General features: G+C 39.8%; 4 protein-coding genes across 4 annotated transcripts; all 4 read right to left on the bottom strand.

Moving 5' to 3' along the window:
• Window positions 1–15,829: 15,829 nt before the first annotated feature.
• Window positions 15,830–28,712, bottom strand: dera (deoxyribose-phosphate aldolase (putative)). Its single transcript, XM_017695836.2, has 9 exons — window positions 28,575–28,712; window positions 26,037–26,134; window positions 25,793–25,940; window positions 24,459–24,554; window positions 24,209–24,343; window positions 23,679–23,807; window positions 19,696–19,808; window positions 18,686–18,835; window positions 15,830–16,324 (listed from the first exon to the last, which is right to left on the bottom strand). Exons 1-9 carry the CDS (start codon window positions 28,603–28,605, stop codon window positions 16,268–16,270), a joined length of 957 nt encoding a protein of 318 aa, XP_017551325.1. The 5' UTR covers window positions 28,606–28,712; the 3' UTR covers window positions 15,830–16,267.
• Window positions 28,713–30,775: 2,063 nt separating this feature from the next.
• Window positions 30,776–45,250, bottom strand: helb (helicase (DNA) B). The gene is made up of 13 exons (XM_017695834.2): window positions 44,956–45,250; window positions 42,838–43,185; window positions 41,050–41,288; window positions 40,083–40,916; window positions 39,746–39,923; window positions 38,667–38,808; window positions 37,739–37,878; window positions 35,778–35,865; window positions 35,505–35,564; window positions 35,136–35,343; window positions 34,730–34,888; window positions 32,264–32,773; window positions 30,776–31,186 (listed from the first exon to the last, which is right to left on the bottom strand). Exons 1-13 carry the CDS (start codon window positions 45,155–45,157, stop codon window positions 31,088–31,090), a joined length of 3,207 nt encoding a protein of 1,068 aa, XP_017551323.1. The 5' UTR covers window positions 45,158–45,250; the 3' UTR covers window positions 30,776–31,087.
• Window positions 45,251–46,798: 1,548 nt separating this feature from the next.
• Window positions 46,799–61,459, bottom strand: irak3 (interleukin-1 receptor-associated kinase 3). Its single transcript, XM_017695833.2, has 13 exons — window positions 61,264–61,459; window positions 60,975–61,157; window positions 58,462–58,499; window positions 57,572–57,641; window positions 56,979–57,130; window positions 56,345–56,409; window positions 53,983–54,097; window positions 53,728–53,846; window positions 52,506–52,704; window positions 50,433–50,495; window positions 50,158–50,325; window positions 48,597–49,008; window positions 46,799–47,185 (listed from the first exon to the last, which is right to left on the bottom strand). Exons 1-13 carry the CDS (start codon window positions 61,376–61,378, stop codon window positions 47,058–47,060), a joined length of 1,827 nt encoding a protein of 608 aa, XP_017551322.1. The 5' UTR covers window positions 61,379–61,459; the 3' UTR covers window positions 46,799–47,057.
• A 4,809-nt stretch (window positions 61,460–66,268) lies between these two features.
• b2m (beta-2-microglobulin) lies at window positions 66,269–70,636 on the bottom strand. Its single transcript, XM_017695832.2, has 3 exons — window positions 70,479–70,636; window positions 68,056–68,328; window positions 66,269–67,945 (listed from the first exon to the last, which is right to left on the bottom strand). Exons 1-3 carry the CDS (start codon window positions 70,540–70,542, stop codon window positions 67,932–67,934), a joined length of 351 nt encoding a protein of 116 aa, XP_017551321.1. The 5' UTR covers window positions 70,543–70,636; the 3' UTR covers window positions 66,269–67,931.
• Window positions 70,637–72,089: the final 1,453 nt, after the last annotated feature.

Genomic DNA, 72,089 nt, shown 5'->3' with positions numbered 1-72,089 from the left:
CTATAAACATTGTACTTCCATTCCACAATTATATCACTTCTGAAATTTTACCAATGTATCAGTAATGACCTGAGCATAACACAAAAATGTTAGCCAGTTTTTTGTTTTCACAAAAATGCTCATTTTTATGAAAACAAAAAATGTTTACTTAATCGCAAAAAATATGTGTTTCACTACTAACATTTTCAGACTTTGGGATATACTTACTTAAAATCCATTAGATTTAACTGCTCACCATGTTGGTGTGGTGGGTAGCGCTGTCACCACACAGGAAGAAGGGCCTGGGTTTGATTCCCCAGCCGAGCATCCAGAGTGCTTTCTGTGTGGAGTTTGCGTGTTCTCCCTGTGCCTGTGTGAGTTTCCTCCGAGTTCTCCGGTTTCCTCCCACAGTCCAAAGACATGCAGTCAGGCCAATTGGACATGCTAAATTGCCTCTAGGTGTGAGTCAATGTGTATGTCTGTCTGTCTGCCCTGCGATGGACTGGTGACCTGTCTAGGGTGTGTCCTGCCTTCTGCCCGATGGCAGCTGGGATAGGCTCCAGCACCCCCCCTGCAACCCTGAGGCAGATACAGCTTAGAAGGTGTGTGTGTGTGTGTGTGTGTGTGTGTGTGTGTGTGTGTGTGTGTGTGTGTGTGTGCGCGTGCTCACCATGTGGTCATGAGGGACAGGGAACCAGTCTCACTACCAGGGTGTGGCTAAAATAAGGCTCCACATACAGACTGACCTAAAGATTTTGACATTTTATTGTTTAAAAAATTCAACTTATGCTAAATCTAAATCTTTCAGCTTCAGTTAAAGGAAATCTATTAAAAAAAACTGAAAACATAAAAATAAATGTTAATGTACTTTGGGTATTAGGGTTTGGGGCAGACACCTCCAATAGGAAGTGCACATAAATGATGATCTTGTATATACTTAGCATATTAATGTGTCAATTAATGCCTTGGGTTTAAATAATTCTGGACACAGTCCTTGCAGATATCTCGGGTCTGAAAGCTGCGTTGTATTTTTAATATGAACCGCAGTGCCCAGTGTCCTGTAGAGCTCCTATCCTGCAGGCCCTTCTTCCCGCTCTGTGTACCCGGCTGTAAGAGAGACACAGCGCTGAGCAGAAGGCCTCCTGTTGGCCATGGCCTGCGGCTGGAAACCGCTGTAATTCAACATGTCCTATAAAGTGGCCCGCGGATCGCAGGCGCCCGTGCGCGCGCTTGCACTTACTGCGCATCAAAACAGAGGCGTGCGCTGAGGGCCCGAGAGGCGCGCGCGCTGCGGGAGGCCGCGGCTCATTAGGGCGCTTATGGTAACGCAGCATATCCCCTCTGCAGCTGAGCGCGCGCAGCCCCGCACTGCCGCGCCGCGCTCCCGCGCACAAAGGGAAATAAATCTCTTTTCGGCAGGATAATTACCGAGATAATTTTATCCGTAATGATGCTTGTCAGTCAGGAGTGCTGATGAAATTAGAGAAGTTCTTGGATCAGACGAGGGAGGGGTAGGGAAAAAAATCCCTGCAGATTTATCTGTCAGGAATAAAAAGAGGGAGGAATTGAGGGAAGTTAGAGCGAGTAAAACAGAAAAAAAACTTTTCCATCTGACCTTCCAGAGAAACAACAGTGTGACGGCAGAAGTCCATTATTTTTATTCTTTTTTTTATCCAACTAGTGTCCACTCAGCTCCTGCACACATACATGTAGAAATAACATCAGCTAACAGCACTAAACGGCCAGTGTTGACATTCCATTAACATCGCTCTTACTGATAAAAACCCCTAAGATGATGAAATCCCGCGCGCCGTCAACTCGCCACTCTAATTTGCCGCTGACAGTAAACATGCCGGCTGTTCTAACAGTTTATCCTGCCCTTCCAGCGGTTCTACTGAGCATGCGCGGTTCAGTAACTGTAGCAGAGTAACGTGTGTTTTAATGTTAATTCAGCCTCACGCCGAGTCTGTTGTATAATGATGATTTAATATTGCTGCTTATGCCTGTAGTTTTTCGTAGGGAGCAACCTATAAATATGTGCTTCGGTAAACGAGGCTGAAGCTTTTTATTCGCCAGCTTCGTATTCGAATTATCCCGTTCCACCTTAAGTGGTACACCAGGTACATTCGGTGACTTCTGACCCCTTTAAAGTGGAACGGGTAATTCAGACTAGAAGCTGCAAATACGAAGCTGCCATCTGCCTCGTCTATCGTAGCACATGTTTATAGGTAGGTGCCAGAATGTGACTTCCGCACTATTTAAGGTGGAACGGGACAATTCAAAGAAGAGGCTGGCGAATTTTGCCGCTCTACATCCCGTTCCACCTTAAATGATGCAGCAATTATGGCGCCCACAAATAAATAAATGATACATAAATGGAACTCCTGCGTCATTTTAAGGTGGAACGAGAGATGGACCGGGACAATTCGACAGCTTCTTGTTCAGATTTTCCCGGTCCACCTCTCGTTCCACCTTAAACTGTGCAGCAGTTACATTTTTGCCGCCATGAATAAATAAATGCGCTGTGGTACATGACTCTGAAGTCAGCTTCTTTTTGAATTTTGCCGTTCCACCTTAAATGGTGCAGCAGTTACACTGACGCTTGTTACTGCTGAACCATTTAAGGTAGAATGTGAAAATCTGAACAGTAAGCTGGCTTCAGCTTTATCTATTGTAGCTCACGTTTATAAGTAGGCACCAGAATGTAACTGCTTCTCCATTTGGGGTGAAATTCCACCTTGAATGGTGCAGTAGTTACATTCTGGCACCCATAAATAAATGCGCTGTAGTATATGAATTATTATGGTACATTAGATATTATTCAGATTTCCAGTTCGGCCTTAAATGTTTCAGCAGTTACAGGCCTCAGAGGTAATCTTATTCGAATTTCCCGTTCCACCTTAAATGGTGCAGCAATTATATTCTTGCGCCTGAGGGGCCATTTAAGGTGGAACGGGAAAATTCGATCAAGAATCTGGCGAATAAGCTGACTGCAGCCTCGTCTGCGGTAGGACAGTTCGACAAAGTAGCGCAATTCGTCAGACGCAGCACGGCCCTTTAGCAAAACACACCACTTGATCATCGCGCGGGAGAAGCGCGAGAGGAAGCGTTTCCTCCGGTGGCGTCGCGAGCGCGGCGCTTTGATCTGGGTGTGAATTCTCTCAGCCACTCACGGCTCTTTCAAAAAGGGGGCTAGTGAAAGGGTGGCGGAGAGATGGTGCTGTAACTCGGCGACGTGGCAAAGGTAAAGACCTCCTGTGGATTCGAGATTCGAGGAGATGAAAGAAGCGCTCAAAACGACAACCGCGACAGGAGCGTTACGGTGTTTAGCATAAGCAGCGCCAGAGAGCTCTTAAAGGAACAGAAGCCCTTGTTTTTTTTTTAATATTGTTTTTTTTAAATGAAGAGGGGAGGAATTGAGACCCCGCCCCTGCGTCGTCCCACTCAACTAAAAGCCAGACTGAACAATCGCTTATGATGTCAAACTTGCACAATGACAGAATTAGAGCAGGGCTTTCCACACGGCTCGCCGTCCCCCCACTGGGAGACCGCCACATGCACAACTCCGGAAAGAAAGTTTACTTTCCCTGTCATTCCAAATTACGCTCATTTGCATACGCGCATGCAGACAGAGAGGCAGGCCACATGAAAAAGGAAGGCGCAATATGGCGCTAAAAAACAGGATGAGAGAGAAAGAGGACGGGCTCTTTCATATGGACCCCTTTTCATGTCAATAAACAAAACACCTGGGCTCACGCGCTTGCGTCAACTCCGCCGACCTCAGACACTCAGTCGTCAGACAGACAGCATCGGTAGCTACTTGGATTGGCGCTTATTCATCTTGAGGTGGCTTAATTGGCATCTTAGCTTTCTTTGTTGTTTTTATTTACTGCGTTCACAGCGCTCGTATTCACTTGTCAGTGTTTCTCGTCACAGTCTTAAAACTAAGGAGATTCTCAATGAGTCATTTAGTCCATATCTAGTCTTTACAGGCAGAAGAACTGGATCTAACTGCTCAAAGAATCCAGTTTTTAGAGTGTAGCCACAGCAGAATGAGCTGGACAGTGGTGCTGTTTGAACCTTGGCCTGAGGCCTTCAGACTTTTTGTATTTGCAAATAAACTGGACTGTTGATTGCAGCATGTTTGCTTGAAGTTAGTGATTCGTGTTTCATTTAGTGCTGGGATGTCATAAGCTGGATCAGTGAAGTAACTAGGATCTTAAAAAATGATTTTTAGAATTACAAACAAGACAATGTCATGTAAACAACTTGATGCTCTCAAGTGCATGTCACTATCACCCAACATCAACCTAAATATTTATGCTTGAAAACCTATTTAATATTTAGAATATGTATAAATTATGAACTGGTTAGCTTGGATGGGACACATTATGGATAAGAGGGAGTTAACTCGTGGGTTAGGGTTAGGGTCTGTGGAAGCTAACTGGTGAAATATATAGTCATTGAATTGAATCTTTCTGGCGTGCACGGTATCTGTATTTATGTGAGGGGCCCAATTGCCCCAATCCCAAATAGCTACGTGCACTGAACAGAATGCTGATAGACCCAGTACATGCAAACATTTTCACCACAATATTTGGTAGTTGATTTGGTAGTTTGAGTTAGTTGATTTGGTCATTCATGTTAAATCAAGTGGTTGGCACAAATAACGGGACCCATGTTTCTCGCAAAGTTTCACTTTTTGCTTAAATGTCCATGAAATAATGTTCCAGAACTGTTGAAGGTCGCTCAGGTGCATTTTATTTGTTATATTATTTGGGCATTTTGTTTCTCTAGAAACTAGTCAAACGTATATTGAGCTGTAGTTGTGCAAATCTGGCCTGACTCTGAACTTATATATAGCAAGTCTTTGTTACCTGAACACACATATTGCCTAACATGTTTTTAGTTAGTCCCGTACAATTTGCTGCAATACTCAGAACACATAAAGAACCTTAAAATATTCAAGTTTTGCCACTGAACTTGTTTGTTTTTTATTATTATTATTATAAGTTAACTGAACATCAAATAGTATCTAAACAGAACAACAATCTGTTTCATACCTTAGATGTACAGTAAAACATAACATTTAACATTAAAGTCAACTGTGTTTTTAACCCAGAGTCATCCAGTCATCCTGAAGTGGGAGCCCAAGATGAGAAGGGTGGGATCGTGTGATGGAAAGACTCCCAACTAGCGGGCAGCCTGAGTAAGAGAACATTCACTGTTTATCTGAGAAATTGAAAAAAAAACGAGTTATGAGAACCTTTGACTAAACTAAGAACTTTGAGTTGAATGAACTCTCAAGTCCTCAAGGTGAGTGAACTTAAAACGGTGAAAAGTTGCCTTATTAAGTTGTGCTGACTTTTCATTCATGATGTGTCAAACTCAACTTGTGTGTTAAACATGTATGTTTTACTTATGCACTTGACATACTTCTGTATTTACCTGCGTATGCTGTGTAAAGCATGCACATGTGAAAGGAGCTGTACCAATAAAAGTCACGATGGTGATGAAAATGTTGAAACGTTCTGACTTTCACTTCAATATGTTCGTCTCCATGCCTCCACTTTCACTTGAGTGAGAATGTACATGCATTCACTTGAGGACAGTTCCTCCGTGCACCGCACCTCACATGCACAAGACGCGGACAGGCAGAGTCGAGTTTTTCTCCTGTAAGCTCTTCGGTGCAGCTCAAAACGTCAACAATGTGAGAAAAGTGCAGAAAAACCAACCACCGAAAATCAATGGCCTTGTAATAGACTAGTCATGTCAGCACTCGCATTAGGCGGAGGAGGGCGGTATAATGGACGCGGCACATTGTGTCAGATGTTTGAACTACGCTAAGGGACAAAACACCTTGCAAGAGCCACTCGAGTCAAGGTTAGTAGAGTCAGCTGAGAAACACGCACAGTGCGCGCACAGCTAAGCTCTGCACTCCGAAAGGCTACATACAGTGTTCACAAGCATCTGTAGAAGAACAGCCCTCTCTTCTTCATCACGGAGTAAATCTCAGAAAGAGAGGCCGTGGAGCTCGTGCGGGGCGCGAGGAGAGCAAAGAGAGCGACGTGGGAGGGATGTGCGCATGCGCACAGCGGGCCTACGGCGGGGCCTCGCTCACGAGCTGACCTCCATCCGTTGACGCGGCCGCGTGGGGGCATTGATTGATTAATCAAAGCGCGCGCGCTTTTGATCAGCGCGAGCTGCCCTATTAACCAGCGGAGGCGAGGAGGCACGAAAAAAAGCGCCATGTTTTATTTACCCGCTCGCGAAAGGTCCCCCGGTTGGCTGCCGCCGCCTTCAAAAGAGCTCGTGACAATTCTGTCAAGAGCGGTGATTGATAGAAAAAAAGTTTGCCATGTGTTCCACGTGTTCCTGTGTTCCTGTGTTCCCCTCGACGGTGGATTTTCGTTTAATCGTTCCTAGTTTGAGTGTATGACGGAGAAGAGGATGAAAAAGAGAAAAGGTCTCATGTTTTCTTCACGGCGCTTGCCTTTCTTATTCGCCCGTCTGGTGGGCTGTCCTCCTTTTTCACTGCGTGCCATTTTACCCGTCTCTGACTGTCACGAGGACGCGAGAGGAAACTTCGCGCAACTTTTTTTTCTCGGCGTAATTTATCCCCTTGTTTCTGGACTGGATGCGTGTTTTACTGTCAAGTGCCTGTGTGAGAGAACAGCGCGGTTGCAGTGTACAGATGTAAAGGAGCTTTAGTTTGGGGGGCTCGTTTAAAACACAGCTACCAAAATCCACCACCCAGTCATCTGTTAAATGACTGAGTACATGACAGAGTTCTAGACTACCTTTACACCTAACTATACACTTACCTTCCCATCAGCAGAACCCCCACAACACGGCAGCTCCACCACAGTAACACACAACACTGTAGATGGAGGCACTTCAGTCATCACACTTACCAAAAAAGTTCCATATACACGCCTAAAATGATGGTTCTTCAAGGATCAGTTAGTAAGTTCTATTAAGAGCTATTAAGAACCATTTCATGCTAAATGCTTTTTTTTTGTATGGTGAAAGGGTTCTTCAGATTGGTGGAGAATGTGTATGGTTCTGTACAGAACCTTTTTGGAAAGTATTCTATATAGCACCAAAAATATTCTTCTGTTGTTATAAGCTTGCCATCAGAACAAAGCAGAACCCTTCCTGGTGCTAAACAGAACCATCTAACACCACATTCTCCATTAATCACTGTGGAAAAAAAAGCATTAAATGGTTCTATATAGAACTCATAATTTTAAATAGAACCATTAGCTTTACTAAAGAACCATCTTTTTGAAGTGTGTAGTAACAAAAAAAAGCACCTTTAACTCCTTTTGGTGGAACAAAGAACCATTTTTTTTACATTTTACACCTTCAAAATGAGTTGTCTATATCTAACAGGTGACTTTACCAAGAACCCTTGAAGAACTATTTTAAGGGTGAACAAAGAAGCAAGACAAACAAAATGAACATGAAAAGCATGTTAAATTAGACTGGCTTGAAACTGGCTTGGGTGGAGGAGTTTCTTTGCTTCACCTTTTACTTTTTTGTTGCCACAAGGCATTTACACACATTGCTGTATAAATAATGATAATAATAATAATGATCAATATCAAGAATTTTGTGACTGTTCCAAAAACTGAAGTGGATGCTTCTTTTCAAATGAGAGAACATACTGTGGTAATTAATCTACAAGCTGTTGTTAATTTAATAAGAGTGAACAGATTTGTGAATGTTTTACCATCTAAGGCTGTGGTCGTCGCTTAGCCTAATGCCTTTTTCTAGAAGAGCTAAAACGTGACTTGAAGTCCTTGTGTCTGATGCCTTAAACATGACACCGGATTTGGAGGATGTCCTAAGATGTACACCATACTATAGGCAGCTTTTTGTACAGGCATGATATCTGCCTGCCATAGTGGATTGCTTTTTGTGGGGTATGTGAAATATACTCATTTTCTTTTTCTCACTTAAGGAAACTTAAATAGGAGACAACATGACAAGTCAATGATTGCACCCCAGTTCAGTTGAAAAAAAACCCAGTTTTCAGGTGGACCGGGACTGATTTCCTGGACCACACTCGGATTGAAAACAGCTTTCACACCTGACCAGATATTTTTGGTGGAAATGCCCTTCCAGGAACAAATAAAAGTGTGAAAACGTGCAGGGCATGGTTGGCCTACTCCACGAGCAGGATTGAGAAAGCCTGCATTTCAGTATTATGGGTCTGAAAAGTAAAGAATGGCTGTCATATTCTGTCAAACCTATCTCAGTCCTGCTACCGTCCTTAAGCCAGAAGCCTCATCCTTCATTCGGCCAAGAATCTCTGTCTTATTCCCAAGGCATACTAATTGACCATGCCTCTCCTGTTACATGCATGATGCGTGTCATTTCAGACAGAGCCAGTGCTGTGGAATACAACCAATTTAATTGAGGACAACCAAAGGGAGTTGGGCATCACCCACCTCAAGCTTAAGGGCAATCCAGCCTTAATCAGCATCCCCGCCGCTCGAGCTCAGCATGCTCTAGCAGTTTGCGGACACAACAAGGCGATCATCCTCACGCAGGACGCGGCACATGCTGGAGGCCAGGCTTGTGGGCATTGTGGCATTTGATATCGTTTTCAAGGTAGTTAGGAGTACAATGGATTCAGATGTGGTCTTTTCTTCATTTGGGATGAAGGGCGGTGCACCTGTGTGTAGCCTGGGAGAGGCCGTCCCTCGCCTCCTCACTGCTGTTTCTTGTAGGGTGACTCTCAAGGTGATGAGCCAGTGGATTTTTATGTTGATTTTTCCTGAGATGCTCAAGGTCTTACCCAGGGTCCTTGAGGTTCACAGGCTTTTTGAGCCTTGCTGAATTCTCTCAGGGCAACAGTTGTCTCTCATATTTAATGAGAACTGTGAGTTCAGAAACAGCTCAGTCCTGAGTGCTCCCTCTCACTCTCTCTCTCTCACACACACACATCACTACTTCACACACACACACACAGGGTCCTCTCAGTGCACACAGGCCGCTCATTTCTCCTTTTGGCTTCAAAATAAAACGCCACTTATGAGTTCTGAAGTCGACTCGCCTCCATCTCTGTTATTTTTTTTTCTTTTCACTTTCTTTCTCTCTTTTTCCTCTCCCTGTCTCATTTGAGAGCCTCTGTTTCCTCCCCAGCCCCCCCCCGCCCTTGAGTTTTTCCAATGTCAGGGCAAACTTCAAACGCCTGCCAACACGCTCAGAAGAGTCCGCTGAGAATCCCTATTCTAAACAATTATTCCATCCCCCGCTAACTGGCAGATCCCTTCCACTTTGGGATGCAGTATAATAAGTACAATTAAAAGGTTCCTCCAACCTCTTCTCACTACAAACATGCAGGCTACCTTTTGTCCCCAGTGGCTGTTGCACATGCACAGGTTTGGGATGTACTCTTTTTCCTGTCTTTCAAACTCTAGGACAGAATGGTTGGATCTTCTGTTTCAAGTAGTGTCAAACAAACGCTGTTCTTTCATCCTGTGGATCTACTGCATCCAATATAGATTAAAGTATGACTCAGTACAGATTCCACCCTCAGCAGTCAACAGGCCTTCGCCAACACAATCCCACAAAGGGAGACTTGAGCATCAGGTGCTTGTCAGAGAGGTTGAGGACTGAAAAGAACTTCACGTTTCCAGACACTTACGTTCCCATGAAGGAGATCTATATCCTGGTTGTCTGTATCCTCACTGACTGACTGCTGATTCTCACTGAAACTTCTCAAACAGTGGCATCATTCCACAGGTAAAATCATTTGATCTCTTTGGTAAGTTCACCAAAGTTTGTTGTTCTGAGCTATGGTATTTAAACTTGAGATTTTCCCCGATTGCTCTCATCACCCCATAGGAGACGGAAGCCAAAGCCATAATTATGTTCACTCCGACTGAAAAAGGTGGATCAATAAGGATCACTGCTGCGTTTTTGGAGCATCTATCAAACGTCGTAATCTAGGAGTGTGGCTCTTAGTACTACACCGACTCCACCTCCACCCTTACCCCCACCCTCCCCTGGCTGCATTTCATTTATTGGGAGCACAGAGAGATATTTCCATATTGATTGCTCTGTGATTGTGGCCTTTTGTGCTTGGTAAACCCAATTGCAGTGTAAAGCACAACCTTGCAAATGCAAGTCAGATTGATAATAGCAGAGATACCAGTTCCACCATTGCAGCGATGCTAGGGTAACTGGTTCAGGTATGCTTGTCATTGATTATCACATATGACAATTGCATTTAGTTTCTACTTTATTCTTATATTTCTTGCTATGATAATTGTAAAAGATGGTATGTGATTCCAGCATTAAGGCAGGTAAGTTGCAGCCAGTTTTTCAAAAGCTTTCAGGTTCCGGGGCTGGATTAAAGTCTCGCAATAGATAATGAAAGTGACAGATTTCAAGATTTGATCTAGTCCACAAGCCAAATTCTCTTAAATTTACAAATGTGCTCCCTGGAGGTTAGCTTCTAATAAAGGAGGAACCCATGCTCCTTTTGGTAAACATCAGTAGTGGAATCCATTTTCAATTCTTTTATGCACTCGTCGTTCTACTTTTAACCGTCGCGCCAGGGTCTAATGGATAATAAATACTCCACCGATCTGTCAATGACAAATAATTTATCTGCCGCAGATTTGAGAGGAACCGAAGCTAATTAGCTTTTATCCTTAATTTGCAGCCGCGGAGCTTGACGAGGGCAGCTGCGGTGCGGGGCGTCAGAGCGAAGAGAGACTTCAGAGCCAGGTGAGCTCCCGAGTAAGGGGTTTGATCTCGAATACATGTATTCCATCTCTTCTCTGTCACTGGGGAACTCCGTGCCAAGGTCAACGCTCAAAGACAAGCAAGCACGGCGGGAGACGCACGGCGGCGAGCCGTCGCACGCGCCCACTTCGGCCCTTTTCTTTTTGCGCACATCATGGCACCATCAGAAGGCCTAGACTGACACTAGTGAAGTCCCTGGGTAGCAGCCATCACTACCTGTTTCTGTTTTGTCTTGTGGAGAAGCAGGCGCTCATTTTAATTGCATCATTAATATCATTACAGCTGGAGAGCCAGTTATATGCTCTCCACTTCACCTAATTCTTGCATCGTGTGGGTTAGAGAAGGGAAGGCTATGTGTGACCTTACTGCCAAGGTACAGTCCACAAGGACTGAGGCTAAGGTCACGATTTTATTGACAGGCATCCTACTGGTTCTCTACTGAGGCAAAGATTTCTAGGCTACTCTTACTGTCTGCTTTTCTTCTGAATGTCCAGCATGCCTCAATCCATCACCCCCATGTTTTTTATTGGTGTTGTTTTGCAGCTTTCTCGGTAAGACAGTTTTCCCCAGGCAGAATAAACTGTGCTATGCCATATACAGGCATAAGCCTAGCAGCTCTGCATCTAGGAAGAGTTGGCCACAAGGCCTGTCTGCTTTCCTCAATACTCTTGGCTCCAGTCATAAGCTTAGCTCCTGTGGTTGAGCCAAAATGTCAGCAAACGTCGACCTCAAACAGCTCTAACAAAGCCAAGAGGCTTTCTAGGCCCTAAACTCACTGGGATTCATTATGTTTCATACACAAGTTAGGCTATTGATTTTATGTCTGTTAATAAGGGTAAACATTAAGTAAATTGACAAATGCACCAGCAACATACTGCAAACTATTGCATTCTGATATGATGCTTAAAAACAGATCTTGCTGTGGTTGTCTTTGCCTGTTTTCTCATGTTTGGCCAAATCAAGGCCACCTGTTTAGGCTGCAAAGTAGCATGTGTCAAAACAAATGTGTCAAAATCTGACACCTACTGTCAGGATGTATTGTCAAGTACGTCATCCCGGCTGTGTCAAACCGTGTTACCGATTATGCGTATTTTCGGAGTCTGACACCACTTTGAAGTGCACTCATGACATTTCCAGTTCATTCTGTTTTACGCATTTGTCATTTTGCACTATTTATCAAAGTCATTTGGTATTTTAAAACCTTGGCTCCACCAAGCTGGCCTGCCAGCGGAAAAGAATGACATCCTCCCAAGAATACGCTAGAACGACTAATCCTACATTTTTTACAAAATGTCCTCAGACTGAAACATTTCCTTATCTTTTTCTAAAGTATCTTAGTGCTGTTGGACTTTTCAAACATATGTGTTAAATATAAGATGTGTGTGGCCGAACAGTCACATAAAGGGCTACAGTAGATCAGTACGAGAAAGAATAAAGTACCTACTGGGCTGGATAATTGATGAACAGTCTACACCTTACATTCTGCTCCCACCCACCCACGACTTCTAACCCAACAAATGACAAATCCAGGCCTCAGCCTGTAATGAGTGTAGTTGACATGTGACTAGCGTATCATTACAAACAGCTTTTCGGTGTGCAAACACCTCCCGGACCACGCCATTTTTCACATCCGCTCCCCGGATAAAAAACATTGATGAATAAAACAACAGAAAAGCAATCAGTCTGAGCAAAGGGATGTGTCAGGGAGTGAATGAGAGCAACTCTGGCCAGTTGACAGATTCCCACATTCTGTTAAGAGGACCATGACGCTGCCCCATTCTTTGTCATAATGTGCTACCAAAGCAGGAGTATACCAGCCACCTAATTCACTCTACAAAACAGATAAAAGCAGTTAAGCCAGACTGACTTCCAGGCCTTATTTGATGAGATATGTTGTCATAAGTGATAATTATTACTTGCAAATCTCCTGTTTAATCATAATATAAATTCTATACAAAATAGTTGCGCGCAAGATTTAAGGTTTTATCAGATTATGTGTCGAATAAAATGAGTTATGTCAAATGCAAAACTGTGCCCCAAGCATCAGAGCTCCATATTCTACTGAATAATTCAACTGTAATTCAGCTATTCCCTATGGCATCTGTTTCCTGGAAGCTTAATTAATTTGTATTTCATTCACTGTGTGACCCCATAATCAAATCGGACTTATGTGACAAATGAATATATACGTGAAAGCATCAAACTCGGGTCCGTCTGAGGAGGGAAAAGGATAGATCACTTGATTTTGGGCTTTAGATCATTTCCAACCTATATTCTTGCATTTGATGTATAACAAGGCTTATTATTGTCATGGTGCTAGTTTTAGGATAAACATTCACTTTTTAATCACAACTGTTGACTATATATGACTTTGAAAAATCTGCATTTAACAGTAAACCCAAATCCACAGACCGCAAGTATTGTGATAGACGTCCTTAAAGAGGGAGAAAGGAATACTGCGTGTGAGAGAGAGAGAGTAGAAAGAAAGAGTACTCTCCAAGGAGGGTGGAATCAATCTGGAGGCAAGCTCAATCCTTCAGTCTTATCTGGCGCGGTGGTGCAGGCCGCGGGTCCAGATTGCAGATGATCTACATGCCTTTATGTAAGTGGAGCTAATCTGTCACGGCCTCAGGGAGGTGGAGAGAGCCACACAGAGCCGCAACGCTTCATCACTCAGCCCTTCCGCTAAAGCCTTATGCACTATACCACAGCTACTCCTAATCAAACACATCCACACAGCTGCCATCCAATGTGCATTACTAATCAACAATGTACAATGGAAATATTATTCTAAAATACAGAACTCCAGCCAAGTCAACAAAACTGTTCAAAACTACTTATCTTGGCACCAAGTCTGTTTTTCCTTGTTAAAACTAGGGTGCGATAAGGGAAATGTGGGCCAATGCCAACACCCGAAATTTTTCATGTACATATCTGCTGATGCCAATACATAATCATTTATAAAATGCAGAAATTGGGACTAAATCCACTTGGATTACTATTAGAGGGAAATGTAATACAATTGCAGGGGGTAACAAATGCAGTAAAATGAATAAAATGCAGAGATTTTAGTGCCATAGCCCAGTGTCGCCTAAATGTTCTGCTCTCCTGGACTATAATAATAATCAATAAACAAACATATCAACAAATATCGGTCTGAAATATGATCAAATCTAAACATCTGTCTGGTGCGGATATTTCTTTTACCAAGGATCTCCCAATATAGTAAGGATTCCAATGTCATTGTGCATCCCAAATAAAAATATATTACATATAATATTAGAATACATTTACAACGATCAGGCAGAACATTCTATTAGAACATTATAACTCCAGCAGCACTGCTGTGTCTGATCCACTCGCTCCAGCGCAGCACACACTAACACATCAACAACACATCAGTGTTACTGCAGTGCTGAGAGTGATCCACCATGGGGGTCCTGGCCACTGAAGAACAGGTTAAAAGGGGGCTAACAAAGTATCAGAGAAACAGATGGACTACAGTCTGTAATTGTAGAACTACAAAGTGCTCCTATATGGTAAGTGGAGCTGATAAAATGGACAATGAGTGTTGTTTGAATGTTTCTCCAAAACAAAAAAAAAAACACTTCTTAGCTTTATTGTATGTTAATCAAGGTTTTATTCTGTGTAAATTTAGATTGCTTTATTTGTCATGCAAATGTTCACACAATGTAAAGATGTAAAAGGCAGGAGTAAACAAGAATTATTAAGAAGTAATAAGAATTTTTTGTTTGTGTGTTTTCAAAAAAGCTACTGATATCTTGTGAGTTGGTTAGATGAACATGTTTCTCTTCTCTATAATCCAGCCTAGCCAGCAGGAATTGGTTAAATTCCTCTACTAGCACATCTGATTAATTTAATAAGTATTGATTAGCCAAACTATGCTCTTCAAACGGTTCCACAGTGGGTAATGTAAGGGCTCCCATAAGGAACTGCATTTGATTCCCTAAAGAACAGTGTTAGAAAAACACGTCTTGAGTGTGAAGAACCTTTTTAGAAAAGGTTTAAAGAACCTTTTCAAAAGTTCTTCCTCGAACCTTTACACTATTTAGAGGTTGTTTAAACTTTGAAAAGGTTTTTCACACTCACAAACCTCATTTACAAAAATGGCTGTCTAAAGAATCCACTGAAAGGTTTTTAAATGAACCAAAGCTGATTCTTCCATGGCAAAGAACCAAAGAAAGAACCCTTATTTTTAAAAGTGAAAACATTAGACAGCTTTTAAGTATAATTTTCCCCTGCAGCCTACGAGTCTCGTACAGTGCTGTATATGATTAATCTACAGTAAGACTGAGCTTAACTCTTGGCCCAGTAGGCCATTATAATGCCAGTAAATCTCACCTCCTTCGTTTCACGAATCCTCAAAAAACATACTAGCGAAAGCCTTATTTAAGCTGTCATTTATCTATCTTTAGTGTTTAACTACATTCATTTTTGGATGCTCCGCGCTTTCACAAGCCACCTTGTGGCCTTCTGAAAGGCTAATGCCAGTTTTTGAATAGTGCCTATTAGACAGCGTTTCAGTGGGAATTCAGACCTTATTATTTCTCTGGTTTCTCAGGTCCCGATGGCCTGAATCTACTTCCATTTTCCTGAAGTTTCGCCTCAGTTCAACCCTTCTCCCAGCTCATTCTCCATTCTACAATTAATTCACTCATTTATCCTCTGTTCCAGTCAAGGGCATGGCCCGAGATCTCTTAATTAAAGAAGAAAGGAGGAAGAGAAGAAGAAAGTTCCTCTGTCTTCAAATGAAGCCCAAATTGGCGCACAGCTCGATCTGATCATTTAAACTCACTTAACCCCCCTTAATTAATCCCCAACACACACTTTACACATTCGGTGCAGAGTTAATGAAATTAGTGCAGCTGAAGTCAAACAATATACGCCTCCGACAGTGACGCCGAGACCCCAAGTGCAGCTTAAAAGACGCTTAAAGAGGTTAGCTATAGCCAGGGTTGCACGTTTGAGATAGGGCAGGATGATGCAAGGTGTAAGACGATAAAGTGGGAAAAGTAAAGTGATCATGTGAACTGAAATCTAAAGGAAAAAAAATAAAAATAGAACCTTTAGGTGGGAAATATTCCAATTTAATTGAAATTTATAGTTTTGTTTTCTTGCACCATCTAAGTAGCTTAGACACAACAGTAGAGTACAATATACGTTATACAATTAAGCTTAATTTAACAACGTTGGTCACTGAATGTAGATAAAACAAAAGATTGACATTAGTATACTAGAACAATAATTCGAACTTCATATAATACCCTTCATTTATATTACTTTACTTTTCAATGAAATAGGTGATCATGCTTACAAAATCAAGGCACTAACAGTGTAGGTTCTGACCTATGAATTAGCTGCATGTTTGCAAGCGGCAGCAGTCCAGTGTTAAAGTCAGTGACAATTTCAGCATCAGGAAACCAAACTTTCACCCAGGCTTTTCTCTTTCCTGTGACTGGCTAATTTGAACAGATCCTGGATCTCTCCAAGTTACTTTCGGCACTCAGGCCATTGGGAGCTCATGATAGGCTGCATAGCGTCCAGTCACGTAGTGGTAAATCTGAGGAAAAACAATAAATGTGTTAAGTCCTTTTCAAAGAAAAATATGTTTTTCAGTTGCACACAGAGTAAAATTACAATAAAGCTTAGTAGTGAGTGGTACGGCCAAAAAGGTTCATCACAATATAATAGTTTTGGTATATTCCACAGTATATATACACAGTATATTTTTCCACATAAAACTACTTTAGATGCTTAAGTAGATTAACAGTTGCCTACTATTTTGGGATGTCATTTCATGTTTAATAAGAACAATGGTCAATAACCAAAGTAAATATATGTGTGTGTCTGTGTGGTACAAAATTGTGTTTTCTAACACCATCTTCAGACTAAAGCGGTGCTAAATGTTGTTTCACATATTTATTTCTACAAGGCTGAAGTTGGCTTCAGTGACACAATGGCCCTGGGTTCAATTCCCTGGCTGGGATCCCCTCCAGTCCAAAGACATGCACTGGAGATGCTAAAGTGACCCCAAGTGCGAGTAAGCGTGAATGTACATGTCTGTGTGTCTGCCTTGTGATGGACATGGACAGGGTGTTTCCTGACTCCAGTGCTGCCCCATGACCCAGTAGGATCAGCGGCTTAGAAACTGTGTGTGTATGTGAAGTTGGCTCCTTATTCACCAGCTTTTTGTTCAAATTTTCTGTTCCATCCTAAATGGCGCCTGAATGTAACTGCTCCACCATTTAAGGTGGAACGGAAAATTTAATTTCCCAAGTCATTCATTTCATACACCCCATATCCTCCTGCCTCCGATTATCAGACACTGCTGGAATTTGGGAATTACTAGTCATTCATGCTTCAGCATCCACTTGTCCACACCTTGTTTCACATAATCTGCTGCAGCTGACTGAGTCAGGGGTCTCCTTGGATGGAGAAGAGAGGAAACATCATACCAAAAATGTTCCTATGACTCGCATCCCTTTTTGCTTTATAGAACTTCTATCAGGGTTTCCATTACAGAGAAGAACTATTAAACCAGGCAAACCATGTATACATTCATTGTAGTAAACTAAAACCTACTGATGGACCATTTTTAATAGGTACAACACCTGTGGGTGAGTTTAATAATTCTGTTTCTCTTACTGTAACATGAGAATGTTTCTATGTATCCTTCTAACATTATTATTATTATTATTATTATTATTATTATTATTATTATTATTATTATTATAATACACTAAACCGTTAGTAGCACATATCTAACATGTAAAAGTGAAATACCTTATATTTATTTCAGTTTACAGTGTCTGGATAGTTCTTGCATGTGCCTCTTTCCTCTCCTTTGCATACTGTAACTTATTTGCACATACTATGTACATATTGCAGTTCTACATTTACAAACTATAGATACTACTGAGTGACACTGACATGTTAATGGTTCTTGTGCTGGTACAAGTGGTTCAGTCACAGCAGTGCTAACAGTGGAGTTTTTCAACACCTCATTTCTGGACTAAAAATTGTCCACCAACCACAGTGGCCAGAACCTGACCACTGATGAAGGGCTACAGGATGACTAACAAAGACAACAGCAGATGAACTATCATCTCTGACTTTACATCTACAAGGTGGATCAGTCAGGCTGGAGTGTCTAATAGAGTGGACAGTGTGTGGACACAGTGTTTATAAATTGTAGCAGCGCTGCTGTGTCTGATCCACTCATAGCAGTGCAACATGCCACCACCACGTCATTGACACTGCAGTGCTTAGAAAGATCCACCTCCCACTGTGGTGGTCCTTTGGGGTTCCTGATCATTAATGAATGGGGTAAAGTGGAAATTAACAAATGACACAGAGAAACAGATGGAATGCAGTCTGTAACTACGGAGTGCACCTATATGGTAAGGGGATCTGATAAAACGTGTAATGAGTGTAGAAACAAGCTAAGCAACCTAATAAAGTGGCAAGTGAGTGTATAAAACAGCTTTTACAACATATTCATATGAATACAGGCTAACCTGCAGATGATAAACAATACTTTTATAAACACATTATCTTTTAACGACTAATGAAAAAAGTTTACCGTTTACCGCATTAAGCAGCAGGGTATCTTAAAAGTTCTTTTTGCATTCATAGCAGTAATAGCTACGTATAAAATCCAGGGCCATTTTATTGCATCCTTATGGCTGCCTAAGCGCTGGGAGAAAACGCATAAAAAGATCAGCCCCAATAAGCACTGAAAAACTGCATCTACACCAAATACCTCCCTGCCACCCAGATGAGCCTAGGTGCACTGAAGCCATTCTGAGGCAGCAAAGCTCCCAGCCTTCTATTCTAAGCTGTAATGGCCACTTATTATCAGCCTCGCTATACATAAAGGCCATAATAGAGCAGAGTGCAGTGGTATTGGAGCAGCGCCCACCTGCCGTTCGATGTCGGCGAGCAGGCTGCTGGCTCCCAGGCGGAAGAGGTGAGGACTCAGCCACTCGTTGCCCAACTCTTCCTTCATCAGGGCCAGCCACACCACAGCCTCCTGTGCTGTCCGAATCCCCCCTGCTGGCTTAAAACCCACCTAAAACAGTCATGTGCATTCACACAATTATATACAGTACTAAATGTTTGGAGTCAGTCATCAATTCACATGTCAGTTATTTTGTTGAATTACAACTTTTACAGTGTAGATTAAAGTATTAGAAGACGTTTCAGTCAATATTTAAAGTTTTTGTGAAAAAAATGGTTCTGCATATAAACAATAATTGGTCATTTAAATGTGTAGAAGAGTGTTCTCTGCAGAGGATGTGATAACTTATTTTTGCTGAATCAACAAAACATGTAATGTGATGAAGGGTACCCAAAATCTTGCATAAGTATGTAATAAAATATATCCATTAAAAGGTATTAAATAATGTGTACTTATCTATGATAATATATGTTTCAAGATTTCACAAATATAAGGCATTTAGAATTTGGTGTTAATTATATTATTAATACATCAACTTCATTCAACGTTATATGGCTTTGTCAGTTATTAAGAAATCATCTACAGCACTGTTCATCATTCTGGTCACAGACAAATTACTCACATTTTTACAGTGTCCTACAAATGATTTGAAGCCCTTGATGATGTAGAGTACTGGCATCATATTAGAACCATTTTATACATGTATCTGTAACAAAAGTGGTGTTATATAACTAAAAACTATGATATGCTATACATATACGTATACACATATATACGTATATATGCTACAGTATACAGTGGTGTATAAGTTTCAGTCAAGCAGCATGTTTCTGTTATATGATGACTTAGGCTGAGCAGGATCAGTTAGAGAGTTCTGAAGCCTTCTTTCGTTGAGGTATAAATGTTTTATAGGAGAGTTGAAAGAGCTGGTTTAAGAAGCTCAGAAGGAGCTGAGTTTTCTCATACTCTACCTTCTGGCCGGTCCTCAAGTAGTAGTCACGGATCGCCCGCACCATCACTATGGCAACAGGATAGGTGGCATTGACAGACTCTTTGCCGGTTGAAGTTTTGATGAAGTCGGATCCTGGTGGTCAATAAGAAGACAAGATTGAGGCTTGTGTCCTGCTACTCTATCTTTAGCTGTGGACTAGTAATATCTGGGTTTATATATGTGAGTATTTAAAAGTTTGGAATCACTTGACATATTTGTACTTGTTTAAGTATACTTTCTATTTTTTTTTTTACAAATATAACACACTGTACAACACAACATGTAATTTTATTAACAGCACCCAAAAAACAACACAATTTGATCAGGGTGCCCACATTTTTTAATATTATTATTATTATAGTAATAATAATTATTATTATTAAGTGACACTTATTAGTCCCACAACAAGGAAATTTCACCTCCACATTTAATCCATCCTTGCAGTGAAACGCCACATTCACACTAGTGAATGCACACATACTAGGGGGCAGTGAGCACACTTGCCCGGACCGGTGTGCAGCCCTATCCACAGCACCCGGGGAGCAGATGGGGGTTAGGTGTCTTGTTCAAGCGCACTTCAGTCACATATTGTCGGCTCAGGGGATTGAATCTGTGACCTTCCTTGAGTCACAGGCATGGCTCTGTATCCTCTAGGCCATGACTGCCACCCCACCCCCCAAATATGACTATATCTATTTACATTAATTGTTTTAAAAGTTTAAAGCTTCACTTTTGAAATATGATGAATTATTGATAATAATTTTACTACAAAACATAATTTTTTATGTTCTACAGCTTTGTTAGTCATTATAGAATTATCTACAGCTCAGTTCATCATGCTGGACACAACATGCTTAAAGCTTAATTTATAGCTTTCTAGTTTTATCCTAAGTATTTCAAACCTGTAGACAGGATCATATACATAATATTAGAAACAGTATTTTATTACTTATCTGCTGTCACATTGGTTTTATATGATTTAAAATACGGATTCCAAAGTTTTTAATTGTGTAAATTTAACTGCAAACAATTAGTGATAACTGAGCATGACAGTAGTGTGTGCACAAGCTTCAGTGCTTTGGATAAACACACTGTAGTTTGTTCATTATGCAGTAGAAAAGAGCTCACAGTTTAAAGTTCAAGTTAAAGACCATGTATGTCTATGATCAGCGTGTCTGTTTTGCGGTTACCAGGGTTCATTGTGGTAAAAAGAGCGACGGATCCAGAAACAGCACTTCTATTCCAAGACGCTTGGCGAGGGCACAGGACTCAAATGAGCTTACAGAAATAGAAGATCCTGATGTGAGGATGCACATTTTTAGAACACGCTTCCATTCGGGCGTTTTTTGCAGGGCCATTGGGGTTTTATACCCGGACAGGGCATTAGTCGTGAGAGCATGCGAGGGCAGACAAGAACATATGCTCCCGTCGGCGGAGCGCAGAGGGGTGTGCGCGCGTTCATCAATAAGACCGCTCATTTTTCCCTTTCCTCTCTTTCGCAGCCTATTATGGTTTATCAGCGTTCTGATAAAAATAGAAGATAAAATGACGTTTTTAATGGATGAAGCACAAACTGTGGACCGGTTTCGAACCCCCGGACCCCTCCCTACAAAGCCCCCCACCATCCTCCTGCCCTGCCGTATGTCTAATGACTGTTCATTACTGAAACAGGACAAGATGAACATTTTCCAGTTCATTAAAGATATGTTCTATGTGTTTTTCCAATCTTTTCTCACTCCCCTCCCCTCCTTCTTCCCCCACTTCCTCTCACTCTCACCACTCTTTCACTCTCTCGCTTCCCCCTCTCCCTCAAACTGGCATAATCCTTGAGATTCGTTCTGGGGAGTCTTAATTACACCATAATGGATAACGGTTATTAAACGCGGCCGACAGTAATGAAGCTCTATTCATTTGCGGCGGTGCGGGGGTACACTGCTGGCGAGCGAGGGAGTAAAATAGCCTCAGCGTTGCAGATTAATAGGTGAAATTATCATTCAATTTCAGAAACCTCATACGCAATTCATAGGAACAAGGGGAGATTAAGGAGTGAGCGCGGCGACAAAAGCAATGCATTTTAATAATGATCCCTATCGGCGCCGCTGACAATTGGGTACAGTAATCGGCTTAACATGCGATGGCTATTTAAGCGCACAGTTACTGGCTTGCTCAGTGTGTGTGTGTGTGTGTGTGTGTGTGTGTGTGTGTGTGTGTGTGTGTGTGTGTGTGTGTGTGTGTGTGTGTTGGGCACTATGCTTGGCCATCTGGTAAAAAGAGACTGTGCAGCAACAGTTGAGCAACAGCACCATGCAGTGGGCAGCGTGACTCACTGCCCAGATGCTGAAAGATGCCAACATTTTATCTACTGGAAAAAGCCATGGAATTAAGTATTAATGATAGACAGATGTATGGAAGCAAACTAGCATTACATCCATGGCCTCATCAAGCATATTCAGTACACTCATTTGGAGGATAATCAGGGCTGAGACATACACCCTGCAGTTCCTCATGGATCACATGGATCAGGATTTCAAATTCCAGCCACAGCTATTTTTCAAATCAACTAATTAGGACAACAAAGCTTGCAGGACATCGGGGGACAGAGGGCAATGGCTCTATAAATGACTTTAGTTTCTTTATGTACCTGTTTTTTTTTTCCTTTCATAATATACAACACAACGCTCTGCAAATGTAACCACTCTTCTTCTTCTTCTTCTTTCGGCTGCTCCCTTTAGGGGTCGCCACAGCAGATCATCTGCCTCCATCTTGCCCCATCCACTGCCTCCTCTACTTTCACACCAACCATCTCCATGTCCACCTTCACTACATCCATAAACCTTCTCTGAGGTCTACCTCTTCTCCTTCTAACCAGCAACTCCATCTCCAACATTATTTGCCCAATATATCCACTATTCCTCCTCAACACATGTCCAAACCATCTCAACCTGGCCTCTCTGGCTTTATCTCCAAACTGCTCCACCACTCTTCACATATTTATTTTCCAGTCAAAATCGCCATGAAGTATAAGTTTTTTCTTTCTTAAGAACTGGAAAAACATATTTAACAGAAAATCACCCAGATTTCAGCAACTAAATATCTTATTTTTCTCAGTATTTAGAGTGTTCACCATTTGTCTTTACTACAGCTTCTGTTCTTTTGAGGAGACTCGCTTTAGGTTTTTCAAAGAAACCTGCTGGGATATTTTTCCACACCTCCAAAGTTCAGAACCTCTGAAGTTGGTTGCACTTTCTGCTATTAAAATCCAAATAATTCATGCATTGAATGATGTTGAGGTCTGGACTCTGGGGTGGACGTTCTAATGAGTAAACCAGCAGGTTCATTTTGCAAAATGTGTTATTTTTTGTCTGTTACTGTTTCTGAGTAAGGATTTGGTGACGCCGTGTTGATTTGTCTTCTCACAGTGGAAGGATGGACAGAATCACCTGTGGATTTTTTTGAGATCTGAAGGAAGAGTGGACCTGGATTTTCTCCTCTAACAAAGAGAAAAGCTTTAAGTACTGATGGTTACAGTTTTGGTGATCTACCAGGTCGTTCTTAGGAGATCCACTTTTCCATGTTTACTCTTTTTATAGTTTCCTTTATGGCTTTCCATTTTTTCCCAAGGCAGACACTTTTTAACCATCTTGTTCAACAGTGGTGTAAGTAAATGGTTATGATCAGTGTGTACCATTATACAGTAACTGTATATTTCCAATCTCAAAGTATTTTACACAAAATACTACATGAAATACAATTAACACCAAAAATAATACTCTCCCCATGATCTTCCCTGTGAAAAAGTAAACTGATCAACTACGTAAAGCCTTTCAACAGCTTTTCATGTCAGACTACAGCAGAGAAGACACTAAACTTAGCACCGTTAAGGCCTTCAGGGATACAGTTTGAGAACCTAACTCTAGCTTTTAGAGACACAGAGGGATCTTCTCGATAGATGTGGGTCTTTACCTGCCATCATGGACACCAGACTGGCCTTGTAGACATTGGTGAATGTGCCCAGCTCTCCCACTGCCAGAATGGTCTTCATATGGGCGTGCCCACATGCTTCACGAAACTGACGGACCTCATCGTACAAGGCTGAATGGAATAGGGAAAGGAGAAGGATAAAAAAAAACCTTAACCATTTTTCCAGCTCACACATTAGTCTCCCATCACAGAATGAAATAGCTTAAACTGTCTTTAAATTGGGGAGTTTTAGATTTTATTTATCTCTCTACACATTTATCTACAGATGCACAAAGTAACAAACTACCTGCTGAAAATAAATCCCATTACTCTAAACGTTGAGGTTAAAGTTGGAGGTTAGGGTTAGGGGTTAAGATTAGTGTTAAAATTAGGGTCTAGGATGTCTGAAAGTAAATCAAAGACAAGGTAAGCATCTAAAGATCATCTAAAGTGGACCATTCTAATGAAGCATTACCGTTTCCATCAGGTAGTCGAGCAAGAACATGTTGATTATGCATGATGAATGTACACACCTGCCCACTGTCCAGTAAGGGCCAATGTCCGATTAATAACAATGTCGATTTCCATGGCACCATCCTCGACAGCCATACGGACCTCCTCCAGACGTGTCTTCAGCGGAGTCTGACCAGCAGGGAACCCAGTAGCCACTGGAGTCAGATAGAGAAAGAATGAAATCAGTGCAGTTAGTGAAGCGGCGCTTTGCTCTCGGAAATAAACTTTAAAATATTCTCATGGATACACAGTGATGAGTTAGGATCTCACCTGAGGCTACAGGAATGCTGGAGTTGGCCGCTTTCAAAGACTTTACTGCATCAGCAACACGAGATGGGTAGACACACACTGCAGCAGTTGTAATGCCTTTAAATGCACACACATACACATATAACATCAGGAGAAGCTCAATGACTTGTTAATGTTGATGTTAGAACAAATACAGCTTTGGGCATATTGAGTTAGTGTTACATAGCTATTATGGCTTATGTCAAGGTTTTTTTTTTTAGGCACTTAGTCTAACAAAAAGCTTTGTCTCCCTCTTGTGGGCAAGAGTATAATTACACAGAAAATGTAATACCTACAGCAGGGGATGCAACCCAAATGTTAAGAAAAGCCATTTTGTCCTTTCAACAAAAATCAAACCACCTTAGGAGCCACAACATTTCCACTTTAGTAAGTAGTAAATGTGCTAGTATAGGCTAAAATATAAACAAAAATGCAGATTTTCTTTGCCCTGTTTTAAGCTTTAGCTCAGATATAGCTGCTTTTCTTGCATCTCTGGCAAGAAAAGTAGAACAGTTTCCTGTAAAATGTCTCTCAATGTTCGATTTTTTATGAGGCTGAAGTCGCTTCTCATCCGCCAGCTTCTTGTTTGAATTTTTGCGTTCCACCTTAAATTGTGCAGGAGTCACCAAAACATTACATTTAAGGTGGAAGGGAAAATTTAAAGAAAAAGCTGGCTTCAGTTTGCGACTTTTTAGCGTTTCACAGTTTCAGAGTTGCAGAGTAAACATATCAGGAAACCAGCTGGGGTGATTATAAATGCAAACAAGTTCATTCATCTCTGAATTATGTATGTCTGTCTTAAATCATTCTCTTTGCTGTTTCGTTTGCTGCTAGTTATGCGAGACTGTTATCCACGTTGCTATGTAACCAGAAGTCTGTATCTGGTTTGCTGTGCAACGACCGCAATAGAGGAACTTAGCAAGTGAGAACTGTTCACAGTGGGGGTGATAGGTACCAGACGTCTGAAGATTAAAATATCTCTTGTAAGTCCCTCACAGAAAGTTATTACATGAAGTGGTTACCTGATGTCTGAGACATTTTTTTCATAGCTTTGTGCTAAGGTTTTGACCTTAAACACATTTTTCATAATGCATGCATGGTGGAGAGCAACATGCAAAGGGCTGTAAACCAAAAACTTTTCACATTTACTGCTATTTTGCCATCATCAACATTACATATTAAAACTCAGGAGACATGTGTAGGTTCACTTGCGGTATAGATAGTAATTAAAGGAGTATTTGTGTTGTAGACGTAGTGACCCCTGGTTCCCATCCTAAGGAACTGTACGAAGACTTCAGAATGGAGAACTGAATGACCTTTATCGTGCATGTCCATGCTTTTCAGCAGGTCATGGCGGACAGGCTGTACGGCCTTCATGCAGAGCCGGTGGACATTAGATGGTGTGTCATCACCAGAGAGGGTTGTGAGGTCAATGCACGTCACGGCTTTCAGGAGCCAGGCGGCCTGTAAAGCAGAACATTCCAGGTCGTGCTTTTTAGAGGAACAAATTTGCTGTAGTAGAAATTTGATGCATTGCTCAGCGTTAGTTTTTAAACATACCTGCCACTGTTTTTTTGCCACCTTGCATCCTTGAACTTGTTGCGCCCTTTTTAGCACAGCCTGGGTGTTGACTCTGACCTTAGATACCCACTCTAGGTCTGTTGAAGAGGAATAAAACATTTTTACAATGCATTATGCAGACTTCACATGCTGTTCTTTAAGAGTGGGGCTTCAAAAAAAACAAACAAAAAAAAAAAACTAAATCACCTTTATTTCCACTGAGGAATTTGACTTACAGACCACTCAGGGGTCTACCTGACTTTTAGGCCCACTATAAGGATACACAATCACTGACTGTAGCCCATCTGCTGCCCCTCTCTATCCATCAACAGTCTATTTTTAATCACAGGACCATTGCTCAGATAATATTTGAACAGAGGACAACTCTCAGCATAGCAGTGACACTGATATTGTAGTCACCTGGTACTTTGTGTGGCACTGGTGTACCAGGACCAGCAGTATTTTTTTGGAGGGTTCGCATACATGCCAGTGGTCCAAAAATTTCCAACCAGAACTTAATCTGGGGTCAGTGCTGTGCAGGGCTGGGCAATTTGACAATATTTTATCATTATTGTGATAAGTTATGCCACAATGCACTTTTCTGGGTATATCGTCAGTACTTATAGAAACTGACGTTTTATTGGAAATCACGATTAGGCCTGTTTCACTGGATTTAGTGCAGTGCAATCTGTGAAAACTGAATAAAAACCATTGTGGTTATTGTAGTTATGCTAAAAAAAACTGTATAATTATATTTTCAGATAGAGCTGAACCATAAGGCAAGGCTCTCGATTTACCGGTCGATCTAGGTTTCTATCACCTATGGTCATGGGCTTTGGGTAATGAACGAAAGAATGAGATTGCGAATACAAACGGCTGAAATGAGTTTCCTCCGTAGGGTGTCTGGACTCTCCCTTAGAGACAGGGTGAGAAGTTCTGTCATCTGGGAGGGACTTGGAGTAGAGCCGCTGCTTCTCCATGTCGAGAGGAGTCAGCTGAGGTGGTTCGGGCATCTGGCTAGGATGCCTCCTGGACACCTCCCTCGGGAGGTGTCACAGGCAAGTCCACTCGGGAGGAGACCCAGGACACACTGGCGTGATTATATTGCCCAGCTGGCCTGGGAGCGCCTTGGAATCCCCCTTGGAGAGCTAGTGGAAGTGGCTGGGGAAAGGGAGGTCTGGGCCTCATTGCTTAGGATGCTGCCCCCGCGACCCAAACCCCAGAAAAGCGGAAGATGACGGATATTTTCAGATGTGGCACTACAGGTTCTATTTTGTTTGTTCTAACCTATTAAATCTCAGAAAACCAAAATACTGTGATGCATAACATGGAGTGTGAAAACATCTTGAAATATCATGATATAATATTTTTGCCATATCGCCCATCTAATGTTCATATGCCCCTGAAGGTCTTAACTGTCTGGGTCAGGTGTGTTTGGTTAGATTAGGGTTGGAACTGGGCCTTGGACCTTAAAACCATTGGGAAAAAGGATGGACAGCACAAACTGTGCAAGACATGAGATTAAACTCCCAGATGGACATGTAAAAGTCCGGATGGTCTGCATTAGTCCTCAACAAGAGTCACTGGGTCCGCCTCATAAGCATGTCATGTGTAACTTATTAAAAGAGATCATGTGCATCCAATTGTGAGGTGTGTGTGTAATTATATATATATATATATATATATATATATATATATATATATATATATATATATATATATATATATATATATCACACATACACACACACACACCAATCAGCAATAACATTACAACTGGCTCATTGTTTCTACACTCATTGTAGCTTGACAATTACAGACTGTAGTCCACCTGTTTCTCTGTATACTCTGTTTGCCCCTGAACACAGAGCAGGTATTATTTGGGTTCACAATACTGCAGTGCACTGCACTGACACTGAGTCGGTGGCATGTTAGTGTTTGTTGTACTGGTACGATGGATCAGACACAGCACTGCTGCTGGAGTTTTAGCACACTGCATCCACTCAATTAGAAACTCCTACCTTGCTTGTCCAACTTATAGATGTAAAGTCAGAGACAGTAGCTCATCTGTTGCTGAACAGTGTGTTGGTCATCCTTTAGTCCTCTTTTAGTCAGGACCAGAAACATTAGCTGGATAACTGTGGCGAGTGGACTACTCTCAGTCCAGCAGTGATGCTGTAGTGTTAAAAACCTCCACTAAAGTGCATCTATATGGTAACTGGACGCGATAAACTGGACAAAGAGTGTAGAAGTAATAGAATCTTATTACCTATTTGTAAGTGCAAAATCGCTCCAACTACAGCTACCAGATTTCAAAAATCAGATTTCACCCCCACACAGGATCTCATTTAGACTGAAAATGTCTCGGATTAACAGATTAAAGAACAAAACCAGGAAAACTACAGTACTATAAAATATGATGTGCAGGCAGAGGAGTCACTTCATTAAGTGCTCGTCTGCTCGGCAGTGACACGGGCGCAACGTTCCACACGTAATGCTATGAAGAAAACTCAGCCATCGGTGGTGTAAAACTCTTACCTAGATCCATGCCCGGGTTTCTGGCTGACATAATAAAAACGATCAGGTCGAAAAAAATCTGAGCAGTTTAATTCAGACAGATACACACAGCGACAGCTCCGCTCACTCAGCGCTACCTCCGGGCTTGAAGCGCGTCACTCCTACGTCACCGAAGGAACTCTCTCTAGTCCAATCACATCATGCCTCTGCAGGGGCGGGAAAAGTCACATGTTTGGGGAATCAAATCGTTAAAACTTACACGTGCCAATTTGACTAAGAAGTAGGAAGGTTTCTGCCTTTCTTCATTTTTACGATCTTTAATGAAATAATTCTAGTACTGTTAAACTACAGCACATCAGAAGACACAGTCAGAATGTAATATGGAAGAGAAACAGCTCAGCCTGAGGTCTCAAAATCTCGTTTTAAGTAAGTGAGCCAGTTAGGACTCATTATGTGCCCACATATAAGCCTGCAATAAAAATAATTCTTCCTATAGAAGATCTTAATGACATCTGTTCCATCTCATTCATCCCACCTTGGCTGGTAGGCGTTTCCTGGAGGTCCAAATCTGTCAATATGAGAAATAATTATTACACACACGCATAGCATAGCATAGCATAGCATAAAGTGTGCATTTGTGGTAGGCACTTGTAGTATATAGCATGCATTTAATATGCATCTGTGGTATGTGGTATGCACAGTATGCATTTATAGTATGTACTATACACTTACATTTAGTATGTTATGCATATATAGCACAGATCTACAGTATATGTATTGATAGTGTGCTGTATTAGTTATGTATCTTGTCCAATATTGTAGTATGTACCTATCGTATGTAATGTGTTCACAAGCAGTATGCATTATTATACAATACTATGTAATATACAGCATTAGCACTTTCCACTGGACAATGTAGCACAATATACTTACTAATACGAATCCAGAACTATACCCTGCTTGGGTGTCTGTGTCAAATTTCAACTCCACAACTGTACCTGCTGTTCTTGTGGGAATAACACGCTAAATTTATGGGTCACCTCATAGTCCGACCCCGCCCCAGACACAGTTTAAACTTTGAATAAATGTAACAAAATGCTCGTTGTGCTACAATCACACATGCAAAGAACTCAAACACTTCATGGTATTTTTTTAAAAGTAATTTTTAATTCAGAAAACAGACTCCCAAACATTTAGGAAAAACAAAAGTCACCCCAAGCATTTAATGTTATGTAATCAGGGCTGAGAAGAGCATCACAGCACACTGAACTGAATAGGGTTAACAAGATTTTAGTGTATTCTTTGTTGAATCGGAAATGCTAGACTCACATCTCAATAATGTGTGATGTGTAGTAGAACACTGAGGCAACAATTTAGGGCCTTTCATCATTTCTCCATGTGGTTACGTTATGCTGTGAGAAGCATGCAAGAAAATGAAAGCATACAGCAAAGCAATATTTTATAATTTATAAAAACAAAAAGATCTTCGCTGCTGTATTAGTGTAAAAGGCAATAAGTCTTACAAATTAAAAGTTGCCATCATTTTCAACACATTATACCTGTTGCACTGTTTGACTACTTCTTTCGGCTGCTCCCTTTAGGGGTCGCCACAGCGGATCATCTGCCTCCATCTTGCCCTATCCATTGCCTCCTCTACTTTCACACCAACCATCTCCATGCCCACCTTCACTACATCCATAAACCTTCTCTGAGGTCTACCTCTTCTCCTTCTACCCGGCAGCTCCATCTCCAACATTCTTTGACCAATATATCCACTATTCCTCCTCAACACATGTCCAAACCATCTCAACCTGGCCTCTCTGGCTTTATCTCCAAACTGCTCCACCTTCTCTGTCCCTCTGATCTGCTCATTTCTAATCCTGTCCATCTGTCACTCCCAACGAAAATCTCAGCATCTATCATGTGCAATTCAATGATTTCAAGAGAAACTCAACACATTTGCTATAGTGCCTTATTGCAAGCAAGACAGACACCTTGTATATAAAACTAAAAGTAGAATTGCACTTTGTGAAATACTTATGAGAAAGAAATCTGTATTACATAATGCATAGTCAGGGACTGTTTATCCTCAACATCAGATCTTCAAATATTTGCTCAGCATAAATGTCATATGTGATTATGTAACTGCTCACCAGCCAGATGGTATAAAAGTCCAACCTTGTGAAACACTTGCAGTGACACAAATGCCACGGTATACATGATTTTTGTTATTAAGTAGCAGTGGGTACTTTTATTTCAACACCCATTGAAAATAAACCTATATGTTTAAAGCATGCATGATAAAATAGGGAATAAAAATCATCTCTTGCCAGACAGCACGCCATTTGCACAGACACACTGAAATCTGACACTTATCACAAATGAATTTTGTGTGCAAATGGAAAAAAGTAAAACATATATGCATAGAAATGCCCAGAAGTACAAGACGACATTCTGTACTTCTGTACTGAATGTGCAGGGTGCTCCTGATCCTCCTTGCTTTTACTGTGGCTGGTCTTGGAGAGTCTGGGGGCTCACTGGAAAAGTTGTCTGGCATGGGATTTGGGAGAGTGGCCATCAAGACATAGGTGCTCCAGCCGTGAACAGCCCAGTGGTGATTCCATTGCAGCAGTCTGCAAAAACAACCAAAATTGTACTAGGCCAACGTAGAACTAGAACAGGACTTACTTGGTACCAACATCAAAATCATATTTTATCAAGCACAAAAAATAATCAAAAAACACAGACAGTGTGAAATCAATTACAGTTTGCATTACAGCTACAGCTGAGTGACATTCTTACAATTTGAAAAAGGTTGATGTGAAATGAAAATCACTGTGTTCTGTTTTATTAGCATTTCACATACTGTCTCAACATTTCTGGAATTCATGTAATAATAATAATTCAAATAATAATAATAATAATTATAAATATAAACAATACAATAATTCAAGTAATAATAATAATAAAAAAATGTTGTTTCAGTTCTGTAACACTTTTCCAAAGCTGAGTCACTTCACAAAGCTATAGTAGAAAGCACAGCCCAAAAATGAAGCATAGTGACAAAACAGGAGTAAAACAAAAAGCAAACAAGAGGGAAAAGAAAACAAATGAAGAACAGATAACCATAAGTCTAGTCAGATACAAAACTAGTGGTACTTGCCATCGTTCAACATTTAATTTTAGTATTATTTCTTGCCTACAGTATAATAATTGCTAATAATAAACAAAGATTTAGGGTGAACAGAAATGTTAAATTAATCTGTTTGATAAATGAAAGGGTATGGTGTCAACCTTTTGGAGGAATTCTCTCAGACCATGATTAAGCCCAAGAGTAGACTAAAAAGAAATTCCACCACTGGCACTTCGATTTAGTTCAAGACTAAAACAGGTCCAGCAAACGAGCCCTTTTTTATTTGTAATTTTACTATAGGAAAGCCAGAAATCCAAAGCAAATGTTGTTTAAACCAATTATGATACGATGACTGATATGTTACTACTGAGATAAAACATGGACAGAGTGAAGGCACCATAAATCGCAACCCATTTTTGCTACCCAATATCCTTTGCAATCTGTCATGCTTTATTCTGCAAGTTGGCTTCTTCACAGACAACTGTAGGTAAGGACGCACCCAACCTACTGATGATATTTCAAACAGAACATGGCACAAATATTCACTTTTAGCTGTTTAGGCATTAATTAGTCTTACCTTTAGCTGTTTGGCTGGTGTAGCACAGTTGTCAGTGCTGCTCTGTCGCTTACTCAGACCTGGACTTCTTGACTGGGAGATGTTGCATTCCACAAACTCATCACCAGCACTGCTCTGGTTTCGCCCAGGAGTACCCATAAAGACAGGCATTGCACATAGCCTCACTGGGCTTGAAAAAGCCTGGGACAGACCAGGGCTCGGCGAAGACTGCTGCGGGGACTGAAATGGCTGAAAGTTGGAACCTCGCTTTGGAGTTCCAATTTGAGACTGGATGGGCTGAGTGCACAAATCCTCCCTCACTGTCTGTAATTTGCCAACCAGATTTGTGACCAGGCCGGTTAATCGTGTACAGCGCTTGATGACAAGTCCTTGAATGGCTTGCTTTAGGCCATTCTCTTTTGCAATGACATACACACGCTGCTGACCCCGTGTGACAGCAGTGTAGACGTGTTGCCAGTTTTGATATCTACCATCCCCAAGGACATATACAATAGTCTTCTCCTCTGAGCCCTGTAAAAGAAAAGGCAGTTTTTAAGCCCCAGTGAACCTTAATTACTGATTTAAAGCCACACCGTGTAAGATTTGGGGATCTGGAGACCTTTGTGGTGGAAATGTGCAATTGCATGCAAGGTGCAGAGGAACATCATGTAACATTGGGTGTTCTTCAGACCGCTTCCCTGAGTAAATGAATCTGATCATGGCAAGCATGTGGAAAGAATATTTAAAGAGAGCTCAGTCAAAATTCAGAGAAGGATATGTTTTCAGAGGAATTAAGTGAATTATCTACTAGTGTATCTTTATCAGTATAATGCTAATTTTGCCTTTGAGACATAACCATCAAGTCAGAGCTTTTGTTTGAGCCAGTATGCAAGACTTTATTACGTAAAAATGTATGTTGTGCTCTGAAAAACTCTACTGCTAAACCGCAAAATCCAAACCCACCACCTCTGACTAAATTGCTGCTTCAAGCTTTACAGGGTGACTCACATCAATGCATGTTTTTTTTTTTCTTTAACCCCAACTCAGTAATGCTATGTGATCAAATGTAGTGCAACTGTCATTTTGCTCTTTGTGGGAATACAATGTGAATGTAGGCTGTAAGAATAACAATCTTTCCAGTATATGATCTTTGCTAGAATCTTCTTCCCTTTTGATGTAAATTGGACAGTCCTAATCTTCAGTTAAGTTTATGTAAACTTTACTCTCATAAGACTGATGTCAAGACTGATTCGACTCAAGCTAAAGCTAAAGCTAACATAGCCAGCATAGCCTACTATGATAGCTCCATCACCACTCATGAAAGAAGGTTATGACGTGGTATAAGTTATTTTTAAAATCAGCTTCAGTAGGTTTGTACATACTGCGTCAAGCATTCCTGATTTTCCTTGCTTGTGCTATTGCATTTCTTCTTGACTGGTAGGGCAGTCAAAAAATGTTAAATTTCAGAATTTGTTGAATTCAACAAAAAAAAAATTGCACATTCAAATGTAGAAAATGTCCATTTAAATATTTAAAGCTATATCTTCAGGAGATATGAACAGAAGATTCAAGTAACATTATCACACATTACATCTACCAAACACATGGAAGAACATGCCATTGCTGACCACAGTAATTTACAGCTGACAGGTCTTTAGCAATTAACAACAGGCAGAAATACAGATGAAGTAACTGAATGGCCCACTTTAGATGGTAGACTTGTATGTTTGATACACATATGGTAGCAAAGGGAGTTATTAGCAGCTTGGCCTATGTATCTTTTCTTGCACCTGCTACAATTGATCTCTTGGCACAGTTCTACTGCCTTCAAGTTTAAAACAGGACAGCTATAATATTTTTGTGATGAGCTAAATAGAAAGAGAATGAAACTAAACGAAGGAGTAATTTCTCAGCAATTGAGAAACATTTGTGAAGTTGAATGAGCCCATTTTCTAGCCTAATGCTGTTCTCTCTGATATTAACTGGAACTGTTTGTGGCTTGTTTGGATCTGCTTAAATCTTAATGCTGAAGTGAACGTCTGGGTTATACCATTTTGATCCAGGCGATCGGAGGTAATTCTGGGAAAATACACATATACTTTACCCCAAATTAATCAGCCAGTGAAATCCCTTACAAATTACATTACCAGCCCTCCTCTGGTAAAAAATAATCCAGCTCCAACAGAGCTTTAGAAAAATGCTTAACTGCACTTTTGTCACTTATTTTCTTTGCATCTTTTTAGCAAAAAATAACTAATTTAAATATTACAAAAATGCTGCATGTTTAGTATTATACTAATCATGAAAACATTTTTTGAGTTTATACTACAAGGACAAATATGAGCCGTAGAGTGAAGAGAATATGTGCAAATACTGCATGTTCCTATGTTGTATTACAAAGGGGGGAAGCATGTAAACAGAAGGTAAAAATGTGACTTGCTATGGAGGTGAGGGGTGTGTTGAGATTACTATAGGCAAGACGCCTACCTGAAAGGTGTGGATGGTTCGGGCCCAGGCGTGCCGCAGTTTGCACTGTCTCTGCAGCTCTCTGTAATCAACAGTCAACACCACCTTGTCAGACTCGTTACTCAGCTGCAGCTTCCGTGTCTTACTGCCCCTTTTACCAGCTTCCTCCGTAGTCAGATCCTGCCAAGAACAAGACACAGACCATTCTCAACCCAATCAGCGTGTTCTGAACAAGTACGCTGCTGTTGAGCAATGTTACATTGTACTTGCATTATAACACAGAACTGTGGAAAACTCAACTCTGTAAAACCACCACCAAAAAATTAAGTCGACTCAGTTATACTTTAAACTTTTCAATTGATCTTAATGACACTGATACTGAATGTTTTGCTGGCTAGAAAAATCACTGCAAAACTGTTTTCCACACCTCTTTAATGAAGAAAATCTCCCCATTGCACAATCGAGTCTTCTGCATCTTCTTTTGGGTTCCCTCAATATCTTCCTCAGAATCATCCTTGTTCACTTCCCCAGAACAGGTTTTGTTTATTTCCTCTTGGTCTAAATCTGTCACATAGCCATTCCTTGTGCAACAAACTTTATCGCCCACCTGGAAGTTTATTTTATTTTTAAGAGCTCTGAAAGGATAAACAACAATTTAACAATTGAGCAAAATTGTACACAGAATCTGGACTTACAATTAAACAATGTAAATAAAATGTACTGCATCAATAACTATTTTGGATACTGGTCAAATATAACAAATACAGACTGATGCAGTCATTTTACATTAACTTACTTCATGGTATGACCTGAGTAATGCTTGCAGCAAAGTTCATTGATCAAAGCACAGTCCTTCCTGTTAATAAAAAGCATGGAATAATATAATCTATATATGGAATAATATAATATATAATCTGGAATTTGTAAATTACTTATTTTCTCCACTTTGGGCTTCTTACATATCATTTACATATTTAGATTCAGAAAATAACTTAAAATAACTTAATCTTTGTCTGGAAAAAAATCTAACCCACCCAGGTCTGTACTCATATCTGACCAATATTTTTACCTCATGAAGGCAATAAATTGTGAAGATTTATCATTTTTGAGCCCAGGTGCTGGGCCTTCCAGCAGTCTTTTTATGGAAATCTGCAGATCTAAAATAGAAATCAAAGAAATCGTAATGATACAATGCAAACACAAACCTTTCCATGATTTGACTTAATAATAGTGCATAAATAGTTGCAAAACGATTACATAGTGTGAATATTACAATGGGCCAAGTGTTAATTGGTATACTTATAACAAACTTGCACAGATCAGCTTTTTATAACTAATATACAGTATCTCACAGAAGTGAGTACACACACAGCCATTAATGTCGAAAAACTGGCAACACAAGTGAGTACACCTCACAGTGAACATGTCCAAATTGTGCCCAATTGTGGTGTTGTCCCTCCCTGGTGTTATGTGACTCATTAGAGTTACAAGGTTCCAGGTGTGAATGGGGAGCAGGGCTGTTAAATTTGGTGTTTTGGGTACTATTCACTCATACTGAACACTGTATATTAAACATGGCACCTTATGGCAAAGGACTCTCTGAAGATGCGAGAAATAGAATTGGTGCTCTCCACAAAGATGGCCTAGGCCATAAGAAGATTGCTAATACCCTGAAACTGAGCTATAGCATGGTGGCCAAGGTCATAGAGCAATTTTCCAGGACAGGTTCCACTCGGAACAGGCCTCACCAGTGTCAACCAAAGAAGTTGAGTCCACGTGTTCAAAATAGCGGAATTAGTGCTGCCAGCCTTGCTGCAGAGGTTGAAGAAGTGGGAGGTCAGCCTGTCAGTGCTCAGACCATACGCCACACAATGCATTGACTCGGACTGCATGGCCGTCGTCCCAGAAGGAAGCCTCTTCTGAAACTGACGTACAAGAAAGCCTGCAAACAGACAAGCAGTCCAAGAACATGGATCTGTGGTCTGACGAGACCAAGATAAACTTGTTTGGCTCAGATGGTGGCCCTGGTGAGGAGTACCAAGACAACATTCTCTTGTCTACAGTCAAGCATGGTGGTGGTAGCATCATGGTCTGGAGCTGCATGCATGCTGCTGGTACTGGGGAGCTGCGGTTCACTGAGGGAAACATGAATTCCAACATGTACTGTGACATTCTGAAGCAGAGCATGATCCCCTCCCTTCGGAAACTGTGCCACATGGCAGTTTTCCAACACAAAAATGACCCCCAAACACACCACCAAAATTGCCTTGATGAAGTTAAAGGTGATGGACTGGCCAAGTATGTCTCCAGACCTAAAGCCAATTGAGCACCTATGGGGCATCCTCAAGCAGAAGGAGGAGGAGAGCAAGGTGTCTAACATCCACCAGCTCTGTGATGTCATCATGGAAGAGTGGAAGGGGATTCCAGCAGCAACCTGTGCACATCTGGTGAATTCCATGCCCAAGAGGGTTAAGGAAGTGCTAGATAATAATGGTGATCACACAAAATATTGACACTTTGATCACAATTTGGACATGTTCACTGTGAGGTGTTGCCCCTTGTGTTGCCAGCTATTTAGACATTAATGAGTGTTTGAGCCAGAGGACAGTAAAACTATACTGCTATACAAGCTGTACACTGACTATTTTAAGTTATATCCAAGCTTAATTTCTATAGTGTTGTTCCATTAAAAGATATTATAAAATATTTGCAGAAATCTATATCTATCTATCTATCTATCTATCTATCTATCTATCTATCACACACACACAACTGGTCTTTTCTGCTCTAGATATTGGTACTCTATTATTTTTTATTTCATAACAAATTGTTAAGAGCAGGTTTCGCCTACATAAATGTTAAAAGCTATAGTTAAAATCGTGACAAAATGCTATTGTTAAAAGCACATATTAAGCATCTTTTGTCCCAATGGTGGTTTAATGTCTTAATGATTTTGAGTGCTGACATCACAAACAGCTTTCATTGCTTTAGTTTTACAATTCGGGGGCTTGTTTGGAATATTCTACATACCATCATCGCTTTCCTCTTTTGGAAGAAGGATGAGAATGAACTTCTTGTCAGGTGGTGGCAATTTAAAAGGTTTGCTCAGGTCCACAACCGCATCAAAGTCCAGATGAGAAAATTTTTTCATATGACCCATGTCTGCGATTCTGAGAAATCAGAAAGGGAACAGTTGCTCTATGATTAGGACCAGTAACAACAGGCATGTGCATTCTGACCTTTTCTGATATTCGAGTAGCTATAAGGATTAATGAACAGATAATTGGTTAACTGTACAGATGGAAAAAAAACAACACAAAGACTTCAGACAACATTAATGACTTGAAAACTGTAGCTTTTATAGGTAAAAACATTTAGGGGTACACATAAGTATACATCTGAAAACATATTTTAGTAATGAATAATAACTAATGAGTTAAAAATCGGTATAACGCTGGACACTGAGGGGGACGTATCTTTATATAGATGGCCTTTTTTTTACCCTCCCTTGTATATGATGTGCCAGCATGTTCGTCATAGAAATGTATTTTCATTGTTTCTTATCCTAGCTAACATGAGCAAGAGTAGTTAGTGATCGAGTCGTGCTGCATTTGCCATCATAATCACTTCCTTAACAATACTTCCCTATAAATATGCTTAGGCACTCACATTCCAAAAAGGTATAATACACATATTAACTCTCAAATATGAGTAAGCTCATCACATTGTACAATGTATGACCCTGCCATAACAACTGGACAGTTATTTCAGTATTCAAAGTGACTCTTTGAACACTTAACCAAGTACTCAAATATCTGTGCACATCCCTAACTAAAATGATTAGTAATAAACACAATGAAAAACTTAGGCTGCAAAACAATATAAAGGAACCAACTTTTTAGTAATAACAAGGTTAAATATAGAAGTTTGTGTTAAAAAAAAAATTGTAAAAACCTACAATCCAGCATTGTGAACAATGAGCTCCGATTCAGCACGGTGATTGGTGCGCATTTCAATGGCCCATTTCAGCTTCACAAAACTCTGAAACAGGTCATTCAGAGTGTTCCCTGGGTCAATGCTGGGCAACTGCCTTATATCTCCTTCAGAAAGAAAGAACTTTACATTATTCATCTAATATGCACATGAAAAAAAAAATATATAAAATTTTTATATTTACATGTGATGATTAACATCAAGTGATAAATATAAATGTCATCCAGATGATTAATGCACTAATATTACTTCAATTGCACATTGATCACACACTCTGATAAACTGGTACACTGAAACAATTGAATAAATACACAAAAATATTACAGATTTCTATTCAACTGTGAACTATTCAACAACATAGCAGCCATTCTCCATCCATCCATCCATCCATTTTCTAAGCCGCTTCTCCGTCAGGGTCGCGGGGGGGGGTGCTGGAGCCTATCCCAGCAGTCTTCGGGCGGAAGGCAGCCATTCTATTATGTTAAAAATTACTTTGATCATATATTGTAAGAACATATACATGCACTACATGGACTAAACCTGCATTGGCTTTTATGAGATCCCATTCTAAATCACTGGCATTAATATGAAGCTCGCTCCCAGCGTACAGTTTTTGTGCTGATGTAAATGACAAAGGAGGTTTAGAACTCTACAGTTACTGAGTCAGCAGAGCGTTGGCGACTTTTGCACTTAGCATTTGGCAACCCCACTCTGTAACTTTACAGGGTCTGACACTTCGTGGCCGAGTTGCTGTGGTTCCTAAATGTTTCCACTTTCCAAAAATACCACTCACAGTGGAATATCTAGGAAGGAAGAAATTTTGCAAACTGACAATCGGCAATGGTGTCATCCTAGTACAATACCACACTCGAATTCAGAGTTCTTTAAAACCACCTATTCTTTCACAAATGTAAAGTCAGACTGAATAGCTAGGAGCTTGATTTTATACATCTGTGGCAAAGGGACTGAATGAAAAGCCTGAATTTAATGATTAAGAGGTGTGTATCAATACTTTTGTCCATACAGTGTATGCAGTGACCTCACCAAGAAGGATGAATTTCTGGAGCTTTGCATGTTTGGTGAGCATTGTGAGGAGGGAGTGAAGGATCTGCACACACACCAGACTGCCCTCATCCACCACCAGTACCCGTACATGAGCAAACTTCCAGTTCTCTGGCTCCTTGTTTTGTTTTTTCTTTGCATTCATGAAACTCCACAACACCTAAGAGCAATCAAGTGAAAACGACTGTTCAGTTAAGAACTACCTCCTCAATATAGCATACAGATCACAGCTCAACTAGACCAAAAGTCTAGTATCTTCAGGTTTAAAAAAAAGTTGTGCTGGCATTTAACAAAAACAAAAAATGTGGGTTTCACCAACCTGATGCATGGTGTACGCATTGAAACCTGTTCTCTTTGTCAGTAGGGATGCTGCTCGGCCTGTAGGAGCAGTGAGAAGGACTTCTGATGGATGTTTTTTGTTCTCCTCATTCTCCTCATTGGTACTCTCAGCCTCTTTATTTTTCTCTTGTTGCTCCATGGCAGCTTTAAAGACCAAGCTGACCACAGTGGTTTTCCCGCAGCCCCCTTTCCCACTGATCACCGTGACTGGGTTGGCACATATCATCTTTGCTGCTCGCACCTGATCAGGGTCCAGCTCTATAGGGGTGGGATCAGGTTCCTCCTCAATAATGTTCTCCAAATTTTGAGACAAGCTTAACAAAGATATAGGCTCATGCTTTACAGCAGCCCCATGCTCTTCTGCTTTCTGTGCCGAAGCAGATGGCCCTACATCAGCATCAGCCTTGGTTCTCATTCTAACACGCTGAGCCGAGCGGAGAACCTCCTCCACATCCAGGTTGATCTTCCAGTGTTCCCCCATCGCCACTTCAGACAGACAGTCCACAATTTCTGCCTCGTACTTGTAGAAATTTCTTAGGGCAACCTTATGCCTCTCTACCTTCAGCACACCTTGCTTCCGGAGGAAGTCCACTGCTTTCCAAGTACTCTCTTCTGGCATCTTCCGCTTTCTCATCCTCTCCTGCAGACGCTCAAGGTCAATGTAGGTGTGGCCATCCGTGCAGTAGATCTTCAGATTATTGTATACCTCCAGAGCATTCTGCTGTAGAACAGGAATATCTGAGAACAACTCACAGTCCTTAATTGCATTCACATTAGCCTCACACCTAACTAACCGGAACTCCTTCCACATGATCTGTTGAAGAAAAACGACAGCGAAAATATTCATTTAAAAGAATACTTTTCTGAACATAGATTAATATGCTCATACAAAGTGTATGCAAGCCATCATTACACAAAGCTACACAAACTGCTAAGGTTTTACTCACATAGCTAAAGCCTAACTTCCATACATCCATCTTGATAAGCTCCTCCAGTTTGGCTAATATGGATGTGTTCTGCTGTTGCTCTGGAGGAGTCTCAGCATTTTCTGTAACCTCCGGAGTTGCCTGCTTCTCCTCTTCCTTGGCTTCATTTAGTAGATTCAAAAACTTCCCTGGCAGCAATTTCGGCATGTACTTCATTACACGAGGATACATGCTGGCGGCTCTTACATACAACCCTGCAGCTAGTTGATAACAAAAAGAGCATTGTGAAAGTAAGACTGCATTGACATATTATTTACGCAACACGGCAAACAATATTTAGCCATGTGCTTTTACAGAATATCCAGTCTTCTTTGAAAGTATTGGATTGGCAAGGTCATTTCTTTTGTTTTTTGCTGTACACTTAAGACATGTAGGTTTGAAATCAAAAGATGATTATGAGACAACAGTTTAGTATTTCAGCTTTTATGTCCTGAGATTAATACGTAGATGTGCTAAACAACTTAGAACATATCACCTTTGGTGGCAGACCACCAACTTTATAGGTGAGCAAAAGTATAGAAACAAATAATCTTAAATTAAGTGGGTGCATCTGGCCAGCGACCTATTGGCATTACCAAACTGTTGTCTTCTTCTTTTATGATGCTTTTTCAGCATTTTGCCACAGCTTCTTTAAATTGTTGTTTGTTTTGGGGGTTTCTCCCTTCAGTCTTCTCTTCAGCAGGTAAAATAATCAATTGCATTAAGGTCTGGTGTTTGACTTGGCCAGGCTAAAACCTTCCATTTTCCCCCCTGATGAAGTCCTTTGTTGTGTTGGCAGTGTGTTTTGGGTCATTGTCTTGCTGCATGATAGTTTCTCCTGATTAGTTTGGATGCATTTATCTGTAAATTGGCAGACAGTGCGTTTCTGTTGCTACCCTCATGAGTTACAGCATCAATAAAGATTAATGAGCCTGCTCCAGAAGCAGCCATACAAGCCCAAGCACTGATACTTAACTCTGTCCTTGACCAATGAGCTTATATGCTTTGGTTTCATTAGCAAGTATTTGATTTTCTTTTTGGTTCTTGTTTCAGAACTTTTGAGGTTTATCTCTGCATTTTTTTCTCAAAATCTGGCCTTCTGATTCTTGTTGCTGATTAGTTTTTTTTTTTTTGTTTGTTTTTTTTTTTTTTACATCTTGTAGTTTGGCCTCTATATTTTTGCTCTTAAGTCTTCCTCAAACAGCGGATTGTGGTACCTTCACCTCTGCCTTGTGGAGGTTGTTGTTGATCTCACTGACTGCTGCTTTGGGGTTTTTCTTTCTGGCTCTCACAATGTATCTGTCATCAACTGCTGCTGTTTTCCCTGGCCGACTGGACTGATATCTGGGAAACCAGTGGTTTCTTTCTTTTTCGGTGCATCTCAAACTGTTGTATTGGCCATATTCAATGCTTATGCAAATGGCTCTAAAAAATGTTACTTCTTTTCTCAGCTTCAAAATGGCAAAATGGCCCATATACAGCTCTCTGGTCTTCAGGCTGGTTCATCTACTTTAATAACAAATGCAGTCTTTACAGGCAAAACACAGGGCTCAAACCAAGAGTAGATATTTAGAGCTATTAACTGTTTAAACAAACTATCTAACACGGCACACCTGGACATGAAGAAACATCTGTCAGTTGCAAGAGAGAGGAATATGAGGCAAAAGTTGCAATCAAATATTTTGACAGCCAGAAGTCCCGCACCTTTTGACCTTTTTGTGAAAACACAAGAAAGTAGACAGAAAATGTGTTTCAGCATAAATAATCTACCTGATTTAGAGAGTAGAGATATAACATAGTCAGCTGCTTCTCTGTTTACGTGCTTCCCAAAGTCATTCAGAGCTTCTTCCACATTAGAGAGGTCCACATGTCTGTTCTCTGGCAACCAATTTATGAACAGTGTGACAAAATCAGAGGTTACACCACATGCCTTTAGGAACAAAGACACAATATTACGGCCTTCCTTTGTGAGATGTGTCCGGAGGCTGTAGGATGGGTAGCCTTTCATCACAAACTTGTTACCGAACCGTCTAGCAGTGCAGGAGATTTCCCACCATGGATCCCTGAAAGCAAAGCGGCCTTCAACCCTGCACTTCTTTCCAGAGCCCAAGAAGTTCACTGCAGACACAGTAATGCAAAAATAATTAATATTGCAGAAAAAGAAAAAAAAAAAAAAGAGGAGCACAGTTTTAGCAGGAAGTGAAGAGATTATGGTGTTCATAATCTTTCAAGCATGGTGGCGCGGTGGGTAGCCTGTCCCCTCACAGTGAGGAGGGCCTGGTGACCGGGTCGGGTGACCGGGTGACCGGGTCCTCTGTGTGGTGTTTGCATGTTCTCCCTGTGTCTGCGTGGGTTTCCTCCAGTTTCCTCCCACAGTCCAAAGACATGCGGTTAGGCCAATTGAACATACTAAATAGCCCCTGGGTGTGAGTGACTGTCCGTCTTCCCTTCGATGGACTGGTGACCTGTCAGGGTGTATCCTGCCTTCCGCCCGATTACTGCTGTGATAGGCTCCAGCACCCCCCGCGACCCAGAAGGAGAAGCGGCTTGGAAAATGGATGGAATCTTTCAAGAAAGAGCAAGATAACTGTGTGGGACAGACAAATTTGGTAAAGTTTGGGAGTTTGAGGTTTTTTTGAAAACACTTGGTATTGATTCAAGTCTGCTAAACGTCTAATGCTAACTCAAGACTGCTAAACGTCTAATGCTAACTCGAGTCTGCTAAACGTCTAATGCTAACTCGAGTCTGCTAAACGTCTAATGCTAACTCGAGTCTGCTAAACGTCTAATGCTAACTCGAGTCTGCTAAACGTCTAATGCTAACTCGAGTCTGCTAAACGTCTAATGCTAACTCGAGTCTGCTAAACGTCTAATGCTAACTCGAGTCTGCTAAACGTCTAATGCTAACTCGAGTCTGCTAAACGTCTAATGCTAACTCAAGACTGCTAAACGTCTAATGCTAACTCGAGTCTGCTAAACGTCTAATGCTAACTCGAGTCTGCTAAACGTCTAATGCTAACTCGAGTCTGCTAAACGTCTAATGCTAACTCGAGTCTGCTAAACGTCTAATGCTAACTCGAGTCTGCTAAACGTCTAATGCTAACTCGAGTCTGCTAAACGTCTAATGCTAACTCGAGTCTGCTAAACGTCTAATGCTAACTCAAGTCTGCTAAACGTCTAATGCTAACTCAAGTCTGCTAAACGTCTAATGCTAACTCAGGCCATACAATATGCCACATCTGAATGTCAAGTTTGTAGATGATCAGAAGTGCACATGACGTATACATGAGCTTTAAATAGCCATTTCCAGATAAGTGTGCCTCTTTAGGCCATAGTCCATCAACGTTACGATTGTAGGCTTGTGAGGCGAGGCAAAACAAACAAACACACACACACACACACACACACACACCAGTGTTGCTGGTGCCTATCCCATTGGTCATTGGGCGGAAGGCAGGCAATCACACACACACACACACACACACACACACACACACTCAGGGGCAATTTAGCATGTCCAATTGTCCAATACAGAACCCGGAGGAAACGCACGCAGACACGGGGAGAACACACAAACTCCGCACACGGAGGACCACGGCCACTCGGCCGGGGAGTCGAACCCAAGCCCTGCTTACTGGGAGGCGACAGTGCTACCCAAGTGCTACCCTGGCTTAATGCCAGGAAACCCTGGTATATGTGCATATATAACTTCATATAACACTATAACAGGGAAAAAAATCTATGCTGTCGAATTTTTCTGCTGACGACATCGCGCTCGAGCTCGAGCTGACAGTTTCCCATCAGACAGGAAAGTCCTCACTCTTGTAAGGAGGGTTTTCTGATTTGCGGAACATTTTCTGAAGTCTGTGTTACATTTATGTAACTTACCTTCAGTCTTCGGTGGTACGGAGGTCTTAAACATGTAGGCCCCCGAGGAGACGGAGTCCATCTCCTTCATATCCAGAAACTCCGGCTCCTTCTCTTCCTCTTCCTCTTCTTCAGTTTCAAAGTCTTCGTCCGCGTTTCTGTCATCCTCCTTGTCTGGTAAAATATAACCCACCAAACTCACTATTGGGCTTCGATACGACATACTGAGACGTTCAGGGTTCGTTAAGTGTGCTAACGTAAACAGTTCCCGTCCTTCCCGGATCGTATTTACCGCGCTGGTCACGTGATAGAAAAGGCTGACGTCCGAGGGCTGCTAGTTTTGAGGTTCAGTGCTGCCCCCCAGCGGATTCATGGCAATACACTCCAAAGAAAACTTAAACTTTACACCTATAGAAGCTTTTATTGCATCCCATTCTAAATCCATAGGCATTAATATGAAGTTTCTATAGTTTGCAGCTATAACAGCTTCAACTCTTTTGGGGAAGCTTTCTACATGATTTTGGAGTGTCTGTGTGAATTTTCATCCATTTATCCAGAAAAGTATTTGTGAGGTCAGACAATAATGGTGGACAAGAAGGCCTGGCTCACAGTCTCCATTCTAGTTAATCCCAAAGGCGTTCAGTAGGGTTGAGGCCAGGGCTCTGTGTGGGCCAGTCAAGTTCTTCCATATCAAACTCACCCAACCATGCCTTTATTGACCTTGCTCATGTTGGAACACAAAAAGGCTTTCCCTAAACTGTTCCCACAAAGTTTGGAGCATACAACTGTCCAAAATGTCTTGGTATGCTGAAATATTAATATTTCCCTTCATTGGAACTAAGGGGCCGAGACCAACCCCTGAAAAACAGCCCGATAGTGTAATCCTCCCTCCACCAAACTTTACAGTTTAAACTTTGCACAATCAACAGATGCCTAATCTCACACAAATAGATTCACCTACAGGTAACCTAGTTTTTTTCTTTTCGGCTTTGTAACAATAGGTCTATGAAAACCTTGTTCCAAAATAATATTGTGTTTTTTTCTAATTGAAATCGGTTTCTCAAAGACATTTTCACCTAGCCGAAACCTAATTACTTATAATGTTAAAGAAGTCTCATATAAACTTATACATGGAATCTTCTCAGCTAAAATTGACTTAATAAAATTTAAACTCAGTATTGAAACAGCTTGCTCATGCTGCAACAGCTACCCAGAGACAGTTCACTTATTTTGGCATTGTTGATATGCAAAAAAATATCAGTGCCTTAAATAATATTGATGGAAAGTATTGATTTGTCTAAACATGTATTATTTGGTCTTTTGTAAAATCACAGAGCTAAAATTCACAAATAAAAATCTTATACTTTCATTGGCCAAGTTTTATATTCACAAGTATAAATTCTCAATGATGAGATTGATGTGAAATGTTCATTGTAGAGAAACATACTAGCTCAGATTTTTTTTTACAGTGGTGGCGATATGACCCAGTGATCACTATCTCTACAACTCAAATATAGCTATGTTGTTTACAATCAGAAATGACCAGAGAGCCTACATGTGTCTTCTGAGTTTTTATATGAAATGATACTGGTTAAATAGTGGTGAATATCAAAAGTAAGATTTCTTTGGCATCTATTTTGCTGTATGACGCCCTGCATGTACCTCTCCTGCATGAATAGATTTTAAAAAGTTAGTTTTAGGCCAAAACTATCATGAAATAATGTCTCAGACACAAGGCAGTGTATTCACAACCATGTCATGTAATAACTTTACGTGATATAGCTTTTAAAGGCATTAAACATTCAGACATCTGGTTCCTATGAGTTTGTTTAATAAATGAAGTAAACAAATTCTGTAGAAAAAGTTTTATGGCTTTAGAATATAGTATCTTTAATAATTCTTGCTGTACAGTATTTAGTAACTGACAAAAATCACCCACATACACATACAAAAGTAGTTATATTTTTTAAATGACTTAAATAGCAGAGGTTTTCTTAATATCAGATTAAATACAAAAATAATTATAACAATAAAAAAATCTCATGCAGTCAATTATTCTTGAAAATCCCCAAAAATACAAGAGTACTTAAGTTATACTTGAGTTAATACTTTTGGTGAATGAATCACTCTGATGTCATTGAGAGAAGTTCCTCTGTCTTGATTGTGCCCTGCTTATACATCTGGATTTTATTCTTGAGCCTCCTCTTCGCTGGATTCTCAACAGTGCTCTGACACGACTGGCTTTCATCACCTACAACAGAAGGAAAGGTGGTAAAGATCATGAGCAGGGTTTTCAAAGCAAAAAAAAGTTTATCCAATATTCAGGTCTTTTAATGATGTTTGAGTGTTTTTTTTTTTTGGTGAAATGCATGCTTGAAAAATAAGACACAGGGCAAAAATGATCTTAACATGATGTAAAATAACATATTACAGTAATGTGATTCAATGTTACTGTAATTAAACCTACACTATATGATTTTGTTAAAACTGAATCAGGAGAGAACACTAAAATATATTGCGTGTCCACTTTTGTGAGTCACCCTCTGAAGTCTGAAATAATAATTTAAGTCAGAGGCGTCTAAAGTTTTCCAGATCATGTCATAGATCTTTATGTATTACCTCACATGCCAAGCCTCACAAAGAAGGACCAGCTCGATGTTTAGGTCTCAAATGTATGATGACAATAGTAGACATGCCTTGGAAGACACGTATTTTGGCAAGTTTTGACTGAGTTCTATTTGAATACTCTTTCAACACACGTGCAATCATCATATTTGCTGGCTTGGGAAAAGGGTCCAAAGCACAACCCACGTTACAAAATATTCTTCTGGAGTCTGCGTGCAATTACAAATTTCCCCCAGATAGGTCTCCAAATCCCCAAATATTACATAGTGCAGCTTTAAGCAGTGAAATGCAGTTTATATTTGTGTAATCACATTAATTACTAACTTAGAAAGAATTGAATTACTTACTGTATGTCTCAAAGACAACAATATTCTTTACAAGCAATGCATTTCAATCATAAATTATTTCTATAGTAATTATCTGTGACTGTCATTGTGTGTAATCTGTGTGCAAGAGTTATTGAAAAATGACCTATTTCTTTCTAAATAAATGACTGAAAATGACTATTGGATTTTTTCAATTGCTACACATTTGTGTGTATTTTAAAAAGTAATATATAAGTAAATTAATGAACAATGCTGTTACTTTTTCTTAGGAGATAATATGTAAAGTAACGTGAAATTGTAATTATCCCATGACTGATTATTAGTGAGAATTTTACTGTAGTCAACATATTTCTTTAGCATAAGACTGTTATTTATCTATTATCTTATCTAGCATTTTGTTTGTACTGTCTATAAATGAGTCTTAAGGCCTAACTCAGAGTACCTTGACACCAGACTCAGCTACAACACAATACCATATGATTCCTAATATTTATGAATTCTGTTTTTTGTCAGGTTTTATATAAAATAAAGTGAAACAGTACAAGTGTAACCATACCACTTTTACCTCATAGCATTAGCAATAATTATCACTGGAGTTTATAAGTTTAGAAGCACACATTACATGATCAGAAAACTCAAAATGTGAAAATACTGCAATATTCCTTTAAGTTACTTGTGTGTGAGTACATCCTTTAACTTGTTTTCACATGCCTGTAGGGAGATGTGATTGGGTGTGGCTGAAGCCATTTGCGCAGCAGTCCTCACAGCTCTGTGTTTCAGCTCCAGCTGCACAGCTGCACTCCACTGGACAGCTCCCATACAGATCCAACTCAAGCTCGTAGTCTCTTTGGTTATCCATCAGAGCAGCCCTGGAGGGGCTCACATTCTGCTCCACAGTGCTCAGGAAAGTGACCTCTGACTGGCTGCACTCACAAGGCCCTGACTCTAGTGGCAGTTGAGGCTTCACCAGTGGGCTGCACATTTCATCATTCTCAACAGGCAGGCTAGAACCTGGTCTCTGGACGCAGAGAGGTAGCAGAGGAGGGGCCGTGTCATCTAGCGTCCGCGGCTGGTCTTCAGGGGGGAAGGGCAGAGGGAGAAGTTGGCTCAGCTTCTGTAACACCTAGAAGTGGCATATATGTCACAGCTGTCATTTCCATTTTTTTTTTCATTTTAACTCTTTTATATCTTTTGAAAACACCAACTGTCCTTTACATTTTGAGAATATATGTACTGAATGGAGCAACAGAATTGTTATAAAATTACTTGTTATACTAATGTACATTACATTTAACAATGCTACAATTTCAGAGATACATATGTTTGTTATGATAGTGACAACATATATCCATAAAGCAGTTACTCACTTCTTAATTAGTATATTTTATTTGATATATATCAGTCTAAAAGGAACAGTAAAAAAATGAGAATGCAGGATATGGGCCCTTTAAAATGTGGTAAATGGTAAGGATATTGTATGTGCCTGGCAATACTCCATTCAATCCAGTACAACTTCATTGAACTTTTACATTACATTACATTTAAATAATGTCAACTAATGTCAAGCATAAACACTATTGTGCAAACGTCGGCAACTACACTTTTGTTCATTTATTTTCTCTTAAAAAAAGCCAATAAGTACAAATTATTCATTTTTCTGTGTCAAAAATATATTTTTAACAGAATATTACACAAAGTTTACAATTATATTTATGATATAAAGATTATCAATATTTAATTTGTCCACACTTTGTACACCTACTGCCACTTTATCTCATCTTTCCTTTCAATTCTACTCATTTGATTAGACATTAGAGATTAAAAAAAACTTGCAAAGGAGAATGTCAAAGGAAAATAAGCAAAAAAAAACAGGAGTTTCCAAATCTAGAGTTCCAAAAATGATTAAAAGATTATATATATATATATATATATATATATATATATATATATATATGTATATATATATATATATATATATATACACACACACACACACACACACACACACACACACACACACACACACACACACATATATATATATATATATATATATATATACATAATCTTTTAATCATTTTTGGAACTCTAGATTTGGAAGCTCGTGTCTTTTTGCTTATTTTCATATATATATATATATATAATTATATATAAATGTGGACTTACAATAGAACATTATATGCACATGATTTTACTTTATAATACCTGCTACAAAGGTAGGGTAAAATCTGTCTTTTGTAGAATTACCCCATCATGTGTCTGCAGTACTCACAGTGTCCATACTGGGTCTGGCTCGGGCTCGGCTACTCGTACACTCTAGGCCCAGACGTAGCAGACAGAGCGCTGTTGCAATGGGCCACTGTCCTGCTCTGGAATCCATAAAGCACAGACAGGCATCCACACAGCCTTTCTCTTCTGCTTCTAAACTTAGCTTGTCCCTCTTTGAGTATATGAAAAAATTGAACTTTGTGACTTATTACAGAGATATTAAGGGACAAGTGTAAACCTCTGGATTTACACACAGTGTTCTTACAGCTGGGTCCTTACCAATAAAGTGTGCTTTGGTGTCTCTTGTATCACTTTCTGGCCTGTGCATATCTCCAGGATGACCTACAAGAAGAGTTGAGCAGAATACTTAGAAAAAGCAGGAATGGCTCAATACTGAATGCACTGTCAAATCAAGTAAAGTCTAGTCAAGTCAGCTTTATTGTCAACACTACAATATTTACAGCACATATAGTGTGTTCTGAAATCGCGTTACTCTCAGACCCCCATGGTGTAACAATAACATTAAATAGACGGTAAACAGGAAAAGTGTGAATTTACATAGACACTAAAAAAAAACACTAAACAATAATTGTAAAAATAAACATTAATTGTAGAGAAAAAGAATAAAAAATATAAGATAAATATAGGAGATCCTAAAATTAACACAAAAGTGACATAAGACACATACAGATTAAGGTCTGTGTGTATAAATAGTGCAAACATAAACAGTAGTCCTAAATGTATTCAGTAATATATTCTATTACAATGTATGAAAAAGCAAGATATTCAGAATTGAATATATGTTGATAAAGCCACATTTGAAAAAAATGCTCAGTTTTCGTTTAAATTATTAATTTTTTTATTTGCTCTCATCACATTTCAGTTAACTGCTACAATATTTTCCTGAGCAGGACTATCACCTCTTTCATGAACACCCAGGAGAAGTGGGACACTTTTTTTTGGGAGGTTTTGGAGGGTGGTTACAAGCCAACTAAATGTAAATATGTTAAAACTGTTTTAAATGTCAACACATTTCTGTCTTCTTTTATTTGTGTAGTCTCTAATCATCCCCATGTTGATGAATCATTAAAGGAATTTGGCTTCTGCGGCAAATCATATTTCTATCCCAGTAAAACAGGAAGCCACAAACGATTGCTCAAGAGTTTCCGAACACTAAAGTTAACTTCTCAGACTAAATTTACTTCAATTAAAAGCAAGGTTTCTTTCACATTTTCAGAGTGAGATTGAGCTCTGAAATAACTATGAAGATGTTTTTTCATTACCTTTTTTTACCCATTTTTACCAAGTAATTATGGAGCTGAGTAGCTACTAAACAATCACTGTTGGAGTTTTTCCTTTTTGTTCTTGTTCACCTCAGTAACACTGAGATAAATAACTGGCTCTTTGCATTGATTTATCAGTCTACTCAGGTTTTAACAGTAATTTTTAGTGTTTGCAACAAAACCATTTTTTGAGTTTCTCTTTACAGACCATCTAACCATCATGTCTGATATACGCATCGTGCTGATTGTGACTTGCTAATAAACAAGCACTGATGTCATTCCTTTTAGAGATTTTATTTTTTATTAAATTGCTATATATCTCTAAAAATTAAAGCAATCAATTGATTAGCTTACCTCGCCTGGCAAGACTATGTTTTGTGACAGGTTGTATCCATACTGATGGTGCAGCTTTTGTTAACTATGATGGAAGCCCATGGCAAGTGGGAGCACATTGTAACAAGCGTTAGCTCAGTTTCGTACAAAATGTCCTTTGAAAATAACATACAGTCATATACAGAGGTTTGAACACCCTGTTAAATTATGTTTTCTTGATTTTCTAAATGAAAATAAGCTAATACGTAATCTACATGGAACAATGTAGAACACACTTGAATTTTCTGTTAATTTAAGTGCACAACTGCTATTTATTTGTTGAGTTCAACATACTGGAAAACAATAAGGCATACAGTATAAAATGTGCCATAACCTTTGCACATTGCCACGTTACCTATCTTTTGTTTTCAAATGTTTTGTCTTCAAATGTTAAATACAGCAAATCAACACTACTTGTGCATTAGATGAGTAGAAATGTGTTCTCTGTAGAGACTACATGAACTTATTTTCACCTTCACCTTCATCAAAAAAATATGTCATTTGACCAGGGGCGCCCAACTCTTGCATTTGACTGTGCTCTTAATTATGCACTGTTTCCCATCAGGTTAAAATGCATTTTTGCCACTGTTCTGTAAAGCTTGTCCAACCTTGCAGTAGTTGGCAGAGCACAGAGAGGTCAGTTGTGTAGCAACGCTGGACTTTAGTCCTTATATGAACAAGGGGGTTGTGGACTCACCATGCCAAGGCTGTAAATGTCTAATTTGACAGACAGCTTGCCATCACGTATATACTCCTCTGGTAAGTAGCCCAGGTTGCTGCGACAGGTTGTCTCCATACTGATGGTACAGCTTTGGTTAACAGAGTGAGGTCTCAGACGGGCCATTCCAAAGTCAGACAGCTTGGGCTGTAAATGCTCATCCAGCAGAATGTTTGAACTGTCAGTAGAACAAAGCGGTCTGAAAAGTCACAAGCTCCACAAGACTGAAACTGGAATTCCACTTATCTTTCAGAATTTCTCAATAATTAAAAAGGTACTAAGCAAACAAAGTCATTCACAGTGGTTTGATGTGAAATGATGTGTTGCAGAGAAACATACTAAGCCAGAATTCTACACAGTGGTGGTCTTAGGAACCAGATGTCTGAAGAGTTGATGCATTTAAAACCTTCCTCACAGAGGTTATTACATGAAATGGTAAACAGTAAAACATTTTTTATGGTAGTTTTGACAGGATTTTGGACTAAAATTAATTTTTCTATTATAGTCATACTGTTATGAGGTTAAATAGTACCTACAGGAAACAAATATTTTCAGATTTACCACTATTTTACCACCAACACTGCATAAAAAAAACTCAGAAGACACACTGGTCATTCTAGAGAGTAAATAAAATGGCTATATTTGTTGTAGATATCACAGCCTGTGGTTCCCATCACCACACCTGTAAAAAAATCTGAGTCACTTTGTTTTTACACAACAAACCATTTCACTTCAAACCACTCAGACTTACTTTGTTTATATCCAAACAACTGGATTATGCAGAAAATTTGAAAAATTGACAGCATTACATTTTAATATGAGACTCGTTGTAGTACAATATCTTGTTTGTTAGTCAGTTATGATAATATTGATCTTTGCAATACTGATATCACAGATGGTTACAACATGCAAATGAGCACACCAATCACAAAACTGTTCACTACATGCAGTGAGCAACCTAAGCAACTGCAATTGTTGCTTGTTGAGCCTCCTGTGGGTTTTCAAACCATTCACATGATCCAGCAAATGTAAATAATGTTGGGTTCCTGACTTTGTTTGTAATATTTCACTATGTGTAGCAATGGGTTTATGATATGATCTTTTGTCCATATTGTACAGCTCTGGGTCACTGTAACATAGCACTATGGTTGCTCTTTAGCTGAGATAAGCTGACAGTGCGGAAATATCAGTTCGCCCTTACCTTTTGATGTTGCCACAGATAACCATACATGGCTGTGCGGTGTGCAGATAGTGCACCGCCTTTGCTGTTCCTTTGATGATATCAAGCCTCTCCTTCCATGACAGAGGTGTTTCAGTATTCTGTGTGAAAGCAAATGTACATGCTTATCCTGATACAACTCAGCTCACAAAGCCCTGCCATATTCATTCTGCTGAGCTAGACAAAAGCACGTTCCACTGCCACACTGTTAGACAGTTTGATAAGTGAATGGTTCACCTCGCTGTGCAGTCTACTAAAGAGTGATCCATTAGGCAGGAATGGAGAGACCAAGCAGTAATGCTCCCCCTCTGAGAAGCTGCCCCAAAGCTCCAAGATGTTGGGATGCTGACAGCTGAAAAAAAAGAGAATCCAACAAAAATTTAGAAACTTCTTTCAATTATTTGATTGTTGATGTTGTCATAAAGGTGCCTGTGTTATTACAATAGTGTTTAGAAGTTTGGAATCACCTGTCATATTAGTAATTCCTGTTATTTCATTATATTTTAACATCTAGATTGTAGATTCAAATGCTATGAGCTAATTACTAGTGTCACGATTGGCCCCTCCCAGTCCTCCATGTGCTTTTGTTTTGTTTTGGTCTTGTCTCTGTGAGTCCTTGTTTTGTTTCTTCCTGGTCCTGCCCCCTTGTTTCCAGACCCTGCCTCTGATTGTTACCACATGTGTTAACCACCCTGTTGTATTTAAGCCCTGTGTTTTCCCCTGTTATGCTGCTGGTCTTTGCTTGGTCTTTGTATTGTATTGTCTAGCGTCATTCTTATGGCCTCCATTGTGTTTTTCCTGTGTTCATTTTTGTCATGTCTGTCCCTCATCCTCTCCATGTAGGCTCGCTGACCCTGGACTGTCTAGGCCCTGATATTGGATTTGCCCCTAATAAATCTCGCTTCTCTCAACACATGCGTCCACCTCATCATCGCTCCCCCACGTTACAACTAGGTGTTTTAAGATGTTCAGCTTTTGGGGAATAATACAAAAGTTAATAGCTAAAAACAAACTGCAATCACCTCTCTACAGTTATTTCTTGATAAGTTATCTAACTGACATTTTTCAACAATGAAACATTCTGGATATTAATTCGAAATTCATTCTCAGCATTATTGTGGTTTCTTGGTCATTAAAGATTATCTACAGTAGGCATACACCAAAAGTTCAGCCACTCAAAAATTTCAACCAAAGGCGCACTTTATTTATTCTGGCCAAAAGAGAAAAAAGGCCAAAAATTTGGGCAAAAAAGGGAAAATATTAAAGATGTCTACAATGTCTAAATTTAACAGTGAAATGAGAAACAGTGCTTGTTTGTTTTCTTTGCTCTCCTGAGATGAGAGACCTCAGAAAACAGACTCAGTCGAACAGTTTGAGCTGCAGCAGATAAACAGAAAAACACTCAAACGCAGACCACTTCAGCTTCGTTCTATTAGGTCTTAAGCTTACAAACTTTTTAGCAACAGGGATAAAAAAAAAACACAGAGTAATTTAGCATTGTTTGGTAACAAACTTTTCCTCTGGTTCATGTGCGCTTGTTGAATCTAAAGCGATTTGCGTGCTAGTGCCCCCTGCTGGAAAACTTCAGGTTGCAAGGCTGGACTTCCAAGTCCATGTCTAAGGCTTTACATATTAAAAAAATCAAGGTGGTTTCTGTTATTATACAGTAGACATGCTCTGAAATACAGCTTGGGTGTAACGGGGAGCGAGGAGGCGGACGCATGTGCTGAGATAAGCGAGATTTATTAGGGGCAAATCCAGGGTCGTGGTCAAAACAGTCCAGGTTCATATAGCCAACACGGACAGATCGGGGGACAGACATGACAAAAACCAAAATCAACACATCAAACAGAGACCGAAACATCAAACAAAGACCGGCAAACACAAGGGGCAAACACAATGCTTAAGTATACAGGGAAAACGAGGGACAGGTGAAAATCAGGGGCGGAGTTACAAAACGAGGGGCAGGACTACAGATACCAAAACAAACGCACATGGACTAAACCAAAACACGAACACATGGACAGGACTGGGAGGGGCCAATCGTGACATTGGGCAGTCTTTGGGAAACTATGAAGTGCTAATTTTCATAATATTACAACTTATAAAATTTAATATTACTTAGCAACCTGTGTAAAATTAAATTAGTCCTGTAGTGCTCTTAGTTCTCTGTCCCAACGTGTCTATTGTCATCACTGAAGTACTGTCAGCATTATTTCATTAACTCAAAAGCATAAAATAAAATGGCAAACTATATGTAAAACGTTTCGGTAGAGTCAATAATTTTCATTTCAGTGCTTCACTATTTAAAACAGCTCTATTCATCACTCCAGATACATCTAGCATAACTTCTTTTTCACAGCATCCAACTAATTAATCTGTGTTTTCAGTAAGTTTCAGACTCGGAGCATCATAAGAGAATTATTTCATACATTTATCTGCTTTTTATATTTTAGTTAAATAATCATAAACGTTTCAATTGTGATTCCAAACTTTTGAATGCTATTGAATGCAAAAACAGGGTCACTCGGTGACAAACATCCACTTCTTTTATAATATATGTGTAAATATGTAACAAACCACCTGTTTATGAACTTACAGTCGAAGAACTTCAATCTCTGTTTTGAACTTCTCCCACAAAGCCTTCCAGTATCCTCTGTTCTCCTGTGTTCAGAATGATTGTGAGCTTGTGAGGGTTGATTGCACATATATACATATATATATATATATATATATAGAAACATAACAACCAGTCTTGATCAAATAACCTAATATGTATTTTAAGATGTCCAAACACACACACACACACACACACACACACACACACATTTTCTAAGACGATTCTCCCTCAGGTTTGCAGGGGATGTCCAAAAACAAAAGAGTTATTACTGAGAAGTGTTGGACAAGCATATAAAGTCAAAGGTGTCCATCACTGCCACATTAGAAAGAGATATTACATCAACACAATTTTGTCTTTCAACTTACATAATTTTGGTAATAATTGTATTGATGCAATATAATTTACTCATGAGGAGCTGAGGTACACTTTTTAATCAAATAAATTCAAATGATTAATATTGCTGTAAGCTATGAATCAGTTGCGTCAGTACTTTCTGGTTTTGCATTGAGAGACTGCTGTTCTAGAGAGGCACCTAAGATCATTTGTGGAAAACTCTTAGACACAGATTTGTCCAACATGATGTCAGAACTGTGGTTGCTAAGCCACACAGCACCTGCTTAAAAACTTTGACAGCAAAGCTTTCATTTCCTCGTCTTCCACGGTAAATTTCTGAAAACGTGCTCTGCCCAATTTTCAAATCCTGGTGGAAGTTCTTAGTTCCTTCTACGACTTCTGCGTAAGTGATCAGGGGTCTTTGGTTTCTGGCTGTGATTGAATGGGAAAAGAAACATTGCTTTAACAAAAAAGATCCAGTGTATAAATATCTAGATGTTGTCAGAAATAGGTTTCTGTAAACCCTCAAATTATATTGTAAAGAGAATAGCTTACAGAAAAGAAAAACATATTAGCCTTTTCCTCAAACATAGATAGTCAAGTAAATCTATACAATGGAACTATGAGGCTAATAAGGCAGAAAAAATTTTGAGTTGCATAAGCCTCCATTGGCCTCATAGCTCCACAAACTTAAAAAAGCAAACCTCAGACACCAAACATATCTTGGTCGATCAACTATGTTTGAGGTCAGGATGAAACCTGTGTCAATCAGATTTTTCTGTGAAGCATTTGTTTAAAACCAATAAGTGCTATAATCATTTCATTTCATTGTGATTCCAGAGGGTCTTAATAAGTTCAATGTAAGTGCGATACCTTGACCAAACACGCAATCAGGGTGAGGGCCTGAAGGTGAACTGGGCTCTTCACTGTAGGACTGAGAACACTATAACCCAGGACAAACTCATGTGAGATCACATGCCATTTTTTGGCAAATATGATTTACAACAATAAAACACTTCAATGACAAACTATGCTATAGGTTTTTGGAATTATCCATCCAACCATCATCTTCCGCTTCGGGGTAGCATCCTAAGCAATAAGGCCCAGACCTCCCTTTCCCCAGCCACTTCCACTAGCTCCCTGCGGGGGATTCCGAGGCGCTCCCAGGCCAGCTGGGCGATATAGTCACACCAGCGTGTCCTGGGTCTTCCCCGGGGTCTCCTCCCGGGTGGACTTGCCTGTGACACCTCCCAAGGGAGGCGTCCAGGAGGCATCCTAACAAGATGCCTGAACCACCTCAACTGGCTCCTCTCGTCGTGGAGAAGCAGCGGCTCTACTCCGAGTCCCTCCCGGATGACCGAACTTCTCACCCTATCTCTAAGGGAGAGTCCAGACACCCTACGGAGGAAACTCATTTCGGCCGCTTGTATTCGCGATCTCGTTCTTTCGGTCATTACCCAAAGCCCATGACCATAGGTGAGGGTGGGAACGTAGATCGACCAGTAAATCCAGAGCCTTGCCTTATGGCTCAGCTCTTTCTTTACCACAACAGACCGGTAAAGAGCCCGCATCACTGCTGACCCAGCACCAATCCGCCTGTCAATCTCCCGCTCCCTTGTACCATCACTCGTGAACAAGACCCCGAGATACTTGAACTCCTCCACTTAAGGCAAGAGCTCATCCCCGACCCAGAGAGGGCTCTCCACCCTTTCCCGCCCGTTTTTGGAATTATAGTATATTATAATTGTTGTTTAATCACATACCTTAGAAAATATAGGGGTTGAAGAGACATTTGGTGTATCTAGAAGAGAACCACAAAGACAGATCAATAAGCTGAAAACAAGCCACTACACATCAGCAAAATATTTCTGTGTTGTAACATTTTGGTTGGTATGGTCACTTAAAATATATTGACAGAATGTAAAGCACATTAACTTGCTATTTGGGCTTAATGAACTCAAACATTTAAGGCAGCACTGGTACTTTTAGGCCTGACATATCTATTACATCACCTGATCAAATATTTGACCTGACTGCAATCATTTAAACTGATTTCCCACAGCTGTTAGCTTTCATAGTCATATGGTTATGTCACAACAGAATGTAAAGTGGACGTGTTTTCATCAGTCAGATTGAGGCAAATACACAAAAGTAAAGAAGGCATAAAATGCACTTATTGAGACAGAAGAAAAGACTGCTATGAAGCAAGACAGCTGACCTGCCAATTTGGCCACTTTGGGTTTGTACTTTAATAGTTGCATACAAAAATAAAAATCGCTACTATTCATATGGCAATTAAATGTGAGCTAAAATTTCATGACTGTTACAGGTAAAGCTACTTACTTTTCACTTAGTCTTTTTATAGTGTGTGCCATTAAACTGGATTTGTTGCTATTATGACTTGATAATGAAGTGCAGATGTTTAGTTTACTTTTAAGTAATGGTTGTAAGCCAATTACCCGATTTCCTGAAATGATCTATAGGAAACCAAATGTCTTTGACCAAAGTTAGCATAACACTGGGCCTCATTCTTATGAAGAAATTTCTTCTTAAAACCCACTTCTGCAGTTTTCATGAAGATTCTGACATCGACCAGTGTTTAGGCACTACACACACTCAAAAACACGAAGGTGTGAAGAAATGTGGTTTAAGAACATGTCATGAATCTGATGGGGACTTTTTCTTAGGACTTTTCTCAAGAACAAATTTAAGATAACACTTAGGAGAATATTGATGAACAAGGCCCATACCTGCTATGCATATATACTTATTAGCAAATTCCTAATGAACTTCACCAAGGACAAGATAAGCACTTGATCTTTTTACATGTTGCCTTAATTACACTCATCTAACTAGGTTTTCCAGTGCGATGAAGATGAGGGACAGAAACGCCTCATTTGTCCTCAATAGTATGCTCTCTGAGCAAAAGCTTATACTGTGGATTAGAAATGAAATACTGATCTGGAGACAATGCTGACATTTAAATTCTGTAGTAGAGAAAAGAGGAACAGGGTGTGCAGACATAGAACTAAAGGGAAGTGAAACACAAACAAGAAAAAATAAAACTGTCGACGTAAGAGTGAGGGCCCAGCACAGGCTTGAGAGATTCATGTTGTGTGAAAATGCAGAAGCCCAAAAAAAAAAAAACGCAGGTGCATGATCTTCATTTAGAGATGTGGTGCACGTTCATGACAATGTAAAGCCAAAGACACTGCATGAGATTAGAAGATATACAATGACGAGAGGACTTCCTCCTCAAAATAGGCTCACTTTCTCTCTACCTGTCATTTTCATGTATATAGTATTACTCTCAGTACCACATATAAAGCTTAAGCCTGGTAGAGCCTGTATGTGTCCCAGCGCTCTCATAACTCAATAACTTACATATTAGTGCCATGGTACTCACTGAATAATTCATAGCAAGCAGAGAATTAAAAAATGACTTGAATTTAGCATTTAATTAAAATTCTGCATCTTTTTTTTATTTATCTTTTCAATTTGTTCTGTCTGCCTTACAGGATTTCCATCAAATACTCATAACTTCTTCTATTAAAAGGGAGCTCCACCAATATTTTCTAAATGACTGCATTATTTAGAGGTTGAGATATAAACAAAGTCATCCAAAGTGGTTTGATGTGACATGGTTCATTTGTACAGAAACTTGCTGACTCGGATTTCTTTATAATGCTGGTGACAGGAACCGTTTACTATCCAAAATCACCAGTGAACCTACATGATTCTTTTGAGTTTTTCTATGTAATGTTCATAATGGGAAAATAGTGGTAAATCTGAAAAATAATGTTTTCTTCAAGAACTATTTTGCCTTAGAACACCCTGTATGTATCCTTCCACCATGAATGGATTAAAAGGCATTGAGTAGAATATGTTTTGGGCCAACATTATATCACAAACCTACTGTAAAACAATGTCAGGCTGAGTATTTGTAGATGTTTCATGGTATCAATTTTAGTGAGGGAGCTTTTTAGAGGCGCCTGGTTCCTTTTACCACCACTGTGAACAAGAACGAAGCATTTTACACCAAACTGTTCTGAATGACTGTTGACATGTTAATAATTAAATTACGCAAAACTGAGAAATCGTTTGAATTCCCCTTTATGCTTTAACACCTGTCTGTAAAGCACTCTGAGCTGTCAACCGCTTTATACATAAAGATCAGTATCGCGATTACAATTAAATAACAAGCCTATGGGGACCAGGCGGCGATGACGTCAGTACAGACCGTACATTGACTGAGGTGGGAAGCAGCCTCACTTACCCTGTGCCTGAAAAATGTTCAGCGCTCGATAGTGGCCCATATCCTCCAGAACCCGAACTAAATCTCCGACAGTTTTATTCTGCTGTGCCCAGGACCAGACCAGTTCGCGGGTCGGGCTTCTGCCAGCGGCTGCGTGCAGCTCCGTGTGCCTCACATCCAACCAATTGGGCAGGACGCGCGCGGCTGTGGAGAGGTTCAGCATAAACAGCAGAGAACGAGCCTCAGACAGAACGACAGGAGGTGGCTTTGTAGTTTTTGAGGAAGCTCGTCAAGTGAGTGGCTTTCTTACCCAAACCTCTCCATCCAAGGCTGTCAGAGCAGCTGTCCATCACTTTACAGAACGACTCCATTAACAGCGGCGGGACGTCGAATAGATACGTGGACGGGTCTAGCTTGCCAGACATAGTGCAGTACGGTGAGTGCTCGGCTCGGGGAGCGGCGGCGTTACTTCACGGTGTTGTCGGAGATGTTGCTCTAAGTTGGAAATGCCCACGCCCCGCCCACTTCCTACGAGCCACACTGAGCGACGCGCATGCGCTATTTTTCTCGAAAGCGTGAGAAACACATGTAAAGCCAGAATCTGCTTATTAAGACCTTTCGTCTCGCTTTAGACCCGTTGGTGACACACACCGTATGTCTGCAGTATGTCTTTGTAGACACCTATTAATAGGGAGTTTGCCCCCTCTTTGCTGCACTAATCTATTAGGTTTTACAATAGATGCTGGGCCACTGCTGTGAGGATTTTACTGCATTCAGCCACACAAGCATTAGTGAGGTCAGGTACTGATGTTGGATGACTATTAAAGGTACGGAGCCCTGCTTGTGACATCCCATATAAATCAAAATAATGCATGGCCGTGCTGTATTACCACGTGTGAACGAGATCCTAATGCGTGGGAATGAGATAATTAAGTTTGCAAGGCTAAGTAGCCAAGGCTTAATTATTTCATTGCCATGCCTTACTAAGTTGTGGCCAAGCATTAGGATCTTGTTCCCCTGCCTTACCAAGTTATGGCCACAACTTAATTATCTCATTCCCATGCCTTGCTTGTTTTTTGTTTATACAGGATATCACCAGCAGGGCTCTGGACAAGCACCACTCCAACTCATCCCTTTTTTATGCATCAACACGTTATAAAAACAAAGGAAGTGAAGCAGCTATGTCAAAGGAATAACACATACCAGGGCTTTAAAAAAGACTTTGAGAACAATCTCACTGTACATATTCAGCTATTTTAACGGTAATTTGTTACAAGAGAAATGCAAAGCAACCAAATAATAATGAAATTGTATGTGAAAATGTGTATGAAGAGGCAAAGATTGGTTGTTTATCACACCATTTTCATTTTTGGATAATAAATTTGGACATAAACAGTGTTAATAATGAGATTAATGCTAACATCACTAGAATCATAAAAAAAACACGTAATCTCTTGGTACGGAAATGCAGGTAGGTCAGAGTAAAAGGTGAACAGCCAGTCTCAGGTTGAAAGGTTCTTAAAAATAAATGTATTAATGTGTAAATAAATGTAAATAAGGAGTACTTTCAAAACCAAATCTACAACAAAAATCATAATCAGGCTAACAGAGGACAGAATCTTAAAGTGTGTTTCCTTTAGTTCGGGAGGGACAGGAAGATTGAGGTATTCTGTGGCAACCTCGACCCACACACAGTCGTACGTTGTTATAAAAAGCTCTGCTGAACTCACAAATAAAGTTTCGCTTATAGCTTTCCTCATCCACACGCTGTTACAACAAAAACGCATTAAACCCAGACCATCAATTTGTAGTTTAGTTAGATAAAGATACATTAGAATGTTGCATGGTTCTCTTTATAAAAGTAGCAAGGCAGGAGGAATAGTTTTACATACTTTTGCGAATTCTCTACTGTCTCTACTTGTAAACAAGCAGTTACCATCTTTACCCAACAACCCACAACCAAACTGAACCTTATGCTCAAACAAAATTTGTTTAAACATTGATTTCCTGTTAGTGATAAATCCGATATTCCAAGGGTACTGGCTGAAGCTTCATCACTCTAAAGAACACAGTTCCACAGCTTTACAGCCCTGGAGTTTCATGGTGCTGCACCTGCCGCTTGGCAAAATGATGAATGTGCAGTCAGGTCCATAAATATTTGGATGTCAATAAAGTTATTGGTATGCTGGTGTGTCTATCACAGCATACTAGAGTCATTTTTAATATATGGTTGCAAATCTTTTGCAGTCAGTGACTGCCTGAAGTAGAAGGCAGACATCACTAGGCACTGGGTTTCTTCCCTAGTGATGTCAGGCCTTTACTGCAGCTGTCTTCAATTCCTGCTTGTTCCTGAGGTGTTTTACCTTCAGTTCTGCCTTCAGAAAGAGAAATACACACTCTTTCAGGTCACATTCATTTTTTAATTTAAACTCTGATATGCTGCGGTAGACAGTTAAAATAACAATGTCAGTGTTCAACTATTTATGGACCTGACTGTGTATTATTATATTATTATATCTACAGGCCCAGAGACTGAACAAGTGTACATCATTCTTTTTAGGTGTACAAGATTTATATTAATAAGTTATTCAAGAGAAAGGTTTTTGGCATATAACATAAGAAATCTACCACCATCACTTTAGGCTCCTAACCTATGAGGGACAATGCAGAAATGACAAAAAAACAGCAAAAAGAAAGAGATGAAAATTGGAGAAGGATCAATATTCAGAAGACAGAATGTATGGAGAGAGGACAGACTAAAAGGAATATGGAAGAACATACAGAGCCAATTTTAAGAGGGAGAAAGCCTCAGCTGTAGTTTTATGCCAGAGCATGGAACAGGCTGAAGTTCACCCTTTTCGTTTCTACAAATATTTAGCCAGTTCAGTTCATGACTGTCGTTTATTGAAATGTTGAAATGCTTTATTGATCTACATAGGATTTACTGTACTCCTAGTTCCTACACTATATTGCTAGAAGTATCTGGTCGTCTGCCTTCACACACATATGAACTTGAGTGACATCCCATTCTTAATTCATAGGGTTTAATACGATGTCGGCCCACCCTCTGCAGCTATAACAGCTTCAACTCTTCTGGGAAGGCTTTCCACAAGGGTTAGGAGTGTGTTTATGGGCAATTTTTGACCATTCTTCCAGAAGCATATTTGTGAGGTCAGACACTGATGTTGGACGAGAAGGCCTTTCTCATAGTCTCCACTCTAATTCATCCTTAAAGGTGTTCTATCGAGTTGAGGTCAGGACTCAGGACTGTGCAGGCCAGTCAAATTCTTCCACACCAAACTCGCTCATCCATGTCTTTATGGACCTTGCTTTGTGCACTGGTGCGCAGTCATGTTGGAACAGGAAGGGACCATGCCCAAACTGTTCCCACAAAGTTGGGACCATGAAATTGTCCAATATATCTTGGTCTGCTGAAGCATTAAGAGTTCCTTTCACTGGAACTAAGGGGCCGAGCCCAACTCCTGAAAAACAACCCCACACCATAATCCTTCCTCCACCAAACTTTACACTTGCAGTCAGACAAGTACCGTTCTCCTGGCAACTGCCAAACCCAGACTCATCAGTTGGATTGTCAGACAGAGAAGCGCGATTCATCACTCCAGAGAACACGTCTCCACTGCTCTAGACTCCAGTGGCAGCATTTTACACCACTGCATTCGACGCTTTGCATTATGCTGGGTGATGTAAGGCTTGGATGCGGCTGATCAGCCATGGAAACCCATTCCATGAAGCTCTCTACGCACTGTTCTTAAGCTATTCTGAAGGCCACATGAAGTTTGGAGGTCTGTAGCGATTGATTGCAGAAAGTTGCCAACCTCTGCGCACTATGCGCCTCAGCATCCTCTGACCCGCCTCATTTTACATGGCCTCATTTTACATGGCCTACCACTTCGTGGCTGAGTTGCTGTCATTTCCAATCGCTTCCACTTTGTTACAATACCACTCACAGGTGACTGTGGAATATTTATAGCGAGGAAATTTCACGACCGGACTTGTTGCACATGTGGCATCCTATCACAGTCCAACCCTGGAATTCACTGATTTCCTGAGAGAGACCCATTCTTTCATGAATGTTTGTAGAAGCAGTCTGCAGGCCTAGTGCTTGGTTTTATACACCTGTGGCCAAGGAAGTAATTGGAACAACTGAATTCAATGATTTGGATGGGTGAATGAATACTTTTGACAATATAGTGTATAGCAAGTAAGGTTTCTATAAGCTTAAAGCACTGCCCCAATACATGACTGCACTACTTTTCTTAAAGAAAAAAAACAGTTGAAGTGAAAAAGCAGCACACATTCACCTATATTCTGTTGCATCAATCACTACACAGTCTGTTGGAAGCTTAATAAAATGGGTTTCCATAGCTGAGCAGCTGCACACAAGACTAAGATCATTATGTGCAATGCCAAGCATCAGCTAGTGGTATAAAGCATGCTGTCACTGGACTCTGGATCAGTGGAAATGTGTTCTATGGAAAGATGAATCATGCCTTACTATCTGGCAGTCTCATGGATGAATCTGAATTTGGCAGATGCCAGAAGAACATCACCTACCAGAATGCATAGTGCCAACAGTAAAGTTTGGTGGAGGAGGGATAATGGTCTAGGGCTTCTTCAGAGTTTGGGTTCAGCCCCTTACTTCCAGTGAAGGGTAATGTTGATGCTATAGCATACAAAGACATTTTAGACAATTATGTGCTTACAACTTGGTGCCAACAGTTCTGACATCAGCACCACTGAACATCTTTGGGATGAATTGGAATGCTGATATGTTGGGTCACAGTGGTAAGAAATCTAACCAAACTGATCTGAATACATATAAGACGATTTAAGCAAAATAATTTATAAGCACATATACAAGAAACTCTGTTGGAAAAGAATAATAAGCTTGTGATGTATGGTATTCAAAAGAAGTGGGTTGTGTTTTTCGCTGGATTACCACAAGTGACAAACAACTCCCACATCACATCAAAGCACTGTGAATTTATTAAACCTGAAACTAACTACGCAGTATGGTTTCAGATAAAACTGATTCCACAAAGGGCTTCATAAATGCCAGACATTTGTAATAGCTTTCATTTGTTTCCAGTGCATACTGCGTCTCAAAATTCAGATGTCAGTATGACTAGATTACTGACATAACATCTTACTTTATATTTTCCAAGAGATTAGTCAAGTTCTTCATAGACTACTTTAATCAATGTTGCATTATGATTTGCCACAGCACTACATTAACACAATTAAAAACAGGTTGTGTTTGAACAGGTGAAAAAAAAGAAAGAACATAAGCATGGTACATAAAATAAACATCACAGTCAAGAGACCACTTTTATTTACCAGTACATCATGAACAATAAAGTATTCTTAGCACAACAGTTAAAATCATAGGAACATATCTGACCAAAAAAAAAATCAGTTTTTCTCCCTCAATAACAATTTCTTTTTTCAACTTTAACTTAGCAGTGAATGAGAGACTTGGTGCATTTGCTCTGAAGTGCTTAATACATCAGTTGATTTAGTACAAAGACACTCATCACTGCATTTCACTAGTGACATGACTTATTTACCTTAACAAAACTGACAATTATGCATGTTAAATTATGATCAAGAATCCCACCATAATCAGATATAAAGTGCTGAGCATAATTTGAGTGTGTAGTTAAAAGAAAGTTTACATCAACAGCTAGTGTTATTATTGACATGTACATTTCAACATCAAACAAAACAGGATGAGGTGAATACAAATGATTGCAAATTTTGACTCATTTAAATGTAACCTGAGTCTACACATCTTTATATTGCCTTTTAGATTTTCTACAGATCTTCAGTTCACTAACAATTCATGCACATTCGTCCGCAAGAATATCTTTAGCAGGCTACAGTTCCACTTCAAGCTAATTACCGCAAATCAAGCTAATCACTCAGTACTGTAGTTAAGTCATCTAGTCTCAAATTCACTGTTCAATACCTAAAGTAAACTAAAGAAACAAAAGAAGAAGTTAGTCTCCACTCTCCCTCCACCCAATGCGAACATGTACTAATGTACAGTATCAGCTAATGTACATTCCTTTTTCAATGTATATTGGTCATGTTTTAAACACTGGAGTAAATATTACATATTTTATGTATAGTGCACCTATGTACTTTATGAAGGATCTCAAATAACTTTCAGCACTTAAGCATGTTGTCCACATATCTCCCACATACCTGATATTACTAAAATTATACCTAAATTTGTACTGTTACATCAACATCAAATCCAAAGTGTAGTGCACAGGACTGATTTTCCCCACATAAAGCAATAAAGAAAATAGATACGTTTGGCATAAGGGATGCACTGATATGGAAACTCTGATGTACAGATGCTGATACCAATATTTTCGTGACCAGTCCCAAAGTATTCAACATTTAGTATGTGACCAGGGCAGCCAAACTTGTACTTATGACTGTTTAAATTAATGTGTAATGTGTTTAAACTAAAATGTAGAAACTGAGACTACTTGGTTTAGCATTATGCATAAATATCTATGCATTTCTTTTTCTTGTTGTAGTTGTAGTAAAATGAGTATAATGCAGACATATTACTGCAGGAGCCCAGTTTCAACAAAAGTATGATAAATAAGGCCTATATGTCGGTTTGAAACCTTGCTCAAATCTGAACATCTGTCTGATGAAGATATTTGGGGTTTTTTTTCTGCCAATACTAACATGATATCATCTTGCATCCCTACCCTGCATAATGTATACAAAGGCTGTGTTGCAAGACTGTAAAGTTCAAGTCCAAGTCGAAATCACTGCATGGATCGATACATGGTGAATACATTGGTACGGCAGTTTTTCATTTCATACATGCTTTTCATAGTGGCTCAAAGCTCCAAAGACAGTGCAACACATAGGAAACAGTGTACTCTTTTCAGCCTTACGTGTCATCATCAATTTGGCACATAATCAGACTTCTCACATATCTGCCTCTGTAAAAAGAGCAGAGAACATCATGTTAGACAAGCATGGAGAGTCAGACAGACGCAAAGTGGGGACAAGTGTTAGAGCAATGCTTGCAACATGGCACATGCTGCCTTACCCCATATGAAATTCCTGACGTTGTTCACATGTCTGACTCTGCAAGAATATTCCTCGTTCTTTTGGGGTTTGAAAGATACACTCTTGGTGAGGTGGAACTTCCAACCCTGCTCAAAGGCCAGGTCTGTCTGCTTGGAACCCGGGATCTCAACTTCATTCTTCAGAAGTTCGATGCTGATGTCTGGTGGGTGGAAGCCACTCACATGGCAGATCAGGATGTTCTCTTTGTCGAACTCACCGGGGCTATAGCTGTACACCTGAACCTTGGGCTCAGCTAAATAACACATAAGGAGAACGTAAAAATGGTACTTTAAATCTAGGAAAAAAACATCTTTAGACAGCTATGTACCATAATTTATGTAATGTACTATGACAAAATAAACTAATTACATTGTAGAGTTGCAACTTTCTACATTTACTCCGATTCACATTTTCAAGCAAAACAGTGATCAATTTCTTCTTTTCTGAGTGTATTAAACACTAATTCTGATCAGTTAATCAGTTATATTGTGAGAAAATTTTTATTGAGTTACATATAGTTACTAATATATTTTTTATGTTTAATCTTATGTTAGTGATAGAATCTGTACCTCTTTGTGTTTCACACCTCTGCCTTTAAAGCTTTAGCATTTTATGTAATAAGAGTGCAAGAGACGAATGGTGCCTAACAAACATGTACTTTTACTCAAGTTGTGTTTTGGAAAGGCACATTCTTGCCCTGCAAAAAGAAGGCTTACAAGTTGTTTTAAATTTACATGATTCAAAAAGGTGTATTTCGCAGAGCCATAGCCAAGAGAAGTGAAGAATGGCCACTAGGCCTGGGCGATATTTAAAATAATTATCAAAACATTTTCAAAAAATCGTGATCACCCAAACTGCCACATCAAATACACATGATCCACTGCAGGTGTCACCAACTTTCAAATGTACTTTTAGTAAATATTCCTTTTTGAGAATTTACTGTTTTAAAACCAAATGTCAAAGAATATAATACATAGTAATCCAATAACCTTTAAAAACTACTTCACCAGTTTTTATAATACATGTTACAGCAAACAAGCCTCTTTCTATTTCTTCAGTATCACGGCGACTTGCATGCTAATAGTGCTCCCTGCTGGAAAAACTTCAGACTGCAAGCGGTTTTTAAAGCCTTGACCACATACAAAATACCACACATTTTACACGTCACACACAGAAGCCTTTTAATGGCCCCATGATAGCACAGTGTTTCAACAGTAAAACTGAATAAAACTTTATGCGTCCATTTTATTCAATACTAGTTACTGCCTTTTTTGTGAGAACACCAGCTGTAGACGAAAGATCAGAAGAGCTTTCTTTCCACATGAGTTAATTTAGCTGCACTAGAGTAATATCCAGTCACTTTAGTTTTTTTTAATGTTTTTTTTTTTTACTGCACTTTGAGTCACTTTGAGGCAAGCTTAAGTTAGCATAAACTAAGACAGGGAGGTCATGGGGTACAGTTAACACTACAGCATGTAGCAGAGAAAAGCAACCAGCATATTAACATCCCAATCTCTCTCTCTCTCTGAGAGAAAAAAAACTGACTGTTGGGATGTGTTTTTCTTCTATTGGGGTGTACAATTCTTAAACTCGAACCAGTTTCCCTACATATTGGTGATGAGATTCTGGATTATCTGTTCTGATGCAGTTATTTTCTGAGTTTTGTTCTACAAGGACTTGTAGTTAAGCCTTCTGTCGTTGTGTTGATGCTTAGGTCAGGAAGAGAGCATCAGTTGTATTGGAGCCTAGAAGCTAGAGGTAGCTGTGTGAGGCAAGGCTGGAGGCAAATACTCAAAAAGCTCAATAGTTTGTGAGGAAAACATATTTCAGTCTGACGTAACATATTTCATTTGTGTGCAATGAACCAATGTACACATCATGTAAACTCAACCACTTTTATTGCAGTGCAGCGGTAAGAAAAGGAAAATGATAGGTACTTTTACTCATTATTTCACTGAAATTTAATGTAATGTAATTAATGTAATGTAAGTAATCTAACATGACTGCCTTAAAATTTTGATTTAATTGAACGCCAGATATTAAGTTAACAGAATGAAAAACACAGAAAACTGTTCTGTTACTAACGTTTAGCTCTGTGAACGGACAACTAACTACACCTATGACTCAGCTAGTCAGAGCAAAACGAAACTGAAGAAAGGTCGGGAAATTCCGAGCAGGATTATTTATATACTCAGTCTCAATACTGGGTCCCAAGCCTCTGTATTGATTTCAACTGTCAGTATTAATTTCTAAAGTCCAACATTAGAGAAAATATTCTTCCCGTAGTAATTTTCCCGCTCCAGCTACTTTAGCGTTGACTTCTGACAGACTGTTAGCATCTGAGGGAAGAACCTGAAAGGCTACAAAACACCCAAGACTGATTGACAGATTAACGTTACTTACATAGTTTTGCCAGTGAGCTGGAGCCCAGAACAACAAACACCACAATAGCGAGAAAAAGCTTCATGTTTCTCGAACAATTGGAACAAAATCAGCTTGGATCGTCGCAGCTCTGCCTCAGTAAAAATGTCTGCGTCACACCAAAGCGAAAGCAAAACAGTTTATTCTTCAGTTGACCACAAACCCCGCCCACCCGTGTTCTCAGCCAATGAAAACTAAGAATCTCTCTGTTGCCAGGCGATCTGGAGTTCCTCCGGTTTCGTTACTGTACTAAGAGCTTGAAAACATACAATCACTGATGTACGAGTTCTGTTATTATATTAGCTTTAGGTTTGGTAGAACCGAACACTAGAACGCACATTTTTAATTATTTGATTTTAAGCTTGTACACACAAAAATATGGTTCTTCAAGGGTTCTTTAGTAAAGAAAATGGCTCTGTACAGAATGATTATTCACAAAGGGTTCTTTGCATGAAGAATATGTTGTATATGGTTCTATACACACCCTTTTTGAAAAGGCTTCTATACAGCACCAAAAAGGGTTCTTTTTATATCATTACAAGCTTGACATCATAAGAATAGAAGAACCCTTTTTGGTGCTATATAGAACATTTTTCAAATAGGGTCTGTATAGAACCATACACAGATCAATCCCCATCAATCTGAAGAACTGTTCTACAATGCAAAGAGTCCTTTTATCATGCAAATGGTTCTTTGAGTGTCTAGGGGTCTTTATAAAACCATTTCCTTTGCTGAAGAATCCTTGAAGAACCTTACATTTAAGTGTGTAGGTAAACTGATAGTTTAACATGACCTGCTGGTCCTCATGGCAGTTTTTAGCTTGAAAACTAGGCAAGATGAAAACATTTCACCAACATTGTCATATCTCAATCATATCTATTGGTTAAAGAAAACTATTTAAAATCTGTAACTTTATGGTTTAATTTTAGATCATTTCTTTTTTTTATTTTAAAATAATGCAAATGAACTTTACATCATTGGTTTTAGTTTGATTGTTGGTTTACAGTTATAGGAATTGCAAAAGGACTTTGTACTGAATGTTCATGTGTTGATGCTGTGTTTTGGTGTTAATGCTTGGAGAGTGATGCTAATAATCAAGCAGTTCATTGGTTGTTAGCTTAGCAAATAAATTCAAGTTTCGAATTAGGAGGAGCAAAGGGACCCTTTTAAAATACATTGTGCTCACATGAGATGCTCCATTCCTCTAAATACAACCAGAAATGATAATCAACGAGTTTTTATGATTATTTGTAACTCATTTCTAACAGTTGTTTCTAATTGCCATTACAGTTGATATTGTTTCCCAATATTAATAAAAGAGTTTTTGCAATAAAATCTGAACATGATTGGAATTTACAGTGATTTGTGCATGCAAGCAGTGTAGTCATCAATGCCACAATGGTTCAGAAGAAAAAGTATTGTTAAAACAATATTTAAAACAATCAGTATATTTGTGAAAAAAGTTTATTTGGAAACCCATTTCCCTGTTTATTTGGTAACCTGTTTGCTACGCATGCTGTTCATATTGTGTAACAAGTACTAAACTTATGCCATATTTGTTATGGGTCACCTCATAGCCAGACCTTCCATCAG

The sequence above is a fragment of the Pygocentrus nattereri genome, chromosome 1 (genome assembly GCF_015220715.1).
Source record: "Pygocentrus nattereri isolate fPygNat1 chromosome 1, fPygNat1.pri, whole genome shotgun sequence".
NCBI classification, from domain to species: Eukaryota; Metazoa; Chordata; class Actinopteri; order Characiformes; family Serrasalmidae; genus Pygocentrus; species Pygocentrus nattereri.
This window is presented reverse-complemented; position numbering and strand designations above follow the sequence as displayed.

What these genes read in the sequence shown, in the direction of transcription:
- b2m (XM_017695832.2), bottom strand. Translation starts at nt 70,542, where the DNA reads ATGAAGCTTTTTCTCGCTATTGTGGTGTTTGTTGTTCTGGGCTCCAGC. An exon ending in CAGCTCACTGGCAAAACTAT is followed by an intron (nt 68,329 to 70,478) that starts GTAAGTAACGTT and finishes TGTGTTATTTAG; the next exon opens with CTGAGCCCAAGGTTCAGGTG.
- helb (XM_017695834.2), bottom strand. Translation starts at nt 45,157, where the DNA reads ATGTCGTATCGAAGCCCAATAGTGAGTTTGGTGGGTTATATTTTACCA. An exon ending in CAATTTATTGCCTTCATGAG is followed by an intron (nt 35,565 to 35,777) that starts GTAAAAATATTG and finishes TTTTATTAACAG; the next exon opens with GAAGGACTGTGCTTTGATCA. An exon ending in CACCAGCCAAACAGCTAAAG is followed by an intron (nt 31,187 to 32,263) that starts GTAAGACTAATT and finishes TTGTTTTTGCAG; the next exon opens with ACTGCTGCAATGGAATCACC.
- dera (XM_017695836.2), bottom strand. Translation starts at nt 28,605, where the DNA reads ATGTCAGCCAGAAACCCGGGCATGGATCTAG. An exon ending in AAACCCGGGCATGGATCTAG is followed by an intron (nt 26,135 to 28,574) that starts GTAAGAGTTTTA and finishes CCTCTTCAACAG; the next exon opens with ACCTAGAGTGGGTATCTAAG. An exon ending in CATGGACATGCACGATAAAG is followed by an intron (nt 24,555 to 25,792) that starts GTCATTCAGTTC and finishes GTGCATTTAAAG; the next exon opens with GCATTACAACTGCTGCAGTG.
- irak3 (XM_017695833.2), bottom strand. Translation starts at nt 61,378, where the DNA reads ATGTCTGGCAAGCTAGACCCGTCCACGTATCTATTCGACGTCCCGCCG. An exon ending in CCTTGGATGGAGAGGTTTGG is followed by an intron (nt 61,158 to 61,263) that starts GTAAGAAAGCCA and finishes ACCTCTCCACAG; the next exon opens with CCGCGCGCGTCCTGCCCAAT. An exon ending in TTAGTAGACTGCACAGCGAG is followed by an intron (nt 53,847 to 53,982) that starts GTGAACCATTCA and finishes GCTTTCACACAG; the next exon opens with AATACTGAAACACCTCTGTC.